At 47.7% G+C, this 71,399-nt stretch overlaps 2 protein-coding genes and 2 long non-coding RNA genes across 7 annotated transcripts; 1 reads left to right on the forward strand and 3 right to left on the reverse strand.

Annotated features, from left to right (window-relative positions):
• Positions 1–75: 75 nt before the first annotated feature.
• Positions 76–3,442, reverse strand: LOC125555988 (uncharacterized). The gene is made up of 3 exons (XR_015619223.1): positions 3,016–3,442; positions 2,298–2,533; positions 76–2,080 (listed from the first exon to the last, which is right to left on the reverse strand). It is a non-coding gene; the product is annotated as an uncharacterized LOC125555988 (long non-coding RNA).
• A 186-nt stretch (positions 3,443–3,628) lies between these two features.
• Positions 3,629–8,363, forward strand: LOC147980324 (uncharacterized). The gene is made up of 3 exons (XR_015619222.1): positions 3,629–3,896; positions 4,245–4,333; positions 7,951–8,363. It is a non-coding gene; the product is annotated as an uncharacterized LOC147980324 (long non-coding RNA).
• A 31,109-nt stretch (positions 8,364–39,472) lies between these two features.
• Positions 39,473–50,698, reverse strand: LOC147980325 (uncharacterized). 4 transcript variants are annotated; one of them, XM_087547518.1, is made up of 9 exons: positions 46,775–46,939; positions 42,220–42,949; positions 41,292–41,750; positions 41,125–41,211; positions 40,946–41,016; positions 40,789–40,865; positions 40,536–40,683; positions 40,186–40,347; positions 39,473–40,094 (listed from the first exon to the last, which is right to left on the reverse strand). In XM_087547518.1, exons 1-9 carry the CDS (start codon positions 46,847–46,849, stop codon positions 39,702–39,704), a joined length of 2,202 nt encoding a protein of 733 aa, XP_087403644.1. In that variant the 5' UTR covers positions 46,850–46,939; the 3' UTR covers positions 39,473–39,701. The 4 variants fall into 4 exon arrangements, with proteins under 4 accessions (XP_087403644.1, XP_087403643.1, XP_087403640.1 ...); XM_087547517.1 differs by lacking the exons at positions 42,220–42,949; positions 46,775–46,939 and adding an exon at positions 49,734–50,698; XM_087547514.1 differs by lacking the exon at positions 42,220–42,949 and having other exon boundaries at positions 45,844–46,947.
• A 15,997-nt stretch (positions 50,699–66,695) lies between these two features.
• Positions 66,696–67,371, reverse strand: LOC147980326 (neuronal acetylcholine receptor subunit alpha-5). Its single transcript, XM_087547519.1, has 2 exons — positions 67,062–67,371; positions 66,696–66,970 (listed from the first exon to the last, which is right to left on the reverse strand). The coding sequence occupies exons 1-2, from the start codon at positions 67,227–67,229 to the stop codon at positions 66,923–66,925; spliced, it is 216 nt and encodes a 71-aa protein (XP_087403645.1). The 5' UTR covers positions 67,230–67,371; the 3' UTR covers positions 66,696–66,922.
• Positions 67,372–71,399: the final 4,028 nt, after the last annotated feature.

Consider the following 71,399-nt stretch of genomic DNA (forward strand, 5'->3'; position numbering starts at 1 on the left):
TGCATAATCTCATAGTCATAGGAACATGTATAAGTCATGAAGAAAGCAATAGCAAAATACTAAACGATCGGGTGCTAAGCTAATGGAATGGGTCATGTCAATCAGATCATTCACCTAATGATGTGATCCCGTTAATCAAATAACAACTCTTTGTCCATGGTTAGAAAACATAACCATCTTTGATTAACGAGCTAGTCAAGTAGAGGCATACTAGTGACACTCTGTTTGTCTATGTATTCACACATGTATTATGTTTCCGGTTAATACAATTCTAGCATGAATAATAAACATTTATCATGAAATAAGGAAATAAATAATAACTTTATTATTGCCTCTAGGGCATATTTCCTTCACACGTGCAACTAGAAGTCGCCGATCTCTATTATAAAGTGTCGGTTAAGTTAATTCCCAAGAATCAGCGGATCAGACAAGAAGAGGGCAACGCTGAGATTATCACACCTGGATGTCTTCTCGAGTCAAGAGAACTAGCGGGTGCGCCCACGCATTTGCGCGGCTAGATTTTGATAGTTTTATTCATTGTATTTTCTTTTAGCTTTGTATATGATTCTTTGTATCTCCATCTATTCTTCATTCCTTTTCCATTTATTTTGTCCTTTGATGTCGTTTGACTACATTGCTATAATCAGTCAGAGCAATACTGAAAGACCTATGCTTGTAATGAATTAAAAAAAACCTTGCCTACCTATTTTTTTATTGTATATGGATGATTGGTTTACAACTTTCCATTTATTTATATATGTTTCGAATATTTATTGACTCAAACTTCCATTTGATTTATATTGTACATAATAACATACATAGGACATATTCATAATATTATTTTACTTCGCGTGATTAAAGTTATTACACTTTTTTCATGTATTCCCAGAACCATTATTTTTTCTCACTTATTTTGTCAAATGTATGATTCCATGTGATGGATTTGCTAGTATACATATATATTTGAGCGCAAAAGGAAAGGTTTCTGTACATATTCTTTTGTTTATAAATTTTTGTTTTTAAATGAATTTATAAAATAAGGTAATTTCAGTTGAAATTTAGAAAATTAGATTAATAATATTAGTTGATCAAGCCTACACCGGCCGTTCGGTTTCGTTATAGGCCCATCAGGTTTTGGATAATTACCGTGTCTCTTTTAAGTAAAAAAAACAACCCTCGTACATTGAACTTCCCTTACCTTTAAAAAGAATCCCTCACCTCGTTCGACACCAAATACACATAGTAGGTAAAACTATTTTTCTGTGGACTTGGTCAAACTTGTGTAAGTTTGACTCAGGGCAAACGTAGAACTTCAAAAAAGAAAAAAAATGGAACGGAAGGAGTATATAGATGCATGTACTTGTTTATTAGTAGAACATACTCTTGTGTTGATGTGATGACTATATCAGTTTGTTTGCACTTGAGGTCATGACATTATTGGAAGATTGCTTTGCCGCTACTACTTCATAAATGCTTCATTGGAGAGTTACAGCAAGATGGTTGATTAGATTTAAGTGGTTATGTCACAGTATATGATTGTTTTTTTTGTGGGTGATAGTATGATTGTTTATTTGGATGTTAGTAAAATAAAAACGAATTATATTGCAATGCAACATATGCAGGTACAGGTAGTGTTGATCCTAGCCTTATCTTATGTTTTTGATTATTATTTTTCAAAGGGTTGACCCCTTACTTGATGGGCGCTATTTTTAACAGAATCAAATCATATTTACCTTTGAAACAGAAGACTGGCGAGTGTGCTTGGTCTATGTATTTGTGCGAAACAGTGTTGTACTCGTAAACCATGGGCTGGTATAGACCGAGCATGCAAGCCCATTAGTATTATTTTTCTGAAACTAGATAATTGCCCGTGCGTTGCACCGGGGTCTAAGCATTCTAGAGGTGCATTATCAATCCATGAAAATATATCTTTTACGATTCTCATCCATATTAAGCAACATTATGGACTAACATTGTTTATTGACCTTGCAGCCTGATCAACAATGGCTCCTCTTCATTGCAGTCTAAACGTGTTGCTGCAACTGGGCTTTACTTTTTACCGCATTTCATTTTTCAGAACCTAAAATGGACACAGAACATCAGTCCAAATGTATGGAAGCGGATAGTAGTACCTATTTTTTTGAACACCATTGTCCCTATTTTTAACAGTTTCATCCCCTGCTACTGCAACATTTATAAATTCATTCTTGAAATACTAAACGCTAAGAGAGACCAAGCGAAAATCCCTTCAACACAAGAGCCTGTAACAAATATTAAAAAGTAATTTAGATGGTTACCTCATAGAAGTCACCTTCGATATAACTTCAGGAGATAACTTTGTACAATTTTGGCCTACACAGAAGAGAAAAAGCTCATGTAACCAAGTATCACGAACAAAATGATTCCTATTTCCCTCAGTTCCTAATGTAAACAGATATAAATTCATCGAGATTTAAGAGAATGATAACCCTTGAATGTATGTACATATCGGTTTTTGGCGAGTTTGAAGGCCGACTCACATTTACCTATACATCTGAAAAATAGAAAGTGAGTTTCATTTCCGTTTATACGACAACACTTGCAGAAAAGGAACAACCAGAAGAGAAAACACACAAACAAACTTGAAAAAGCACATGCAGGCAATAAACCCATCGAAGGTAACCATATTAGTGCTAGTGCATAATAATTTGCTCCTGATTCCTGAATGAAGAAATTGCAATAATTCTATTCCCCTGAAGTTAACCACAGTAATTTTCTCACTCAGTTAAGTACTTGATCAAGGACCACATGACATGTGCAGTCACATGCACGAGGCCGATGGACTGGCTAATTGCACTTGCAGTCAAGATGACATGTATGTGTGAGTGCACCGCGCTTGCTGTATACATGAACCCTTCTCATCTTATGATCTCTCCCTATCTAACAGCCATGCACGAAAAGCTAATTTTGCTATGCGGAGGGCGGGAGCAACCAGATTGAGTTTACCTGCGTAGAGAAGGTGGTGGTAGTACGAACCAAAATTTTGAAGACTATAATCAGTAAGGGAAGTTGGAGGAGCGACGCCGTCATGCTGAGGTAGGAGCGCTGGTCAGGGAGTACACCTCGGTTCCAACCCCGTCCACCTCGAGCGGCCTGATCCGGTGTAGCTGCTGGTCTGATGGCATAAGAGGGGCGGAGAACTCTGACATCCACGCCGCCGTTGCCGAGAGCAGCTGCTTCCTCTGCAACACGCGCCTGGCACAGATCCCCTCGAGCCCGCCGCAGGGGAGCGCAGTGGCCGACGCCTTGGCGAAAGTGTTACCAGCCGCCGCTGCCGCTCAGGAGGCATGGAAACCCTTACGGGCATGCGACTGGGGCAGCAGATGATGACTTGAGGAGCGGGCCGGGCTGTGGATTTTCTTTTTTGACAGACCAAATGCGGTTTTTTGATTGAGGAAAAAACAAGGGAAAAGAAAACCAGGTGGAACGATGCGGGGAGTGAGAGTCGGACGAAAAGGGTTAACGTAAGAGGGGAGAGGGAACCTTATGTTTGTTTTAGACAGTAGAGAAAACAAACCCGTACAGGTTATCCACGCGGCCACGCGTAACACTCTCGTATTTTCCTCACTGCCTCAGTAAGTAGATCCCCTTTCTGTTCTCTCTTCTCTTGGCTCATAGACTTGCCCCAAAAAGGATGTTGGCTAGGTCTCCTCGCCGGCGAAGTTCAATCTCGTCGCCGGCGTCCACGGAATGGATCGACGATGAACCTCCGCTCCTCTTCTTGGTTTTAGTTCATCTGATTGTGCATCCTCAGTGAAGGCTTTAAACCCTAGCCGATGTTGTCTGGATGGAGGCAGACTGGAGTTGTAGCGCGGACTGCTCGGCGCAGTGGTTCCGTCAGGCGGAGTAGGATATAGGTATGAATCCCTTCGTATCTTCTCAGCATTTTATCCATTCTCCTCTTTTCCAAGCTTATATGAGCGGCATGGACGGGCTGCTGCTATTTGGTTGACCTTCTCATGGCTTGATAAGCATCATCCCTAATGCAGATTATGTCTTATATTTCATAAACATCACCGTAAAATTGATTTTTTTTTATTTGTTGTTACCATGTCCTAGCAAGAAGTCTTTAACTTGTTAATTATAATTTTGTCCATATGTGTCGGTCTGAAAAGGCTGCATGAGTTTTACTTCGGCAAAGAAAACGTTATATTTGTTTGGCTTACTTTGTGTCTTAACACTTGTATTCTTCCTTACGGTGGCAGGAATAATGGATTTACTTTTGGCATGCCCGACATCGAACTCTTCATCATGAGGCCTTTTTAATTGTTGTTGCTGCCGAACTTTTACCACTGTAAGTGCTATTGCTCTGCTTCCTTTCTAGTGCAAATCATCTCTTGCACTCTTCCTGATATTTTTATCTTTCTTGTACTACTGGAACTTTTCTAAAAAGCAACATGATAGAAGAATTGTTACCAAGAACATAAAACTCAAGAAAGTGTGTGTGTGAATGTATTTCAAATAATTACAATATGACATACTTTGCATAGTACTATAACATTCATTTTTTTCTGGACTAACGACATAGTGCTATAACATTCAATCTTACAATATAGTTACTATCCTTCGTATATATCTTGGCAATACAAATAGGTTGCCTCAATATATATTTGATACGATCCCCTATTTTATAGACAACTTCCTCGTTCTCGTAGGCTTTGCTTCCCGTACTTCATCATCATCTTCAAGCCTTGTATTTTTTACTTTTGCTATAAAAGATTTCCTGTTTCCACGGACATTTTTCCCTTTCTTTCTGACAAACTTGTCCTGGTGCATTCATCCTCTGAGTCATCTGATACACAACAGATCTCAGTCTCCTTTTCTTGTCACTGTGGAGCTCATGTGACGATGATGGTATTTTTCGCTGACGTCCATCATTCTTTATTGAAGTTCCATATATCGACTGGTTCCTCTTTAACAGGCACCAGTTCACGTGAAAATTTGGTAGCTGAAACTTTATTGTTCTGTGACTATAAAATAAATATAAACTAGTAAGATGCCCGTGCGTTGCACGGCTAACCAAAATGCATTGATCTAGAGTAGTTTATTTCACAACTTATGTGGTGGTCATCTCATGTGTAACAAATATCAATATGTTTCTTTGGATATATTCATTCTGCTTTTGAGCTCACAAGCATCCGGGTGAAGAGTAAATGCAGACAGAATAGCAAACATAACAAACCTATTCTTGCAAACAAACACGTTCCAGTGTTCAAGCTGCATGCAAAACTTCATGAAGAAAAAACACTTGTGGTGCTTTGCCAAAAAAAAAGCTTTTAAAATAGTTTTTTAACGATTTGTTTATTTTTCTAGTCCAACATTAATGTTATTTTTTCATGAAATGTTGCACAAATAGTTCTACATGTTTGTTTCCAAAAGATTTCTTTAAATTTTATTGATATTATTTGAGTTCAAGAGCCAAGTTCATGTCCCATCTTCCTTCTGGCATTTCTTATGCAACAATCAAGTAAAAAAATAGGACGAACCTATAATTAGATCCTTGCCGTGCCGAGCTGAGTCGGGCCGAGCAACTACAGAATAGGCATTTCTTCCATATGTTACCATTACATATCTGCAACTGCAGAAGAAGATTTTCTTCTTCATCAATACCCATACATTGGTCCTTGTCAGATCAGAAGGCGAAGGGCAGTGCATCTCACCTCCCCACACTCTGTTCCATCTATGAGAGTGTGATCAACATGGATTGCGTTGCCGGGAAGGGGGAAATAATAGTAGGTGGTGGCTGCGCCGCCGAGGATGAGCAGGGCGTAGCCACCAACGTACTTGTGGGGGTTGGTGTTGGAGGAGACAGGGGAGGACACAGACGTTGTGGTCGCAGTTGGGGCTGCTGAAGCAAGAATACAGGGGAGGCAGTGAAACGTTGGGGCTCGAACGACTCCGGTGGTGAAATGTTGGGGCTGTGGCTCGTTTCCAGCCCAGTATTTTTGCAGCGAAATGTATAGGCTATAAGAGCAGCCCAAGCCCAATACGAAGCTATCCTTATTTGGTGACCTAGACGAGCAGCATGTACCCACTGACCCACGCGATGCATCCATCCCCCCCGCCGCCGCACACAGTTGTTGCTCACACCTCCCTCCCTCTTACATTCTCTTCTTCTTCCCAACGCATCCATAATCCGTCCCCGCCGCACGCACACAGGCATGCTTTCATCGCCGAGCGCACACACGCACGCAGATGCTCACGCGTTGCCCACCCATGTTCTTCTCTGCTTGTGTTGCGTCCTCACCAACGTCGGCAGGTGCGTGCCCTCCGCCTAAACGCCGCACCGCCACTTGCTCTGGCACGCCCTGGTGGCCGGCGGTGACCACCATCACTCACAGCACATCCACAGCATGCACCTCCCTTGTCCATCCACTCACGAGCCGCTCAGGCTAAACAGAGCCAGTGCAGAACGAGCCGAGCCACCCATATGCAGCTCGTTGGCATCACCCAGCCGAGCCGAGCTGGCTGCTTCCGAGCGAGCTAACATGGCTGTCTGAATTCGGCTTGGCTCGTGTCCAGTCCTAATCGGCAGCATACTTACCCAGGTCGAAGTCAGGGAGACAGGGAAGGGGGTGGTGGAGACGGCGAGGAGGGGTTTGTGGTAGTGGTCGGCAATGGAGCCTGGGGGCGAACGAACGACGGCACCGACCTGTCCAGATCCTTCTTTCTTTCCTGAGATGGCGCTAGATGAGGTGGGGTAGAGATGGGCTAAACACTAAACTGGAGTGGCAGGGGGTTATTTGTAAAATTGCCATAGTTTGTCTCAGACGCGTTGGATGCAAATCGGATGGCTGTAAATGAAAGATGGCAGGCACACCATCATCACCAACTCAGATTTTTATAGGAGTAGAGATTTTCAAAATTAGACAAATTTAAAAAAATATAGAAGTGTGTATTGTGAAAAAACAAAACACTTTTTTTATCAAGCATGTTCTGCTTCTTCCTTTCATGCTTTAACACGGTGTCCACCTCATCATCCATCAATTCCTGTGTAAGATGTATTGTTAGAGAATTATAAACATGATAATTTTTTTAAAGAAAACACCTTTACCTCCTCGGCTTTATCATTCAAGTAGAGCTTGTCGAGCCTATCATCAGGCGCAAATGTTCTTTTAACTACGTAATTTTGTGTGCCAAAGCTGAGGTTACTATTATTGAGCTTGAATCAAAAAATAATTATTTTTGCACAGGCTTCATCTGTGTGAGCGATCCAGTGACAGCTGTACATTTGGAGATTAATTACATGTCTGTTAGAAATATTTAATAGTTGAAAGTCATAGTAACATTTATAACATACCTGAGCATTGTATATCCTTTTCTGCCCGTTCTTGTAGTGTCTCCTTGGTTGCAAAGTTGAAGTAAAAATCTGGGAAAACCTATGCAGATCCTTTAACCTCCTTTACCTTTGTGTTGTACGCAAAAACATTTTATTTTCATTGCTCGCTGGGTGATACTTTGTGGGTTCCACAACCTTGAAATTGTTGAATGCGTAAATAGAATGCTGTTTAATTTTTTATCTAAAAGTGTCTATTAGGTTCTTTCAGATAATAGCATGAATTGTTTGGACCTGTGAAAACAATAGGATATACTTAACAATTGTTGTTGAAACACATAGAACAATGTGTGGTTACTTATATATAATGAACAGACCTCTTCATATATCAAAATCATATCTACGCTGATTAGTTCATCGGTTGTGGGATTGATCGATTCCCACATTCTCATTACTTTCACTTGTATGTTCCAGTTTTGCCCCCTTGTTAAGTCACTCAACTTCTTGTACGCCATAATGCTTCAGCTTCAAAAGGAACTAAAAAAATAGTTGTCAAATGACAAAGTAACTACAAAAAGTTTATCTGGAATAAATGACTATATACTAAATAATAATTACCGAACTCTCTGATTCAGGTGTGAAGTTGGTCGGCAAGACTGCGTTGGATATCGAGTTGTACATCATGTGAATTGGTTTGGTGTGTCTTCGTCAGGAGTTGAGTTGCACGCCGCGTCGTCATTCCAGTTTACTTTGGCTCCTACAGAATTCAATAATCTCCTTGGCGTGATGTGCGTTGGGTCGCGTGATATGCTTTGGCCGGCTTGGGAGGGCTTGTATATATTGGTTGGTCTGGCTAACGTGTTGTAGCAGACACCGTAGGCTGTTGCATCCAACACCGTGTTGAGTTTCCTTGTCCTATTTGCATGTATCTATATGTGTCCTTGTCTATTCTGGTTCGGCCTTCATGTCGTGACGTTTTGTCTCTTTGTTTATTAGGACATGTTGGACCGTGTATGGTTTATGGTTTATTATTTTTATTATATGGACATATAGATCCTTTCCTTCTAACAGATGCAAGACGTGAGGACGTGTTAGATCGGTCTATGGGTGTTTAATGAAACTTTTTTTTGCATCGTTCATTATACGTGTGTCCTATTAGACGTGTCTATGCGGACCTATATTGTTGTATGTAACTCTTAAAATCTTTTAATCTCGATCGTTGTAATTTAGATCAATGGGTAATTTTTTTTAGCCTATGTGGATTAATGTGATGGCTTGTTTGTCTTCTGTCTTAATTATATAATAGAAGATACTGAAATCAGCAATGATGATGGAGAAGCATCACAGGGCCGATCAAGACACAACCAACTCCCGTTGCGTCAACCATAGACGGAAAGGTAACCATGTCCACTCAATCTCATCGCTAGATTCAACGGTGCAAGCGTCGCCTAAGCTGGAGAAGAAGCTGAAGGAGACCTTATTGTGCATCACCGCCACCATTTCTAGAAAGGCCGAAGCGACGAACAATTAAGACCTACCTGTTTAGCTGATCTTGCCACGAGATCTAGCGTCTCAGCCCGATGGAACCGTAGAAGAATCTGGAGGGTCCATTATTAAGCCCCGCCGGCATGGCCATCGGAAGGGACTCACATCTAGCACTTCTTTGGCCCCTGGTGGCCTCCTGATGATTTCCACTGGCAATGTATTTTCTTTCATTTTTCTGGTCCCCAGAACATAATCATTTCTATCATACAAAAATAGCAAGAAACTACATCTCGCACCTGACATTGGATTAATAGGTTAGTCTAATAAAAATCAAAGAAAGTTTCCCAAAATTATGTATAAACGATATAAATTTAGCATGAAGAAGGGCGCAGTGCCTCCTCCGCCTCCCACGGCACCGACGACCATGCCGAAATCTCCAGCAGCTGCGCCAGCTCTCCCTCCTCTTCCAGCGCCCATGTAGGAGCCCAATTTCGACGAGTTCCCTAGTAAGGACGATGTGCTCAACGAACTCCAAATTTGGTTTTTTTATTCTTTCCGATTTACTTTTATTTTGCAATTATTCAATTGAATGACGAATGATGTGATATTCATTACTACGATCTTTGTTGCTATGGTAGTGAGCAAATGGAGTCGGATGGGATGATCGAGTTCATGTCACAATTGGTAGAAAGACACACCCTAGGCCTCAACGAAATTGCCATGTGACGGATAGTCAAGAAATGAGAAGGAGTGCCGATGCCGCGGAGGTCAACACACGGACAACGAAGAAGAGATGGATAGTCAAGAAATGAGAAGGAGTCTCATGGTTGAAATATGTTTGTGTTTTATTTGTTTGTTGGATTTGAAAGGATCGAGATGGACCTAGAGGAGGGTGAATAGGTACAATTATAAAATTTAATTGTTACTTAGCAATTTTATGGAAAATGAAAGTTAGCCTAACAATTGCAACGACGCTTCTAGTACTAAGCAAGGTGAAAAAATACAACAAGTATTAAGATAGGCAAGTACAAAATAACGTAAGTAAAGACTAAGAGCGAAATAACGACAAGTAGGGAGCTGGGGTTAGGGATAATCGCAACTCTAGGAGACGAGGATGTATGTCACCGTTAGAGGGGTGGATGTTATCACGAAGGGACACCAATGCCATGAAGCCTCACCATATTCTCCCTTTGAGACAACACCACGAAAGTGTTTCTCAACCACTAGTGGTACACCTTGAGGTGATCTCCAAACTTTTTGGGGGCAATCACAATGTTTGAATTATCACCAAAGAACTCCTACCGCCTAAGAGTCTTCAACCTCCAAGAGTAACAAGATCAAGGGGATACGCTCAAGACTTGCTCAAATCACAATTTCCTTTGGTCACAAGAGGGAGAGGAAGATGATTTATCTTTTGATTGGAACAACACTCAAGAATCCTCACAAATGCACTTGGGATATAGGATTTGGTATGAGAATAAGAGAGTGGGAGCACTAGGGTTCTTGGGGATCTTTTGAATGTAGTGGTCAGTCCTCTACCAGATTGGTAGAGAGGTATTTATGGTGGGAGGCAAAACTGGGTGTTGGAGCAACTTAAACTAAGAAGTTACCGGTCGTCCGGACCCAAAACACATGCCGGACGTCCAACGGAACGGTCGGTCGTCCAGTCGCTGGTAGGAGCAGATGGGATGGGTTAAGAGAGAATATAAGCATGCATAGTGTATTGCCGGACGTCCGAGAAAATGTCGGTCGTCCGGTGATGACCGGAAATCTGTTAATATAGTTCTATATAGAATCCACCGGATTTCCGGACAAGGTTGGACGTCCAAAGACAGGGGCGATCGGACGTCTGGAGAGGACCAAACATCCATCAATTTGGATCTGTGGTAGAGGCATCGAATTTTTGGCGAGCACCGGGCGTCCGGTGAGTAGAGAGAGGCCAGACGTCCAATGACTACCGTTCGTCTTGTGAGACAGAGGCAAAGAACTCAACCCTAGGGTAGATTTTGTGGGCAAAGTCAAGGGGAGACTAGGGATGAAATGTGGGTGTACGAAAGAGAGTAAGAAGGTATGATCTGCAGGTTTTGAGCAAGCCTTTCGTGAGAGCCAATGATCCCCTCCTAATAATGCGGGATCCCTATAATCAAGAGCAAACCGAAAAGAGCCCAAGCTATTTGTCTTGTTTCTCTGTTTTTGAGCATTGTAGATTTATTAGACATGATCCACACATCAATCCTTGGGAACAAAAACCTGAGATATACAAACATGATTAGTCCCATATATGTATATTGTCATCAACATCAAAATTTGATAAAGGGCATGATTGCACTTTCAGGATTGGACAAAGTTTGTTTATATTTCCAGTTTAATTATGATGCGGTGCATCTGAATTGTTTAAATTTATGTTGAAATATGATGCGTTTTCTTTGGAATGTTTGTGCAAAAGTTTGAAAGAAAGAGCATACATTTTTAGGGTATTAAGTGTCAGGGAAGGTCTATGTGTGGCAAAAGCTTAGTGCCTTATATATTAGGGATTAAAGCTGGGGGGTTTAGCAAATTATTGGATAGGCACATGGGCATTTCAAGCCCCAAAGAGGTTGTGCCTTATTGGGAATTTGGTGAATCCCTCCTCTTCACCATCCCCCACATTCCCGCCCATCCCAATCCTCCACATTCCCTTGCACATAAAAATGTTTTGTTGTAACGCCCTGAGACCGATGTGCCAGGTGTCGTCCAGTTATTCGCTTCTGTTGCCTTGTCATTGCTTGCGTGTCATGCTTTGCATATCATGTCATTATGTGCATTTCATTTGCATACGTGTTCGTCTCATGCATCCGAGCATTTTCCCCGTTGTCCGTTTTGCATTCCGGCGCTCCGTTCTCCTCCGGTGGTCATTTCTACCCTCTTCTCGTGTGCGGGGATTAAACATTTCCTGATTGGACCGAGACTTGCCAAGCGGCCTTGGTTTACTATCGGTAGACCGCCTGTCAAGTTTCGTACCATTTGTACTTCGTTTGATACTCCAACGGTTAACCGAGGGACCGAAAAGGCCTCGTGTGTGTTGCAGCCCAACACCCCTCCAATTTGGCCCAAAACCTTCTCCATCATCTAGAGCGTTCGATCACGATCGCGTGGCCGAAAACCGCACCTCATTTGGACTCTCCTAACTCCCTCTATCTATAAATATGTGCAATCCGTTCATTTTTGCGGACGAAACCCTAGCCTCTTCTCCACCGCGCCGCCGGACACGTCCGGGCGGAGCCGGACATGTCCACCGCCGCACTGCCACGTCGCCCGACCAATAGGAGGGCGCCACGTCATCACCGCCGCCTCCCTCCTCCACTTGCGCGCCGCCATGTGGCGCTGCCTCCCTCCTCCACCGCGCGGCCCGGGGAAGCCCATCGCGGGCCCGCCCGGGTCCGGATTCCGCCGCCGCGCGCCCGAGGCGCCCCACCGCCGCCGCCAGGTGTTCCGCCGTGCCGCCCTCGCCGGCGTGGCCCGCCGCCATTTTTGCGGACGGATCCGCGCCGCCGCTCCGGTTCGTCGCCGGCGCCGCCATACTCGTCGCTGGGCCGGTCGCCTTCCGCCGCCGCCCACGGGCCTCCTCGCCGGAGTCGTCCAACGGCGCCACCCCGCGCCGTGCTCGCCGGAGTTCCACCGCCCTCCGCCGTCATTCGTCGCCGGAGATCCGCTCCGGCCGGATCCGGGGGAGTGGGATGAGATCCACCACTCCCCTGAACCAAACGGCGTTCCCCGTCCCGGATCCGCGCCGTCCCGTACCACATCATCCCACGTTGACTTTTCCCGCGGGGTAAAATTCCACTAAGTCCTCGAGATTTCCATGTTTCATATGCCCATATTCATCATGTCGTAACTCCTCATTCGTAGCTTCGTTTTGCGCATATAGCATATCAAAATGTTCGTCTCAGAGAGCACATCATTTCATTCAATTACATCATTTTCATTTGAGTTCATCTTGGTGCCCGAAATGCTGTTGGAAGAGTGATACTTGAGATAATTGTCAGATCTGCTGCTCCATTTAGATATTTGTCATTTTTGCCATGATTATTGTGTGCATGTTATGCCCATGAGCTCTACATATGTTTTGTTAAGGGTTTTGCCATCTTTCCAGGGGTGCAACCCATGTATTTTTGTGATGTGTGTGGTGACTAGCACAAGCTTGCAAAGTGGTGCCTTCGTTAATGCTGATTTCAGGGACTTAGCATTTCCACTAAGTCCTTGATCTGTTTATTTCAATATGCCATATGTTCATGTTGTTTCCTAGTGATTCGTGCCTCTTTTGAGGATGATCAGTAAGGATGTTTTGTTAATCTTGTAGTGCTCTATCCATCCATGTCTTTGTTTGAAATTATGGAGCACCCTAGCTTGAGTCAATCGAGCTCTACTTTTGCTATTTCGTGAATCTGGGCAGATTGTCTACTTGTTAGCGATTTTGCCGATGATGTTGTAGTTGATCCGTGCCTGCTATGCTATTGTTCTTGCCATGTCTAGCTTGTATTTTGTGTATTCTTGATGGGTGTATGCTTAGATTGTCATGACTTGCTCTGTAGTGAGTGCATCGAGCTCGTAAACATGCCTACTTGATATCTGTTTTCAGCATGCTCCAGTTTTCACTAAGTCTGTGATCTGATTATGTTTTTGTCATGTTCACATGCTTGCAATTGTATTTGCTGATCCCTTTTGGCTCAAGGTCATTAAGGGATTTTTGTTAAGCTCTTTGAGTAGCTCCATGCCATGCTTTACTTTGTCATGTTCAGGTCCTGTAGCAAATAGTTTTCATGCTCCAAAGTGTGCTACCTGATCTGAAATTCCAGGCTTGTGTTAATTTCACTAAGTCTGAAATCTGTTTACCATATGCATTTTTGCCATGCTTGTTTGAACCTGTTAATGTATGAATTGGCCATAGCTCAGTGCCAGACTTTTGTTAAGCATCATGAATGGATCCCTGCCATGTATTTTGTTGCCATGTTTGGGTGCTATAGCATGTTCATCTCATTGCATTTAGATGGCTACTTGCTGTAAATCGCAGACCGGTGCCATATTTGAATTGCTTGCCATTTCCAAACCGTAACTCCGATTCCGGTGATCTTTATATCGTTTTCAAGCGATTTCATCTCATCTTTCCAGTGGCACACTTGGTTTTACAAGTTGAAGCCAGGTTCATTCGTTCCTTGACAAATCATGCATATGCATCGCATACCACATCACGCATATCATACCATGTTCATGTGTTGGTTGTTTACTATGTTGTGTGCTTCTTTTCCGGTGTTTGCTTCTTCGGGTTGGTTCCGATAACGTCGCGTTGTGAGGACCCGTTCTTCTACGTTCCGTTTGTCTTCTTCATGGACTCGTTCTTCTTCCTTGCGGGATTTCAGGCAAGATGACCGTACCCTCGAAATCACTTCTATCTTTGCTTGCTAGTTGCTCGCTCTTTTGCTATTCCTATACTGCGATACCGACCACTTGCTTATCATACCTCCCATATGTTAAACCAAGCCTCTAACCCACCTTGTCCTAGCAAACCGTTGTTTGGCTATGTTACCGCTTTGCTCAGCCCCTCTTATAGCGTTGTTAGTTGCAGGTGAAGATTGAAGCTTGTTCCATGTTGGAACATGGATATTTTGTTGGGATATCACGATATATCTTATTTAATTAATGCATCTATATACTTGGTAAAGGGTGGAAGGCTCGGCCTTATGCCTGGTGTTTTGTTCCACTCTTGCCGCCCTAGTTTCCGTCATATCGGTGTTATGTTCCCGGATTTTGCGTTCCTTACGCGGTTGGGTTATGGGAACCCCTTGATAGTTCGCTTTGAATAAAACTCCTCCAGCAAGGCCCAACATTGGTTTTACCATTTGCCACCTAGCCTTTTTTCCCTTGGATTAGGCCAGCCCAAGGGTCATCTTTATTTTAACCCCCGGGCCAGTGCTTGTCTAAGTGTTGGTCCAAACTAGAGCCCCTTGCAGCGCCACCTCGGGGAAACTCGAGGGCTGGTTTTAGTTGTACGGATTGCTTATCTGGTGTTGCCCTAAGAACGAGATATGTGCAGCTCCCATCAGGATGTCGGCGCATCGGGTGGTCTTGCTGGACTTGTTTTACCATTGTCGAGGATGTCTTGTAGAACCGGGATACCGAGTCTGATCGGAATGTCTCGGGAGGAGGTCTATTCCTTCGTTGACCATGAGAGCTTGTCATGGGCTAAGTTGGGACACCCCTGCAGGGTTTTGAACTTTTGAAAGCCGTGCCCGCGGTTATGGGCAGATGGGAATTTATTAATGTCCGGTTGTAGAAAACCTGAAGTTGACCTTAATTAAAATACATCAACCGCGTGTGTAACCGTGATGGTCTCTTTCCGGCGGAGTCCGGGAAGTGAACACGGTGTTGGAGTTATGCTTGACGTAGGTTGTTATAGGATCACTTCTTGATCATACTTTTACCGACCGTGCTTTGCCTTCTCTTCTCGCTCTCATTTGCGTATGTTAGCCACCATATATGCTAGTCGCTTGCTGCAGCTCCACCTCTTACCTTTACCTTACCCATAAGCTTAAATAGTCTTGATCGCGAGGGTGCGAGATTGCTGAGTCCCCGTGACTCACAGATACTTCCAAAACCAGCTTGCAGGTGCCGATAAGTCCGTGCAGATGACGCAACCAAGCTCAGGAGGAGCTCGTTAAAGATCTTGTCCTTTGTGTTGTTTCGTTCTAGTTGATCAGTAGTGGAGCCCAGTTGGGGTCGATCGGGGACCTTTGTCGCATTTGGGGTTCTTCTTTTATTTTGGTTCCGTAGTCGGACCTTAATTGTATCTGGATGATGTAATGCTTTATTCATGTAATTGTGTGAAGTGGCGATTGTAAGCCAACTATGTATCTCTTTTCCCTTATTGTATTACATGGGTTGTGTGAATATTACCTCACTTGCGACATTGCTTTCAATGCGGTTATGCCTCTAAGTCGTGCTTCGACACGTGGGAGATATAGCCGCATCGAGGGCGTTACATTTGGTAGGTGGGGACTCCCTTTGTACTACTTGTTAATAAAAATGTGATCTTTACAACACATTTTGCAGCAGTTCATCACAGCAAGAACATAATTTTGCATGCCTTGGAATTAATATCTGATGACAGCATCATAATTGTTCATAGCAACATGACTTGGAAACAATATCTCATCTATGATCTTGATACCACCACATCAATAATAGTTCATCGCAGTGATAACAGTTCACCCCAAGAGTTATCTAATTTTGCCTGCTACACTTAGTAATTGTACAATAGCTCACAATCCATTATAATTTTGCAGACCAAGTAAGGTCGAGAAATGATGTTGTTATACAGATGAATTTCTCGTTCGATTCCATGCTCATCAATCTTTTGAGTGCCTAAAAGTTTATCCAACTTATTTAGTATTGCTTCTTTGGGTGCCAGGAACCCAATGAAACAAAAAGAGATAAATATGCTTGTTGGTGCTTCCAGTTTTTCAACGACTTATTTAGTTTCGCTTCTTTAACTATCATAGTAGCATGACAATATGCAAATCATTTCCTAGGAGTTTCATATTTTGTACTACCGAGGAAATAATCTCAAGTTAAGTATTGCACTCTAGCTGGCATGCTGGAGCATCAGGAAAAATACACACCAGGAGCCTTCCACACAAGAAGAAACCATTGCTTACTCTCATCTGCTAAAATTTCAGGTAGGGAATTGATGGATGTACAAACTATGTGCAAAGAGTTTTGCATATGTACAAACAGGTGTGCATACATACAGAATTTGACCATGCAATTGCTAATTGATCACTCAAGAGCTTGTAGAAATTATCCAAAGATATGTGAAAACTTCTTCAACTCCAATTATATTTATTCTCCAATGATTTCAAATAATGATCAAATGGAGATTTAGAACTAAGCTAAGGTATCATGTGACTCATACTCATGTACCTCTAAACCATCGTACCCAACACAAGAATAAAAAAAAGTTTCAAAATATACAGGAGAAAAAAAATACATAACTAGCTTTCACGCATACGCCAAGCAGTAAAAGCAACAAAATTTACTATTTCATGAGACCAAATGGCAGTGTTATTTCCACAATCATCATCAGAAAACTGTCCATCGGCTAGCCACAATAGTACCATCATTTCATCAAACAACCACGATCTAGGAAGAACTGCAAAGGCAGCTGATACGTCTCCAATGTATCTATAATTTTTGATTATTACATGATGTTATATTATCAATCTTGAATGTTTTATAATCACTTTATAGTCATTTTTTGGTACTAACCTATTGACATAGTGCCAAGTGCCAGTTGCTGTTTTTCCCATGTTTTTTACATTGCAGAAAATCAATTTCAAACGGAGTCCAAATGCCACTAAACTTTACGGAGATTTTTTATGGGCCATAAGGCCCATAAGGAACACAGCGGGCGCTGGCTGCGCCTGGGGGTGCCCCGAGGGGAGCACAACCCACCAGGGCGTGCCAGGAGGCCTAGGCGCGCCCTGGTGGATTGTGCCCACCTCGGGTGCCCCCCGGACCACCTCTTTGCTCTATAAATACCCCAATATTAAAGAAACCCTAGGGGAGTTGACGAAATATTCATCCAGCCACCGCATAGTCCAGAACCACTTGATCGAATCTAGACACCATCTCGGATGGGGTTCACCACCTCCATTGGTGCCTCTCCGATGATGCATGAGTAGTTCTTTGTAGACCTTCGGGGTCCGTAGTTAGTAGCTAGATGGCTTCATCTCTCTCTCTCTCTTGATTCTCAACACAATGGTCTCTTGGAGATCCATATGATGTAACTCTTTTGTGGTGTGTTTGTTGGGATCGATGAACTTTGAGTTTATGATCAGATCTATCTTTTTATATCCATGAAAATATTTGAGTTTCTTTGATCTCTTTTATGCATGATCTCTTATAGCCTCGTATTTCTTCTCCGGTATTTGGGTTTTGTTTGGCCAACTTGATCTATTTATCTTGCAATGGGAAGAGGTGCTTTGTAGTGGGTTCGATCTTACGGTGCTTGATCCCAGTGATAGAAAGGGAACCGACACGTATGTATCGTTGCTACTAAGGATAAAACGATGGGTCTATATCTACATAGATAGATCTTGTCTACATCATGTTATCGTTCTTATTACATTACTTCGTTTCCCCATGAACTTAATACACTAGATGCATGCTGGATAGCGGTCGATATGTGGAGTAATAGTAGTAGATGCAGACAGGAGTCGGTCTACTAATATTGGACGTGATGCCTATGTAATGATCATTGCCTGGATATCGTCATGAGTATTTGAAGTTTTATCAATTGCCCAATGTCGTGGTTCTAACTCTGACAGTGATGTAGGGGGGTATGTATGGAGAGGCTAGATCTCAGCTATTGGGAAGTTGTAAACACACCAAGATGTACGAGTTCAGGCCCTTCGCGGAGGAAGTAACAGCCCTACGTCTCGGTGCCCGGAGGCGGTCGATTGGATTACTGGCGTGTGAATAACTGGGGTGCGAACCCTGCATACTGAGGAGGGGGGTGGCTTATATAGAGTTCGCCGGCCCCCTCCTGCCCTCAGTAATGCAGGGTTTAAGATACATTTAAGGTCGGGCGTTACTGGTAACGCCCCTAATAAAGTGCTATAATGACCATAAAGACTACTTAACAGCTGACCGTTTGCCTGCGGAGTGACTACAGGTCTCCTGGCGGTCGAGTGGTTGGCTTCATGGTCGAGTGATAGCTTTCTGGTCGAGTGTCTTGAATCCGTCGAGTGGGATACCTTCAAGTCGATTGAAAGGCGGCTTCTCCTAGGGATGTCCTAGGGTAGGGCTCCTTTGGAAAGGTCCGTGCCCCTACCCTAGGTACATAGCTTCATCATTAGCCCCCGAATGGATCGAGGTTAGAGTGGGGAAAGAGTTGGAGATCTTTCCGACTGATTCTTCGGGCTACGTGAGCGCCTCGTTTTTGGGTCAATCGTCACGGATGACGTTGCCAACCTTTTTCAGTCGCCTTGATCCATTCCAGGCCTTTCGTCGAGTGAATTTCTTTGCTTGCGACGTACTGAGCGCCGGCGCGATCGGGGTCTTCTGTTTTGACAAGTAGTTCTGTGGCCCGCGGATGTCGCAGGATTCGGATTTTGGGAAGCGCGCGGGGCGGGAGCGGCCGCAGTAATCGGAAGCGATAAAGCGGAAGCTCCTCGATCCCCGCGTCGCCTTTTTCACCACGTACTACGCGCGCGTCTGCTGCAGGATTTGACTGGATAGCCTGGGCCTACCAGTCAGCCACTCGGAAGCGGTCCCTTATAAATCGCCGGCTCGGGGCTTCCAGGCAGTGCGCTCTCTTCTCCTCCTTCCCTCTTCCTCTCTCCCTTCGCAAGTCCTTCCGCCACCTCCGTTCTCTCCCTAGCGCAGCAGGCTCGTGCAAGACCTCGCCGGCGACGATGACGAAGGGCAAGACCTCCGCTCTGGAGCGCGCGAAGAAGGCGGCGGCGCAGGGGAAGGGAAGAAGATCGGCTCGGGGCGGATCCTCCTCTAGAACCGCTCTGCCCAAAGGTTGGATTCAGGGCGACTGGATGCCGTCGGTGCTCCGTCAAGAGGATCTCAACGACATGGTCGAGGGGGGAGTCATCCCCCACCAAGCCGCGCGTCTTCCGGGGGGAGAGATCGAACCTCAACCCCGTGACGGTGAGTGCGTGCTCCTAGCCACCCACATCGACCGAGGGTTTTCTCTGCCGCCCCATCCCTTTTTCCGGAGTTTTCTGAACTTCTTCGGGGCGCAGCTCCATCACTTCACTCCCAACTCCATCGTATACCTCGCCGCTTACATTTCTATGTGCAAGGCCTTCTTGGGTTGCCGCCCCCACTGGGGACTCTTCAAGCACATCTTTACCTGTCGCTCTCAATCGGTCAAGAAGGCCAAGTCGAGTGACGAGAGGACGCAGGTGATCCAGCTGTGCGGGGGTCTGGCGATCCAGGCGAGGGGAAGAGTTGTTTTCCTTCCATCACTTTCCCGGAGTCGGTCCGCGGTTGGCAGGCAACCTGGTTCTACTGTCAAGACCAGGCGACCCCAGGGCAGTCGACTGGACTTCCTCCATTCTCTCTCGACCGAGCTGAAAAGCCTGCTTCTCTGAAAGTGTCGCCGGAGGAAAGGGCCCAGGTCAAAGTGTTGGCGGGTCAAGTGGTTGAGCTCGTCCGTGAGGGTGTGACTGGTATGGACCTGCTGGAGGTCTTCCTCCGGAGGCGTATCCAACCGCTCCAGGCCCGTGACCACCCGATGTGGCTGTACGCGGGCCTTGACGACACCACTCGGGTCCACCCGGAGGAGGTCACCGACGAGATGCTGGAGGGGTGGCTGTCGAGCATTACGGGGAACAAAGACAACCCCCGAGGAGCCAGGAGGGTGGTTCCACTCGACAATTCGTATGAGGTGGACCAGGTGTGTCTTTATGCTCCCGACTGAAATCTTGTTTTCTGCATTGGTCTTCTTTGAGTTGGTCGATTGACTTTCGTCTTGTCTGTTGTTTTCCAGGCGACCACCGAGATGTACTCGACTCCCAACGGGGCTCAGGGGCCAACTGAGGAAGGGGAGGCGAGCAGAGGTGAGAGCGGAGACGACCAAGGCGAGTGGGAGTCCAACGGTGAAGGGGAGGGAGACGACAATGTCTACTCCAGCGAAGAGGAGGAGGAGGAGGTCGAACCCCCTCGCCCAGAGGGGCGGTCCAAGCACACACACGACCCAGCGCGGGAACGTGGCAAGGCGACTGCTTCTGTTGGGCAGTCGTCGAAACGCCCTCGGACCTCTTCTCCTACGCCGACTGGGAAGGTCCCCAAGCTCCCACGCACGACGCTGTCCAAGCCGCCCAAGGCTCTTCCCAAGATGAAGATAGCTGTCCCTACCATTTCTGGGTAATAATAAAACTTGTTTTCCTTCGTCGACCATGGACAGATCCTTGGTCGATTCATTGAGCCAACCGACTGACTTTCAAGTTTTGCAGTGCTGCTACTTCTGAGGTCTCCGCCAAGGACGATGACCAAGAGCTGGAGGATGCTGTTACCTCCAACCCTGGTACGATTACTGACATTCTGTCTTGAGTCGACCGATCATTTATTGCAACTTTGGTCGATTGAATGTTTCCTTTGTAGCCCCTCCTCATGTTGTCGACCTCCCGGATGACGATGACGATGGTCCGTTGAGGGTGAGGAGGCATAAGAAGGCGCCGGCTGACCAGGCCCCCCACTCCGCTCCGGCGTCCGAGGCCGTAGCTCGGGATGGTGGTGACACCGCTCGGGCTTCTGTGACCTTCGCCGTTCCTCTGGCGAGTGCGCGGCCCTCATCGTCGACTGCGGATCCGTCTTCGCTTTTTGCCGCATACCCCATCCCTGAGGACCAAGCGGCTGCTGCCAAGGAGGCTATACGCCAGGCGGGGATCATGATGGAGCAAGTGAAGATGGCTCGAGAGGCCAGCCAAGCAGCCTATGACGCGAGTTCGGCTCTTCAGAGCAACGTCCAGGTCAGTCGACTTCAACACTTGTTCTATTATGATATGCTGTTTGAAGAGTCTCTTTTCCGAAGATCTTTTTGTATCTGTATCTGTACACCCACTGGGTGTGTCTGCCTATCCTTGGATGAGTGGGGGCACGCTGAGTGCACCCACTGGGTGTAGTCCCCGAGACTACGGTGGACTGCTGGCAGTCGACTGTAGTCTTTACATTGTGTTGCTGTAGCTGTATTTCTTCACTCGGTTTGGTCGGGCCAGGTCGAGTGGAACTTCTTTTTTTTTGGTCAAACCAGTGGGGGCACGCTGAGTGCACCCACTGGGTGTAGTCCCCGAGACTACTGTCGAATGTTTTTGATTCGGCTGTGGTCTTAGAAACGTCGTCATTGTCCCTTAGTTACTCGGAAGCAACTTATCTTGGACGTCTGTCGACTGATTTTGCTTTTACAGAAATCCTGCGAACTCGTAGCTCGCTATACTGAGTTGGAGAAGCAGAAGATTCAACTGAACCTTGATCTGGAGCTGGCCAGAACAGAGCTGCAGAAGGTCAGAGATGGCGCCGCAGGTAAGACGGCTTTGTCGATTGGTTAGTCTTTGGGCTTGAGTACCCTTTTGTTATTTCCGATTCAATCATCATTTCTTCGCAGAAAAACTGAACGAAGCTCTGGCGAAGAAGGATCAGGACTTGGCTGTTGCCCGTAAGGAGGCTGGTGACAAGACCGCTCTGGCCGCACAGAAGCTAGCTTCGGTCGACCACTTAGAAGAAGAGAATACCAAGCTGAAGACCGCTCTGAATGAAGCCAACAGGGAGTGTTCACGTTGGAAGAAGGAGAACCTCACCCTAAGCGAGAAGCTGGAAGGCATCGCTTGCAGGAGGGACGACCTGGAGAGCTACTTGGGGAGCCTCGCCAAGAAGTTGTACCTTAAGCTTGAAGGTGCACATTCAGTTCCGACTGGTTTTTGTGTCGACTCAGTCTATGAAAATTGACTTATCCTTGGATCGTGTATGCAGAACTTTGCCAGAATTTTGAAGAGGAGACCAGCCGAGTGGAGCCAAGCTTGGACCCTGTTAACTCTCTTGTGAAGGACGAGGTTGCAATGAACGTGCTCCGTCTGGAGTCTCGTACTGCCAGCGTCGTTGACTATCTGGCTCGGCTGAAAGTGGCGATGTCGCGGATCGACACATCACTCTGGCCTGGGGTGACGCTTCAGAACAACCTCGAGTCTCTGATGGCTCGACTTAACGAAGTCCCAGGTCGAGTGGCGGAATGGAAGAAATCTTCTGCTAGATGTGGTGCTGACGTCGCTCTGTCTCTGGTCCGCGTCCATTGCAAGGAGGCGCGAGAAGAAAAGCTGGCGGCCATCCAAGTTGCCAATACTAGGAAGCACAGCTTTCAAGACTTCATGGAGACTTTCATCGCTGCTGCCACCCGTATTGCCGACGGGATCGACTTGGATGAGTTCGTCGCCCCTTCCAGTCCTCCTCCTGAGGAGTGAAAACTTTAAATTTACCTTGGAATGCCAAGTGGATTTGTAACCGTTATACTTTGCCGAGCCGAGGGCTCGAGTACTTTGAGGTCTGGGACCTTTTAGGCTTTATCTGAAATTGATTTCTCGTTGGACATCTTCATGGTTTGATTCGTTGAGTGGAATTTGATCTTCACTCGGAATGACCTTGTATTTGCGGCGCAATACCAAAGGGGGAGTTAGTAGTCGACCCGCGGATTGGGTTGAGTCTTGTACTTAGGCGAGCACTGGGTTGTAGCTAAGCCTCCGAGTGGGAGGTTTGCTCTCCACTCGGTAGGGTTTTTAAACACTTAGGCGAGCACTGGGCTGCAGCTAAGCCTCCGAGTGGGAGGTTTGCTCTCCACTCGGTAGGATTTTTCCAAACTTAGGCGAGTACTTGACTGCAGCTAAGTCTCTAGGTGAGAGAACTTGCGAGTGCTGGACTGCAGCTAAGCCCCCGAGTGGGAGGATCGCTCTTCACTCGGTAGGATTTTTCAAACTTAGGCGAGTGCCGGACTGCAGCTAAGTCTCTAGGTGAGAGAACTTAGGCGAGTGCTGGACTGCAGCTAAGCCCCCGAGTGGGAGGATCGCTCTCCACTCGGTAGGATTTTTTCAAACTTAAGCGAGTACTTGACTGCAGCTAAGTCTCTAGGTGAGAGAACTTAGGCGAGTGCTGGACTGCAGCTAAGCCCCCGAGTGGGAGGATCGCTCTCCACTCGGTAGGATTTTTTCAAACTTAGGCGAGTACTTGACTGCAGCTAAGTCTCTAGGTGAGAGAACTTAGGCGAGTGCTGGACTGCAGCTAAGCCCCCGAGTGGGAGGATCGCTCTCCACTCGGTAGGATTTTTCAAACTTAGGCGAGTGCCGGACTGCAGCTAAGTCTCTAGGTGAGAGAACTTAGGCGAGTGCTGGACTGCAGCTAAGCCCCCGAGTGGGAGGATCGCTCTCCACTCGGTAGGATTTTTTCAAACTTAGGCGAGTGCCGGACTGCAGCTAAGTCTCTAGGTGAGAGAACTTAGGCGAGTGCTGGACTGCAGCTAAGCCCCCGAGTGGGAGGGTCGCTCTCCACTCGGTAGGATTTTTTCAAACTTAGGCGAAACGGATTCGCAGCTAAGTCACCCACTGGGGGATTTCGTAAGCAAACAGGAGTGACAGCAATTATTGAAACACTCTTGCCTTTGCTAAAAATAAACTGTAGCAATTTTTCTTATTACATCTCGTCCAAGGGAGAGCTCAAGTGTAAAAGGGGCGGAGTAGTTCCGCATTCCAAGCTCGTGGCTCGTCGATCTGGCGATCAACATTGTAGAGGTGATACGCTCCATTGTGGAGGACTCTGGTGATGATGAAGGGGCCTTCCCAAGTAGGAGCAAGCTTGTGTGGTTTCTGTTCATCCACTCGGAGGACCAAATCTCCTTCTTGGAAGGCTCGACTCTTCACATTTCGGGCGTGGAATCGACGCAAGTCTTGCTGATAAATGGTCGATCTGATCATGGTCATCTCCCTCTCTTCTTCTAGGAGGTCGACTGCGTCTTGCCGGGCCTGTTCTGCTTCATCTTCGGTGTAAAGCTCGACTCGGGGCGCGTTGTGAAGAAGATCACTTGGCAGAACCGCTTCGGCTCCATAAACCAGAAAGAATGGAGTTCTTCCAGTCGACCGGTTAGGGGTGGTCCTCAATCCCCGCAGAACTGACGGAAGTTCGTCGACCCAAGCACCTGCCGCGTGCTTGAGATCACGCATCAGTCGGGGCTTTAGCCCTTTGAGAATCAGACCATTTGCTCTTTCAGCTTGTCCGTTCGACTGGGGATGGGCGACCGATGCGTAGTCGACTCGAGTGCCTTGAGAGGCACAAAAAGCTCTGAACTTGTCTGAATCGAAGTTTGACCCATTGTCAGTGATGATACTATGCGGGACTCCATATCTGAATGTTAGCCCTCTGACGAAACTGATAGCAGTGCAAGCATCAAGATTCTTGATAGGCTTAGCTTCAATCCATTTGGTAAACTTGTCGACTGCCACAAGCACATGCGTGAACCCGCTCCTGCCTGTTCTCAGTGGACCAACCATGTCCAGTCCCCAGACAGCAAAGGGCCAGACGAGTGGAATGGTCTTCAGGGCTGATGCAGGCTTGTGTGACATGTTGGAGTAGAACTGGCAGCCTCCACACTTGTCGACTATCTCTTTCACCATCTCATTTGCTCTAGGCCAGTAAAATCCCGCTCGGTATGCTTTAGCCACAATGGTCCGAGAGGACGCATGGTGGCCACAGGTCCCCGAGTGGATATCATCAAGGATTATCCGACCTTCTTTTGGTGTTATGCACTTCTGACCGATTCCAGTCGCGCTTTCTCTATACAACTGCCCCTTTATGACTGTGAAGGCCTTGGATCGGCGGACGATCTGTCGAGCCTCTTCCTCGTCCTTTGGGAGCTCTTTCCTTAGGATATACGTGATGTACGGTATCGTCCAGTCGGGAGTGATTGCCAAGGCTTCCATGATTAGGTCGACCACAGCAGGAACTTCGACTTCAGTCGGATCTGTGGCACTTTTCGGTTGTGGGGCTTCTTCTGTGAAAGGATCCTCCTGGACTGACGGCGAGCGGATGTGCTCCAAAAACACATTGCTGGGAATGGCTTCTCTCTTGGAGCCTATCTTTGCCAGATCATCAGTTGCTTGATTTTTCAGTCGGGGGATGTGATGAAGCTCTAACCCCTCGAATTTCTTTTCTAGCTTTCTCACTGCATTGCAATAACCAGTCATAGCCGGACTTCTGACGTCCCACTCCTTCATCACCTGATTAACCACCAAATCTGAGTCACCATAGACCATGAGGCGACGGACGCCGAGTGAAATGGCCATGCGCAACCCATACAGAAGTGCTTCATACTCTGCTTCATTATTGGAGGAATCGAAGTGAATCTGGAGAACGTATCTGAGCTTATCTCCTCGGGGGGAGACCAGAACTACCCCAGCACCGGAACCATTCAGCATCTTAGATCCATCGAAGAACATGGTCCAGTGCTCCGAGTGAACTTGAGTCGGAAGCTGCTGTTCAATCCACTCGGCGATGAAATCTGCGATTGCTTGGGACTTAATAGCCTTCTTTGCTTCAAACTTGATATCTAAGGGAAGGAGTTCAATCGCCCACTTGGCCACTCGACCAGTTGCATCTCTGTTATGCAGAATCTCTGACAGTGGGGCGTCGCTGACGACTGTAATGGAGTGGTCAGAGAAGTAATGTGCAACCTTCTTCGTGGTCATGTAAATCCCATATACAAGCTTCTGGTAGTGAGGGTATCTTTGTTTTGAAGGGGTCAAAACTTCAGACAGATAATAGACTGGGCGCTGAACTCTGAAGGCCTTTCCTTCTTCTTCCCGCTCGACCGTGAGTACTGTACTGACAACTTGTCCCGTGGCCGCAATGTACAGCAGCAGAGGCTCTTTGCTGATTGGGGCAGCAAGCACCGGCTAGGTGGAGAGCAGAGCTTTGAGCTCTGCAAACGCTGCGTCAGCTTCTGGAGTCCACTCGAACTTGTCAGATTTCTTCATCAGTCGGTAAAGAGGCAACGCTTTCTCACCGAGTCGAGAAATGAATCGACTTAGAGCGGCCAAGCAACCTGTAAGCTTCTGGACATCGTGTATACGCACGGGGCGCTCCATCCGGAGTATGGTGCCAACTTTCTCGGGGTTAGCGTCGATTCCTCGTTCGGAAACGAGAAAACTGAGTAACTTTCCACCTGGAACTCTGAATGTGCACTTTGATGGATTGAGCTTGATATCATATCTCCTGAGGTTAGCAAAGGTTTCAGCAAGGTCAGTCAGTAGGTCGGAACCTTTCCGTGACTTAACCACAATATCATCCATGTATGCTTCTACGTTCCGACTGATCTGAGTGAGCAAACACTTCTGAATCATCCTCATGAACGTGGCTCCAGCATTCTTGAGGCCGAAGGGCATGGTGACATAACAGAAGCACCCAAATGGGGTGATGAAAGCCGTTTTGATCTCGTCAGGTCCATACAGACGGATCTGATGGTACCCTGAATAAGCATCTAGAAAGGACAAACGCTCACATCCCGCGGTCGAGTCCACTATCTGGTCGATGCGGGGGAGAGGGAAATGATCTTTCGGGCAGGCCCGATTGATATGTTTGAAATCAATGCACATGCGAAGTGACTTGTCCTTCTTGGGGACCATGACGACATTGGCGAGCCACTCAGAGTGGTAAATCTCTCGGATGAACTCCGCTGCTAAGAGCCGAGCCACCTCCTTGCCAATGGCTTTCCTCTTCTGGACAGCGGACCATCGAAGATGTTCTTTCACAGGCTTGAACTTCGGGTCGACTCGCAGACGGTGCTCAGCCAGCCCCCTGGGAACTCCAGGCATGTCAGAAGGCTTCCATGCGAAGACGTCCCAGTTCTCACGGAGGAACTGGATGAGCGCTTCTCCCTATTTGGAGTCGAGCGTCGTGGAGATGTGAGTCGGAGCGGTGTCGGGGTCGGTCGGGTGAATGTGAGCTGTCTTTGTTTCACCGGACGACTGAAAAGCTGACTCTGTAGCAGGCTTCTTGGCCCGTAGCAATTCACTCGGATCGGCAGTCTTTTGGTACTCTTGCAGCTCGACCACTTCCATCTAAGCATCTGCAATCTTTGAGCCTTTCTGAAAGCACTCTTCTGCCTTCTTCCGATTTCCTGTAACAGTGATTACCCCTTTAGGGCCAGGCATCTTCAGTTTGAGGTATACGTAACATGGTCGAGCCATGAAGCGTGCGTAAGCTGGCCTGCCCAAAATGGCATGATAAGCACTTTGGAAGTCCACAACCTCGAATGTCAACTTTTCCTTGCGGTAATTCTTTGAATCACCGAAAACCACATCAAGAGCAATCTGGCCGAGTGATTCGGCTTTCTTGCCAGGAATGACTCCATGGAAGCTCATGTTACTGGTACTCAGTCTGGACATCGGAATGCCCATTCCTTTCAAAGTTTCGGCGTACAGTATGTTCAGGCCACTGCCACCATCCATCAAGACTTTGGTCAGTCGAGTGCCTTCGACAATTGGATCGACCACCAACGCTTGCCTCCCAGGGGTGGCAATGTGCGTAGGGTGATCAGACTGGTCGAACGTGATGGCAGTCTGAGACCACTTCAGATAACTGGGTGTTGCCGAAGCAACCATATTCACCTCACGGTTGATGACTTTCAGTCGACTTTTGCTTTCGACATCAGCAAAAATCATCAGGGTGGAATTGATTTGGGGGTATCCGTCGTCGCTATCTTCCTTGTCCTCGACTCTGTCTGACTCTTTTTCCTTATCCTTGGACTGTTTGCCTTGAAACTACTGGATTAGGAGCCAGCACTGTCGAGTGGTATGCTTTGGGTAAATAAAATTACCCTCTTCATCTTTCTTGGTGTGGATGTGACACGGCAGGTCCAAAACATCGTTTCCATCCTGATCCTTGACTTTCTTGGGCTTCCAGGTGCCCTTGGGTTTTCCCTTGAAGTTTCCCTGGGCTACGGCCAGGGCCTCCCCAGGAGCGGCTGCCTCGGCCTTCCGCTTCTGTTTCCGACTGGAATTTCCTCTGGTTTCTTGGAAGACTGCCTTGTGCTTACCACTCCGGAGTCGGTCCTCGTCTTCACCATTAGCGTACTTGGTGGCAATCTCCATCATCCGATTCAGAGACATCTCTCCAGTTTGACCGAACTTCAGATTCAACTCTCTGTATTTAACGCCTTCCTTGAAGGCACAAACTGCTTGATGGTCTGGCACATTCTCAACCGAGTGATGCAGTGTGATCCACCTCTGGATGTATTCCCTCAGGGTTTCATTCGGCTTCTGCACGCAAGACCGCAACTCTGTAAGGCCTGCAGGTCGCTTGCATGTTCCTTCAAAGGTTGTGATAAACACTCGGGAGAGATCCTCCCAAGTGTAAATGCTGCTGGGTGCCAACTGATTTAGCCACGCTCTGGCTGAGCCCTCTAACATGAGAGGTAAATGCTTCATGGCCACCTCATCATTGCCACCGCCAATCTGTACAGCCACTCGGTAATCTTCGAGCCAAGTGTCAGGCTTAGATTCACCGGTGAACTTGCTGATTCCAGTCGCCAACCTGAAATTGGGAGGAATCACTGCGGCTCTGATGGCTCGACTGAAACACTCTGGCCCTGAAGCACGTGCTCTGCTGCTGGCAGGCGCATCTCTGTTGTGGCCCTCTCGATGAGCTCTGTTCCTTTCAACCAAACCTTGAACGAGGATGGATCTCGCATCAAAGCCTGGGTCTCTGGGGTCGACTGGAATCCTCTGCCCAACACTATGAGGGCGTCTGTCATCTTGCCGTCGAGGCGCATATGACCCACTCCTCGGGGGAGGGGTTGGCACTCGACGTCGATCATCACGGTCGAATCGGTGATCATACTACTCATTCCTCCTGTACTGATCATGCCGGTCGCCACGTCCCTCACGCCTCGGGGGCGATCTCGGGCTGTGAGCCGACTCGACTGTATCCGTTGCGACGGATCGACTGTGGATCCTGTTCCGCGACTGAGAGACAGCAGAATTCTGGTTTCCCGCCGCCCGGAGCAGCACTCTGATCTGCAACAAGCCTCTGCCCGCCTCCCACTGGGAGGGCTGAATTGATTCTGCTATACGGGCCGCAGCGGCCAAATTCTGAACTGGGGTTCGGTATACCTGCGGCGGCGGGAAGAGCTGACGCCGACTGGACTCGGGAGCTTGCTGACGTCGACTGGACTCGGGAGCCCGCTGACGCGCTTGCTCGTCGAGTATCCGCTGGAGATTCTCCAGTCAAGTGCGCTCGGCCAGGTTAGCCAAGCGCGCGTCCTCCAAGGCCCGGGCCTCGGGGGTTTCTCCGATAATAGGAGTGTGGAGCGCGTCCATGTTCCGACGGCGAAGCTCCTCTCGCTGTAATGATGTGAGAGGTTCGGGGAAATACTCATCGTGGGGATGCGACGGGTCGCCCCCACCCGCGCCTCCACTAGCGTGAGGGAAACCAGGAGGACTGTGCGTCCCATCGACCGCCAGAACCTCAGCCACTGGGTCGCTTCTGTCGCATTCGGATGTGGTCTCCGCGGAGCCAGTCGACAGGTCGAACAGGCCGCAGAGGGATTCGTCGGGCTCGATCGCCGCGACTTGCGGGGTGGCCGACTGGCGAGCCACAGCATGGCTCACCCACCTCTGAAGTCTTGACCGACCGGAGCGCTTACGCCGGTGGGAGACAGAGCGAGGGGACGATGCGGGGGCCGACCGATACTGGGTCGACGGCTGCCGCAGGAGGACGCCAGGAACGCATGCGCGGAAATGCGTCGCGCCGCGGACGGGGAGCGCGTCGATGTCGAGTGGTGCCTCCTGGAGCCAGGCGGAGTCGTCGGCGATGAACGTGAGTGCGCCGAGACGGATCTCGCGGCCCTTCACCAAAACTCCGCACGAAACCATGATCAAAGGGATCGAAAAAATTGCAACTTCTCCAATTAGGCACTAAGATTCCTGCCCCAAGGTGGGCGCCAACTGTCGTGGTTCTAACTCTGACAGTGATGTAGGGGGGTATGTATGGAGAGGCTAGATCTCAGCTATTGGGAAGTTGTAAACACACCAAGATGTACGAGTTCAGGCCCTTCGTGGAGGAAGTAACAGCCCTACGTCTCGGTGCCCGGAGGCGGTCGATTGGATTACTGGCATGTGAATAACCGGGGTGCGAACCCTGCATACTGAGGAAGGGGGTGGCTTATATAGAGTTCGCCGGCCCCCTCCTGCCCTCAGTAATGCAGGGTTTAAGATACATTTAAGGTCGGGCGTTACTGGTAACGCCCCTAATAAAGTGCTATAATGACCATAAAGACTACTTAACAGCTGACCGTTTGCCTGCGGAGTGACTACAGGTCTCCTGGCGGTCGAGTGGTTGGCTTCATGGTCGAGTGATAGCTTTCTGGTCGAGTGTCTTGAATCCGTCGAGTGGGATACCTTCAAGTCGATTGAAAGGCGACTTCTCCTAGGGATGTCCTAGGGTAGGGCTCCTTTGGACAGGTCCGTGCCCCTACCCTAGGTACATAGCTTCATCACCTAACAGTAATTTATTCACCCACCGTTTGCTATTTTTCTCGAGAGAAGCCACTAGTGAAACCTACGACCCCCGGGTCTCTTTCTCATATTTTTGCCTTTGCGATCTACTTTTTCCTTGCTTTTATTTTCAGATCTATTAAACCAAAAATACAAAAATACCTTGATGTAATTTATTTTATTTGGCATTTGATCTATCAATATTTACAACTATCTCACGTCAGTTTGCCAATTTCTGGTGCCGTTACCCGAAAGGGATTGACAACCCCTTTTACACGCCGGGTTGCGAGTATTTGTTATTTGTGTGCAGGTGTTGTTTACGTTATGTTGCTTGGTTCTCCTACTTATTCAATAACATTGGTTTCATATCTGAGGGAAATACCTACCGCCGTTGTGTTGCATCGTCCCTTCCTCTTTGGGGAAATACCGACGTAGCTTCAAGCGACATCAAAAGGAATTCCTGGCGCCGTTGTCGGGGAGGATCTTCAACATATACCAGGTTCCTAATCACAAATCTCATCTCCTCGCAATTTACATTATTTTTTATTTGCCTCTCGTTTTCCTCTACCCCACTTCACAAAAATTTATCATTTTATTCGCCTCTCTTTTTCGTTCGCCGTTTACTTCTCGGATCTGCTTTTGAGTGCAATCTTGTTGTGTGGTCACCATGACTCAAGACAACACCAAGTTATGTGATTTCTCAAATACCAACAACAATGATTTTATCGGCACTCCAATTGCTCCTCTCGCCACTAGTGCGGAGTCTTGCGATATTAATACTGCTTTGCTGAATCTTGTTATGAAAGATCAACTTTACGGAACTCCTAATGAGGATGTCGCGTCCCATCTTAATACCTTCGTGAAATTATGCGATATGCAAAAAAAGATGTGGATAATGATGTGGTGAAGATGAAATTATTTCTGTTTCCTTTGCATGATTCTGCAAAAATTTGGTTCTCTTCTTTGCCTCGTATAGTATCGATTCTTGGAATAAGTGCAAAGATGTTTTTATCACTAAGTATTTTCCTCCCACAAAAATTATTTCCCTTAGAACCCAGACCATGAATTTCAAGCAACTTGAACATGAGCATGTTGCACAATCTTGGGAAAGGATGAAAATTATGCTAAGGAATTGCCCAACTCATGGGTTTAATCTTTGGATGATCATACAAAAAAAATATGCGGGGTTGAATTTTGTTTCTCGTAATCTTTTAGATTCTGCCGTGGGTGGGACTTTTATGGAAATAACTTTGGGTGAAGCCACCAAATTGCTTGATAATATTACAGCAAATTATTCGCAATGGCATACCGAAAGAGCTCCTACTAGTAAAAAAGTTAATTGGGTTGAAGAAATTTCTTCTTTGAGTGAAAAAGTTGATGCTCTTGTGAAATTGGTTGCTAGTAGAAGTGCTCCTATTGATTTTAATGATATGCCTTTGTGTACTTTGATTTAGCAAAATAGTGATGTCATAGATGTGAATTTTATCTCTCCAAATAATTTCAATAACAATGCTTATAGAGGTACTTTTAATCCTATGCCTTTTCCTAGTAATTCCTCTAATAATTATGGCAATTCCTATGAAAATCAATCTTATAATAATAATAGGAACACCTCTTATCTTGAGAACAATATTAAAGAATTTATCAACACGCAAAATGTTTTCAACACTTCCATAGAGGAAAAGTTGAGTACGATTGATGATTTGTCTAGAAGTGTTGATAGAATTGCTCATGATGTGGAAAATCTCAAGATGAAATTTTTGTGCCTAAAGTAGATGAATCAATTAAAGCTCTTTATGTTTCTATGGATGAAAGTAAGAAAAGAACCGCTATGCTTAGAGCTAAAAGAGAATTTTTAGAAAAAGCGTTTTCTAATGATTTCTTTTCGCAAAAGTGATGAATATCTTAAAATGATTGGTGTTTCTTCTATTGATTCCTTGTTTAGTAAAGTTAATATTGATGAAAATGGTACTGGAGAAGAGTCAACTTTAGGTAGAAGTCGTCCCAATGATTCGGAGGGTGAAAATCTTGTTGAGAAAATTGATAAAAGTGGGTTTGAAGAGGTCAAAATTTTAGCTAGTGATGTGCCCACTCTTTTGGATTACAAAGACTTTAATTATGATAGTTGCTCTTTTATTTATTGTATTTATTTGTTGCAATCCATGATAAATTCACCCCATGCTTATGAAGAAAAATAAAGCTTTTACTAAACATATTGTTGATGCTATGATGAAAGCTTTAGAAGAAAAGTTGGAATTAGAAGTTTCAATTCCTAGAAAATTGCATGATGAGTGGGAACCTACTATCAAAGTCAAGATTAAAAATTATGAGTTTTTTGCTTTGTGTGACTTGGGTGCTAGTATTTCTACAATTCCGAAATCTTTATGTGATGTGCTTGGTCTTACCGATATTGAATCGTGTTCTTTGAATTTGCACTTGGCAGATTCCACTATTAAAATGCCTATGGGAAGAATTAATGATGTTCTTATTCTTGCAAATAGGAATTATGTGCCCATATATTTTATTGTTCTTGATATTGATTGCAATCCGTCTTGTCCAATTATTCTTGGCAGACCGTTTTTACGCACTATTGGTGCCGTGATTGGTATGAAAAAAAGGCAATATTAAGTTCCAATTCCCATTGAGGAAGGGTATGGAACAATTTCCTAGAACAAGAATTAGGCTACCATATGAATCAATCATGAGGGAATCTTATGGATCTCGAACCAAAGATGACAAAACTTAGATCCTTCCTTTATGCCTAGCTAAGGGCGTAAAACTATAGCGCTTGTTGGGAGGCAACCCAATGAATAAAATTTATTTTTTCTTTTTGCTTCCTGTTTATGAGTGCTAACACAATTATTATACTTTTATGAATGTGTTTTTATGTTTTAATTAGTGTTTGTGCCAAGTAAAGCCTTTAGGATCTTCTTGGGTGATAGTTATTTGATCTTGCTGAAAAAACAGAAACTTTTGCGCTCATGAAAATAATTCTCATTTTTACCAGAGAGCGATAAAATACCCATTACACTTGCAGTAGATCAATATACAAATTTCTCAGGTCATCCTAGTTTTTCAGAATTTTTGGAGTTACAGAAGTATTCGAAATAGTCATATTGCTACAGGTTGTTCTGTTTTGACAGATTCTGTTTTCTTTGTGTTGTGTGCTTATTTTGATGGCTCTATGGTTTTCTTTGATGAGTTTTTGCCATAGAAAAGTTGGAATACAGTAGATATAATGCAAGAACAGAATATGAATTGGTTTGATACAACACTTGTAGTAGTGATTTACTTTCTTATACTTACAGACCTCATGAAGGTTTTGTTGAGTTTTGTGTGATTGAAGTTTTCAAGTTTTGGGTTATCTTACGATGGATGAAGGAATAAGGAGTAGAAGAGCCTAAGCTTGGGATGCCCCAGCATCCCAATCAATTATACAAAAATGAGCAACCAACTAAGCTTAGGGATGCCCCCGAGTGGCATCCCCTCTTTCTTCTAACGACCATCGGTATTTTACTCGAAGCTATATTTTTATTCGTCACATACTATGTGTTTTGCTTGGAGCGTCTTATATGATATGAGTCTTTGCTTTTTTTATTTTGTGTTTTAAGTCTTGATCCCTTGCTGGACACACCTATTATAGAGAGCCAAAATTATGTCATGATTTGTTACAATTGCTCTCTTTGCTTCACTTAAATCTTTTATGAGCTATGGACTTGCTCTAGTGCTTCACTTATATCTTTTTTAGCACGGTGTGCTTAGTATTTTTGAAGAAATGCTCTCTTGCTTCACTTAGATTTATTTGAGAGTTAGTAAAATTTTCAAGGAATTCTCTCTTGCTTCACTTAAATTAATTCGAGAGAAAGAAAGAAATATTATGCTCATGATCTTCACTTATATTTGTTTGAGCTTGTCAAAAGCAACACATGAAAATTAGTCCCAAAGTGATAGATATCCAAGAAGGATATAATAAAAACTTTCATGAAGATCATTGCACAAAATAAACTTGATTCTTAGTAATATTTTTGAGATATGATGATGTGATATGTGAGTTATGTTAACAAGTAATTATGCTTTAGTAAGAATATTGGTGTTAAGGTTTGTGATTCCCTGTGCAAGCACGCAAGTCAATAATTGTGCAATGAAATTATATCCTACTTGTGGTGCATTATTCGGTGTTAATTATGCTTAATGCTCGCTTATGAGATTATTCGTTTCTTGGTTGGTCGCTTCTCAATCTTTTGCTAGCCTTCATTTTGCACTAAGTATGATCACTACTTGTGCATCCAAAATCCATTAAACCAGTTTTGCCACATGAGTCCACTATATCTACCTATATGCGGTATTCGTTTGCCGTTCTAAGCAAATTTGCATGTGCCATCTCTAATTTTCAAAAAATAAGCTTCTCTTTTATGTGTTCGTTTCGCTCGCGGAGCGGTGAGGGGTGGCTAATATTTTCCATGCTAGATGTGTTATTCTCATGATGAGTGTTTATTCACTTATCATTGCACGAGAGTATGGCAAAGGAATTAGGGATGCCCAGTCCCGAAATGAAAAAAATTGAATTTACTTTATGTTGTCAAATAATTAATTCCTTGAAAAGTGTTGGTATGAAGGGCACCCGTGGATACGGTTAGCCATGGAAAGTGAAAGTATGGTGGAAAAAGGAATAAACTTTATTTTCTGTTTGGGAACCGCCTATGATGTATCTAGCATGGAAAGTGTTGGGAACTCTAATTCGTTTTCGTTGGTGGGATGGATACACCTCCCAAAATGTTTTTATCTCTAAGTTTTCCGCTTTGAGCTTTGGCACATCTACAAATCCCTACTTCCCTCTGTGAAGGGCCTTTCTTTTTTACTTTATGCAATTTTTTTTTGAATTTGAGTCTCCATCTTCTCTTATTAAAGCACCAACTAGGAGGCAATATGATCGTACCTGAGTATTGGGTGTAGTTAATATGCGAGTGTGTTTCATGAATGGATCAATGATTGAGCATGATGGGCTAGTGATAACTTATTTTAGCGTTGATATTTTGAAAGACATGGTTGCTTGTTGACATGCTTGAGTATTTAAATTATCATGTCAAAACTAGACTGTTGATCTGAACAATATGAAAGTCCAAATGTCCATGCTATAAAGAAAAGAATATGATATGGCATGTAGGCAGCATTCCACATCAAAAATTCTGTTTTTTATCACTGCCCTACTCAAGAACGAGTAGGAGTTAAGTTTGGGGATGCTGATACGTCTCCAACGTATCTATAATTTTTGATTGTTCCACGCTATTATATTATCAATCTTGGATGTTTTATAATCATTTTATAGTCATTTTACATCATTTTTTGTTACTAACCTATTGACATAGTGCCAAGTGCCAATTGTTGTTTCTTCCATGTTTTTTACATCGCGGAAAATCAATATCAAACGGAGTCCAAATGCCACAAAACTTTACGGAGATTTTTTATGGGACAAAAGGAACACAATGGGCCCTGGTTGCGCCTGGGGGGTGCCCCGAGGGGAGCAAAACCCACCAGGGCGCGCTAGGAGGCCCAGGCGCGCCCTGGTGGGTTGTGCCCACCTCGGGTGCCCCCGGACCGCCTCTTTGCTTTATAAATACCCCAATATTCCAGAAACCCTAGGGGAGTCTACGAAATATTCATCCAGCCGCCGCAGAGTCCAGAACCTTCAGATCCAATCTAGACACCATCTCGGATGGGGTTCACCACCTCCATTGGTGTCTCTCCGATGATGCATGAGTAGTTCTTTGTAGACCTTCGGGTCCGTAGTTAGTAGCTAGATGGCTTCATCTCTCTCTCTCTCTCTCTTGATTCTCAATACAATGGTCTCTTGGAGATCCATATGATGTAACTCTTTTGCGATGTGTTTGTTGGGATTGATGAACTTTGAGTTTATGATTAGATCTATCTTTTTATATCCATGAAAGTATTTGAGTTTCTTTGATCTCTTTTATGCATGATCTCTTATAGCCTCGTATTTTTTCTCCGATATTTGGGTTTTATTGATCTATTTATTTTGCAATGGGAAGATGTGCTTTGTAGTGGGTTCGATCTTACGGTGCTTGATCCTAGTGACAGAAAGGGAACCGACACGTACGTATCGTTGCTACTAAGGATAAAACGATGGGGTCTATCTCTACATAGATAGATCTTGTCTACATCATGTCATCGTTCTTATTGCATTACTTCATTTTCCCATGAACTTAATACACTAGATGCATGCTGGATAGTGGTTGATGTGTGGAGTAATAGTGGTAGATGCACGCAGGAGTCGGTCTACTAATCTTGGACGTGATGCCTATGTAATGATCATTGCATGGATATCATCATGAGTATTTGAAGTTTTATCAATTGCCCAACAGTAATTTGTTCAGCCATCGTTTGCTATTTTTGTCGAGAGAAGCCACTAGTGAAACCTACGGCCCCCGGGTCTCTTTCTCATATTTTTGCCTTTGCGATCTACTTTTTCCTTACTTTTATTTTCAGATCTATTAAACCCAAAACACAAAATATCTTGCTGTGATTTATTTTATTTGGCGTTCGATCTATCAATATTTACAACTCTCTCACGTCCGTTTGCCAATTTCTGGCACCGTTACCCGAAAGGGATTGACAACCCCTTTTACACGTCGGATTGCGAGTATTTGTTATTTGTGTGCAGGTGTTGTTTACGTTGTGTTGCTTGGTTCTCCTACTGGTTCGATAACCTTGGTTTCATATCTGAGGGAAATACCTACCGCCGCTGTGCTGCATCATCCCTTCCTCTTTGGGAAAATACCGACGTAGCTTCAAGTGACATCAGCAGCCTAGGATGAAGTGAACTTGGTGATATCCATGGTGCTCTCGGAGGCGAAGTGCATGGCAAGCTCGCCGGGGAGGACGATGTGCATGGAGTTCTAGACCTCACCGGAGGTGGCATCCATGGTGGATAGAGGCAACAAAACATAGGGGAGGGGAGAGCAAGGGTGGTTCGTCGCATCAGACGAATCAAGAAGCAAGGGTGGCAGCCGTGGAGGAGCTCGTGGCGGTGCCAACCCTACAACTAGAGGGGTGGAAGGGAGGGGAGGAGAGTGGTTTGAAATGACCCGCGAGGAGTTGTCGGTGAAGGGAAGGTGACGGCTCATTGAAGGAGAGAGCGAAGTATCCGTTCTCATTGTGCTTTTTTAGAACAATCCTTTAGGTTTTATTCATCACAATAATTCTTACAGGGATTAAACTGGCATGGAGTGAGACTCCTAGCCATACATGACGACCACTAGTAGATATAAACAAAACATAGCAAGATTATAAGCTTACATATTAGAACTCCTATTTCCAGGCACTAAATTAAATCCGGAAAAGGCATTCCTCCTTGCTGCAATCTCCCTAATAATAGCTCATGTATCACACTCTACAACTGATTGATATCTTTCTCAGAATGAGAGCAATCTAAAGCAATGTGGATTTGTTGAAGACCAAGATCATTAGCGAGGGCACAAGCTACGAGCTAAACTTTCAAGAATAAGTGGATCACTGATAAGATCAAACCGGTAGCCGAACATCACAGATAATACCATGTCTAGTCTTTGCAAACAGACACAATAGTGGCACCTATGCCATTCCTCAAAACTAAGACGTCAACATTTACTTTGTCCATTCCCATCGAAGGAGGGGTCCATCTTGCGTACCACCTAAAAGTTATTTTTCTAATTTTAATCTATTATAAGCCACCACGGTGTCAGCATAGGCAACCCCAGAAAGTACACTATGACAACACCAGATGATTTTCATCATTCTAACCTTAATCTATTGAGTCACCACGGGTGTCTCCACAAGTTATACTACAATATGCATCATGTAATCTCATTAACTACCAAAGGATAAAGAAACTCATAGATGAGCAAGATTTAACTCAACACAAACATAATATGAAGGGAACACATCACATATTCAACTCTATTAATAAAGCCCATGATCACAATAAAGATCGCAACTCACATAATCAAGGGAGGGAGATAAAACACATAGCTAATGAGTGAAAATCTCCTGCACTCTTGGTGAAAATCTTCGTCCCCTTGGGACGCCACATTGGTCCTCTCCCTCCCCTTCAGCACACGGGGCGAAAAATCTTCATTTGCTTCGGCGCATGGCGTTGTTCCCTTCCTTGGAGGGGGAGGGGGCTCATCGTCGATGAGTGCATGTAGTTATCACTCCTGGCGGCGATTCTCATGCGCTTCTCCTCAACGACACTCTAGCGGCGTTTGCTAGTTCACTCTTGTGCGTTTTTTTTTTTGCATCTTTGATGTGTTTTGTCATGTTTTTTTCTACCAGCTCTCGAGGATTTCCTCAACATCTTGTATCCTTGTTCGGCCGATTGGTTTTATTTTGATCAGTTTTGCTAAAGCACATTTAGATGTGCCATAAGTGTTGCGCATCTAAGTCCTATGTCATTGATCATACATTAAGATTCGTGCGGATATTTTTTTTTCTTTTTTCTTTTTCTATTTATGCTTGTTTCACTCACTTAGATGTGCAATAATTAGAGCACATCTAGATGTGCCGGAGGCATACTATTTTGATATAAAAGGGGACAAGAGCATGTTCCAAGAATTCTCCATCATCTCTTTCTGTTTTATTCACCTTTGTGGTTAATTAATGGACACACATACAGGTTACAACTTCTTCCACCACCCACCAAAAATCGCATGAACCCGATATCTGAAACAAAGAAACGCAAACCAAATCCCACAGCGACAGCATCACATATGTACACGAGCGAAGATTCCTTGACCACCCGCTCGTAAATATTCAGTACGTCTCGTCAGTCGTCACCCCCGACCGGTACGTCTGACGGTGGTGCGCCTGCTGAACCCCTCCGTGGTTCCGCGTCCCGCCTCACCGCTGGCCCCCTCGGCGGAGCCCCTGCCTGCGCCGGCTCTGTGCGGGAAGTCCGTCATGTCCTCCGTGTCCGCCGCGCTGCTAGCCGTGTACTCGCTGGACGGGTTCAGCCCGTACTCGCTCGTCGGCGCGCTCATCTCGCTGCTGGCGTACTCGCTGATGGTGCCGCCGGCCGTCCCGGTGCCCGGCCCGAACGCCATCCTCCTGAGCCGCCTGACTTCGTCCGTGTTGCCGCCCCCTGAGCGATGCATCGCGCTCTGGCCCGGCGCCATGCCGCCGTTCAGGTCCTCCGCCGACAGCTCGCCCTCCAGGTACCGGACAATCTGATCACATACCATTGACACGAGCGCGTCACTTGCTTGTTAATGATGTAGTGTAGCGGGTGAGTTAGCATGTAGTGGATTGGGCACGCACCTGTGCCATCCGCGGGCGAGAGCGCGCCGTCTGGCGAACGGCGGCGGCGGCGCAGGCGACGAGCCGCGCCATGTCGTAGGCGTCGTAGTTGGTCCCCAGCTCCGGGTCGATCAGCTCCTCGTAGTTTTCCTCCTCCAAGGCCTTGGTCAGCAGGGGCTTTGCCTGTTCGGAACCCATCGAGGAAACGAATCTGTTACTGCTCGCTGCATTTGCGGTGGGAGATAGGCATCGGATGATCAAGTGGGAATAAACACCACCCTACTCTACACAGCTCTAGTTCAAACACGAGTAATTTGGATAAATTTGCGAGAAGGAATTAAATTCAGGCGATGGGTGGTTTGGCAACTCACCCAAGTAGCCAATGTTTCGGGCTGGTGATCTGAGGATGCCATGATAGGCTTCCGTCCGGTGATGAGCTCCAGAAGCATCACGCCGAAGGAGTAGACGTCGGACCGGTCGGTTACTTTGCCGGTGGCGTAATATTCCGGCGCCAGGTATCTTAAGATAAAAAGTTTTGACAACACTAAGATTAGTCCACATGCTCCCATGATTCATATACGCGGGCAGTTTGTTGGGTTTCTGAATAGTAATCAACTGTCTTACCCAAATGTTCCCATTACGCGCGTAGAAACAGCAGTGTGTTCTGCTTCTTGGCATTTTGCCAGCCCAAAATCTGCAACCTGCACGTAGCAAGAGTTAGATACAAGCAGACGATGCTTCAATTGTATTGTTGGGTTTTGAGTTTTGACGATTTATATACCTTGGGCTCGTAGTTGTAGTCGAGGAGGATGTTGGCTGCCTTGATGTCACGGTGGATGATCTTAGGATGACCTGAGATCAAAGCCAGCCATTTAAACATTCAGTGCCAGAACATCTTCAGGCAACAAAATCCTTATCAAACTGAAATGAACTACTGCCCGTAATGCAAGAAGAACTCACAGTCCTCGTGCAGATACGCGAGGCCCTTCGCCGAGCCGACGGCGATCTTCCACCGGCGCGGCCAGTCCAGCGTCGCGCGGCCGCTCCCTGAGACCAGCCTCTTGTGTCAGTCCCAGCACTTCCAAAACCAACAGAGCAGAGCAGTTCGACGGGTGTAGCGTGCGTACCGTGGTGCAGGTGGGACTCGAGGGTCTTGTTGGGGACGTACTCGTAGACGAGGAGGCGCTGCTCGGCGTGGATGCAGAAGCCGACGAGGGAGACGAGGTTCTTGTGGTGCACGCGGCTGATGATGTCCACCTCGGCGCGGAACTCGCGGTGGCCCTGCCCGCTGCCGGCGCGCAGCTTCTTGATGGCCACCTCCTGCCCGTTCACCGTGCCCTTGTACACGTGCCCGAACCCGCCCTGCCCCAGTAGGTTCGCCTCCGAGAACCCGTCCGCCGCCGCCGCCAGCTCGTCGTACCCCAACGTGCCGCCCGTCATGGCCGGGAGCGGCGGCCCGCCCGGGTCGCCGCCGCCGCTGCTCTGCGCCCACGAGTGCATCAGCGGCGGCGTCGACGACGGCGTCGACAGCGCGTGCGACTGCTGCAGCGGCGTCGTCGGCTGCCTCGGGTCGTAGAAGAAATCCGCTGGCACGAAAAAAACGATCGGTCAATTCGCCACTCGCACCAACACATTCAGAATTTGAATTTCACACCACTCGCACCAACACATTCAGAATTTGAATTTCAGATGAGGGTTGTTAAGTTTCTAGATGGAAAATCGGCAGCCCGCGTAGCACTGGCGAAAGAAAGTGGAGCACTAATAATCATGTCGGCGCAAGCAGCTCTAGTACGTGGGTCGCGCGCTGGCACGCTGCGCCGTGCCGCGGCGCGAGTCGCTGTCAGGCTGTCACGAGCACCGTGCCGCAGCATCGGGAGAGAATGGCGCGCGGACTCGCACTAGCACCGCGCGTCAGATAACGCGTTGTGTGCAGTTGCACCGATGGACGACGTCACATGATGGCATCCATCGCGGAAAAAGTCACGCGCGCGCGCGCGTCAAGAATGGCGTTCTCGCGACCGGGCGTATGCAATCTCTACAGTAATGTGTACGCACCTCGGGTCTCCGGCCTTCGGCGACGGCGCCGCCTGGACACGAAGCAGAAGATCAGGGCGGCCGCGAGCCCGAGCAAGACCACCGTCCCGACGGCCACGCCCACGCCCACCGCGGTCCCGCTGCTTGAAGAGGACTTTGCCGAGGTCGACGGCGCGGACGCTGACTGCGGCGGCGGGGGCGGAGACAACGTTAGAGGTGACGGCGGAGGCGCTGCTGCGGCTGGGGCGTCGTTCGGGGGCGGCGGCGAAGATGGGACGTCTTCGGGAGGTGGCGGCGTGGCGTCAGGCGGCGGTGGAGATGAACGTGGCACGTTCGTCGGGGGAGGTGGGGATGACGGCGGCGGCCTGCTAGGAGTTGGCGTCGGTGTTGGTGTAGGCGTTGGCCTTGGTGGAGGTGGGGATGGTGTTACTGGCGTTGGGTTTGGCGGCGTCGGTGTTGGCCTTGGTGGAGGTGGCGATGGTGTTACTGGCGGTGGGTTTGGCGTCGGCGTTGGCCTTGGTGGAGGAGGAGGAGGGTTCACCGGCGGGTTGACTGGAGGAGGCGTGCTGGCACCGTCGGGAGGGGGTGGATTTACCGGTGGCGGTGGCGTCGCGGCGGCGTCTGGCGGAGGTGGGGTCACCGGAGGCGTCCCAGAGGCGTCCGGGGGTGGTGGCGTCCCGGCGGCGTCCGGAGGAGGTGGAGAGACCGGCGTAACAACGGGTGGCGTCGGAGCAGGAGTCACCGGCGGCGTCTCGCCAGCGTCCGGAGCAGGGGGAGAGACCGGCGTAACCGGCGCCGGAGTCACCGGCGGCGTCCCGCCAGCGTCCGGAGCAGGCGGGGACACGGGCGTAACCGGCGCCGGAGTCACCGGAGGAGATGGACCGGACATGGCGGCCGCGGCGTACGTGGTGCGTGCAAGTGCCTAACGTTAAACCCTGCTACGACTGGCTACGACTAAAATAGCGATCGATGGCCGATGGCTAACAGAGGAGAGAGGAGACGGAGGCGCCGGTGCAAACGGCAAAGAGATTAGAGATCTATGGGCCGCTGCCAGCAGTTTAGCCGTTGTGTGGTTTTGCTCGGCATGGCCGCGTACAAACAAATCCCCATTTCTTTCTCCTATTGGCTTTGCTTGCGTGGTTACCAGTATAAAAGAAAAGAATTGGCTTGCCTCTCTTTTCTTTCTTTTTGTGGTATCCACTACCCAGGGTTTGTTCGATCGGATTGACTTGACCGTGCCAAAGTCAATCAGTGAGCCCGCATTTCTTGTTAGCATTAGCCTAGTGCTAATAATGCCTAGGTTTGGATATTTTCAACAACAAAAAAATGCCTAGGTTTGGATTGCAGGTGGACCAGGTCAGATCGATGATACGGCAGAGCACGCGACGAGCGGCTGGCTCAGCAACCTCACCAACTTCTGGTGCCTAGGCCGTGCAACAGTCATGGCCTGACGGCTCGTTTTCATAGCGTCTACTGCTGGACTAGCGAGTAGCGACTAACCAAGTTGCGCTGCAGCTGGCTCATAGGAGGACTACTTTCCAGAGGAACTGTGGCGGCGGGAACATGTCTGAAATGTTATGTCAAGACGTGTGCCTATTCCATCTCATATTTCCAATCGAATGTACCCGCGCTATATCTTCTCGAGATGAGTAAAATGCATCCTCTGATAAGGCTAATGCATCATCTGAATTGAATTATATCGTATAATAATACAACGAACAGTGGACTATAAGTAGTTGTCACGTCACCTATAACCCGGTAATAGATAGCCAACCTTACAACCTCACAAACTCTTAATTCACACCCGCTTCCCTTCTTTCTCTCCTCCAACTAAGCAAATATATAATATTTAAACTCTTATAGCCTGCTTACATCACCTTATTGTATTTGCTCTAACTAAACGCATCGACAAGTTCATAAGCACCAATGCATTTGTACACTGTCAGGAACTCTTATTGAAATGCAGTTTGGAGCAAGCGGTGGCGAGAGGCACGCGACAGACTCAGCAGTGGCGGAGCGTGAATGATATGCATCGCTTATTGCGATACGTACCATCGTGATCGCCCACTAGCATTTGAATTTGGGCACACAGGTGGTTTCTGAACATTCCAGAAGCTTTTCATCCGGTTTTGGGAAGCTTCTGAAACATTTTCTTCCTATGGTTTTCCTAAGTGATTTTCCCGAATTATTCAAGTTTTTCCCTTTTTTTACTTTCTTTCCTTTTGTGTTTTTATTTTTCTTGTTTATTCCTTTTTCATTGTTTCTTTTCTTTTTAAATTCGGTGACATCTTTTTGAATTTTAGAATATTTTTTGAATTCATGTAAATTTTTTGAATTAGCGAGAATTTTTTGAATTTGAGAATACTTTTTTAATTCATGCACCTTTTTTGAATTAGTGAGAATTTTTTTAATTTTAGAAACAATTTTATAAATTTTTGAATTTTTTTGAATCCATGAACAGCAAGAGATTTCGATAGCAATTTTTTTTAATTTATGAAATTTTTATTTTTCGTATTTGTGAACAATATTTGAAATCATGAACAATTTCTGAATTCTTGATTTTTGTAAAAAAAACTGAGGATAATTTTAGAAGTAATGAAAAAAAATTACAAACTCATGAACATTTTTGGAATCCAGGAACAATTTTTCAAACTTGTAAATATTTATGAATTTGCGGACATTTTGTTTCAAATTTGTGAAACTTTTAAAATTCGATAACTTTTTCCCAAATCTGTGCATTTTTTTATCCACAAACATTTTTGGGTTTTTTAATGCAGTGGGGAAAAGGAAAAGAAAAAACGAAGGAATAAATCCCACAGATCCTACCTACTACTCCCTCCGTTCCTAAATATTCGGTTTTTAGAGACTTCAACAAATGACTACATACCGAGCAAAATGAGTGAATCTACACTCTAAAATATGTCTATATACATCCGTATGTGGTAGTCTATTGAAAATCTCTAAAAAAACAAATATTTAGAAATAGAGGGAGTAATAGCTAATGGGCCAGCAGCCTGAGCAATCGGCACAGGCGATGCATATCAGCGGTGGCAAGACACACGAAGGCGCGGCTCGGCATGGCTGGCAGTGCATGCAGCAGGGGGCGACGTCGTTGCACGGGGCAGGTCCCTCGGCTGGGTTAGTCTACAAACGGCGGCGGCAAGAGCAGCTACAGCTAGCAGCCCTATGATGGCACGACGACGGCGGGCGTCGGTATGACGCGGCACGACGGTGACAACCAGCAGAGCCGATGCTGCGAGCTCTGCGGCAGCGCGTGGTTCAATGGATACGGCGCAGCTCGGCACAGGCAATGCTATCGGTATCAGCGGGACGTGGGCACGCGGCACAACCACATCGTCTCAGAGTGCAAATGCACGGCGGCAGCTCGGCTGCACAGCTGAATGCGGACGTACGGCAGGACGAGGGCGAGCGTTATTTTCACGTGTATGTACAGTTTTGGATTTTTAGACCGCGGCTGGCGAATGTACCGCATATGAGTAGCGTTGTTATGTATGGATTAATGGGCTTGAATTTGGGTTGCGGCGGACCAACATGTGTTTAATCTTGATTAGCAACATGGTTTACTGAAGTAGGAGTATGAGCTTACGAAAGTTTCAGAAAATCAGGGCTGCTTCGTGTACGCACCTCGAGTCCCGGGCGGCGGCACCCTACGGCGACGGCGCCGCCTGGCCAGGAAGAAGAAGATGACTGCCGCGAGGCCGAGCAAAACCACCGCCCCGACGGCCACGCCCACGCCCACGCCTACCGTGGTCTTGCTGCTTGACGAGGACTTGGCCAAGGTCGCCGGCGCGTCCGTTGAGAGCGGCGGAGGAGGCGGAGACCACGTTACAGGTGACGGCGGAGGCGCTTGTTCAGCTGGGGCGTCGTTCGGGGCCGGCGGCGAATATGGGACGTCGTCAGGAGGTGGCGGCGTGGCGTCAGGCGGCGGTGGAGATGAACGTGGCACGTCGGTCGGCGGAGCTGGGGATGATGGCGGCGGCCTGGGAGGAGCTGGTGTTGGGTTTGGCGTAGGCGTGGGCCTTGGTGGAGGTGGCGACTGTGTTACCGGCGTTGGGTTTGGCGTCGGCGTGGGACTTGGTGGAGGCGGCGACGGCGTAACTGGCGTTGGGTTTGGCCGCGTCGGCGGCCTTGGTGGAGGTGGCGACGGTGGTGGCGGAGGAGGATTCACCGGGGGTTCCGCTGGAGGGTCTGCCGGTGGCTCCACTGGAGGATTTACGATGGTCGGGGGTTTCGCGGTAGTAGGCGGAACTGCTGCTACCTGAGGAGGTAGTGAAGGTGGAATTGCTACCGGAGGAGGTGGTGGTGGAGCAGTCACCGGAGAAGGCGGAATTGCTGCCGGAGGAGGTGGTGATGGAGTCTCCGGAGTAGGAGGAATGGCTTCCGGAGGCGGTGGTGATGGAGTCACCGGAGGAGGAGGAGGAGTGGCTTCCGGAGGCGGTGGTGATGGAGTCACCGGAGGAGGCGGAGTAAACATGCTAGTGTCCGGAGGAGGTGGGCTATTCACTGGGGCCACCGGAGGCGTCACGACGGGATTGTCTGGAGGAGATGGGGTCACCGGCGTAACCGGCGGCGTCGGAGATGGAGTAACCGGTGGCGACCCGCCGGCGTCCGGAGGAGGTGAACTAGACATGGTGGCTGCTGCGGCTTGGTGGTGCAAGTGCAAGTGCCTAAGGTTTAACTGTGAGCATGGCTACGAGTTATTACGTCTACTAATATACCGATGGGCAAAGAGAGGAGAGGAGAGGAGAAGACTAAGTACGGGCTGGACGCAGTTAGTGATGAGGTTGGCCATGCAGAATTCTTCTCATGGCTTTGCTTATATTACTGGGTTCAAGCGACAGCAACATATCATACGAATTTTGGGCTTCTGTAAAATAATAGGCTCGTCTCTTTCCTTTCTTATTATTCTAGGATCCACTATCCGGTGTTTGTTAGATAAGATTGACCGGGCCAAAGTCAACGAAGCCTGATCGATCATTTTGTTACATTTGTTTTTATTTTCTATTTTTCGGGCAACTGAAAAAAATTTGGTTTCGGTCAAGATGCATGCTCAAAGCACGGATGCGGACATGGCGGCTGGGCGGAGGCAAGCCGAGGGTTGACCGCATGGGTGCGGGGTGGCGGTAGGGGTGTGATACGCCGGCGAGCCGTGAGCTGTGGAGATGAGTTCGCCAGTTGATGGTGGGGGTGCACACGCGGGGAGGAGTGGTTCTTAGGGTGTGTCTTTGGCAACGACGACTCAACAGGCGTAGAGGCTCGGGCAGGGCAAGCCGACGAGGCGACTCGAATAGAGAGGGGCGTCGACACCGACCATGGGTGACGTGAACACTATGAGGCCAGTGATGATGGGCGGACTAACATGGGTGGGAGAAAAACGGAGAGAAGAGGAATGAAGACGAAGTATTGGTGACTAAAAGTAGTTTTTTCTTTAACTGGGGGTGAAAGATAGGTACCCCTTTTTGTTAGCATTGGGGTAGTGCTAATCATGTCAAGTTTGGGAAGACGATACCAAAAATGACATTTTATCATATGAATGTAATATACTGTGCATGTATCTATCTCTTTTTAAATACGCACAAACATGTTTATCATGCATGCATCTATCATCTATTATTGGTTTGAGATTCGTGGCATGTTTTTTGATTGACCAAAGTTTGTTTTGTTTCATAGTGTTACATTACCTTTTTTTTCTTGTTTTGGAATGTATCATGTGTTTCTCTTGTGTACCAACAAATACGAGTGCACTTGTCCCATAGTGGATTTGTTGGTACATAATGAAACATGACGATGCATTCTGAAGCCAGAAAAAAAACATTATATAATATATAATACGCCCCCTTAAATAAATATTAGTGATCTAAACGCGCTCTTATATTTCTTTACGGTGGGAGTACTTTAAAACAATTGTCAAAAGCCATAAAAGATATCACGAATCTCAAAGTAACAATGAAAGGCGAATCCATGCATGATATTTCATATGGATGATGGACGGTAGAAAAGTCACTCTTGGATCGATCCAGCAGTTATCATGTAACAAGAAACCAAGGTTTTGGCTATCAGATAGATCGATCCGACATTTATATCTATGACCGGGCCATGGACTGGGGGTGCATCAGCATGCCAGTAGTCGGCCCACTAGGCCACAGTGCGGCCCATGCCTACTACCTGACAGATGGCCTCATCAGAAGGCGTAACCATGTTGGTGGTCAAGGCAGGCATCCCGAGGATCTCGAAACATCCCATCCGGTTGTAATAGACCTAGCACTCTTATAAACCCTAGCATTGTTCCTTATATAAGGCGAGGTTAGGGCTAGACTATATATAATCTTGAATAGATACTTACAGTGAGTACCATATTCAAGTAACCTCACATAGACACCGACATAACCGTGACACCCCATCGAGTACTGATGTCAAGTAGTTTGATCACCAGTTTACTTGACATGAGTGCTCGATGGGGTGTTACGCGTAATTCTACGGAGGGGGGGGGGGGGGGTGACATCTCGATGGAGGCACGAAACCAATCCCTCCGAAAGTACGTAATTTTCCACGGCCTCGAATCCAAGCAGGCAGTGGCGGAGCTTGACCAAGTCCTCTGGGGGGCCAAACAGAATATATGAACTAGTGGGGGGGGGGGGGGCAAACACACAAAATTTCCATATGTAAGTTCTTTCTCTCAAAAAACTAAGCCTGCGTGTGCCAATCATGGGGGGAGGGGGGGAGGGGGGGGGCACAGCCCCCAGCAACACACTAAGCTCCGCCGTTGCAAGCAGGGCTAAAAGACCGCGTTGTGCAAGGTCAATGCACAAGACCTGCTTTTATCCTACAGTGTTGAAAACGCGATTACCGAGCGGTAACCAATTTTGTCGCCCGGTAACCAAAACCCTGCGAGCAGCTCGCTCAGCAACCTCACCAGTTTGGTTGCCTACTTGCAAGGGCAAGGCCTGATGGCTCATTGTTATTGTGTGTAGTAGCAGTGAGGCTCATTGTTATTGTGTGTAGTAGCAGTGATTTTCATGTTGTGCTGCCGCTGACTTAATCTTTTTTGGCGAATTGTGAAGGCAGAAGCATGTCTGGATTGTTATTCACGTTTGTACTTGTTCCACTCCAAATGTTCAATCTAATCTTGCGTAGGACTATATTTTCTTCAAGAACTATACAAAAGTGCGGCCGTCCGAGCGCGGATTTCTAGCTTTCGGGCTCCAGGGAGCCTAAAATTTTGAAAAATATATCAAAAATTGACTTTTAATGTTCCAAAAAATTATGAACAGATAAACACGTACATGAGTGTACATTGCATGTTTGTAAAAAAAATTCATGATGAAATACGTTTTGACGTGAGCAACACACACACAAAACATGAAACTTTACAAACATGCGGTATATGGGGCTCGGATTGACTAAAGCTGCAGAACGGATCAACAATGTTTGCTGTTCCGTGCGAGGAAAGAGCTGGCTCAGCACCATCATTTTAATGAAAGTACTATTTTAATATGTACAGTACGTGTACGCACCTGGGGTCCCCGGCGGCGGTACCCTATGGCGACGGCGCCGCTTGGAGACGAAGAAGAAGATCAGCGCGGCCGCGAGGCCGAGCAAGACCACCGCCCCGACGGCCACGCCCACGCCCAACGCGGTCCCGCTGCCTGACGAGGACTTGGCCGATGTCGACGGCGCTTCTGCTGACTGCGGCGGCGGAGGCGGATAAAACGTAAGAGCTGAGGGCGGAGGCGCTGTTGCAGCTGGGGCGTCGATCGGGAGCGGCGGCGAAGATGGTACGTCCTCAGGAGGCGGCGGCGTGGCGTCAGGCGGCGCTGGGGATGACGGCGGCGGCCTGCGAGGAGTTGGTGTTGGCGTGGGAGTTTGCCTTGGTGGAGGTGGGGACGGTGTTACTGGCGTCGGGTTTGGCGTCGGCGTGGGCCTTGGCGGAGATGGGGACGGTGTGACCGGCGCTGGGTTCGGCGTCGTCGGCGGCCTTGGTGAAGGTGGTGGCGGTGAAGGTGGTGGAGGAGAATTCACCGGAGGTAGCACTGGAGGATTCACGATGGTGGGAGGGTTCGCCTGGACCGGAGTAGGCGGAACTGCTACCGGAGAAGGCGGGATTGCTACGGGCGATGGAGTCACCGGAGTCGGGGTAGGCGGAACTGGAGTCACCGGAGTCGGGGTAGGCGGAACTGGGGTCACCGGAGTCGGAGTAGGCGGAACTGGGGTCACCGGAGTAGGAGTAGGCGGAACTGGAGTCACCGGCGGCAACCCGGCGTCGGGAGGAGGTGGGCTGGACATGGTCGCTGCGGCGTGGTGCAAGTGGCTAGCGTTGAACTATCTCCACGTCTACGACTTTCCGACTAATATACCGACTGATGGGCAAGAGAAGAGACAAGACTAACGCGAGGCGCCGGTGCAAGCACATCCGTCTATGAGCTGGATGCAGTTAGCCATTAGGTGTTTTGCTTGCTGGGTTCAAGCGACAGCAACATATCATGTACGAATTCTTCACCTACGAAAACATACTATCATACTAGGAACCAATTATGGCTACCTGTAAAAGAATGGGATCGTCTCTTTTCTCTTTGTATCCGGGGTTTGTTAGATAAGATTGACGGGGCCAAAGTCAATGAGCATGATCGATAATTTGTGCTGCCATTAGCGTAGTGCTAATCATGCCTGGTGTTCGGGTGGCGGGCAGACCAGGTCAGATGGGTACAGGCAGAGAAGAAGCGACCAGCAGCTGGCTTACCACCAACTTCGGTTGCCCCATGGCCTGACGGCTCATTGTCATTGCGTGTAGTGCCAGCGAATTAATAGGGCTGTACAAACCAAGTTGCGCTGCTGCTGACGACTCCTACTTCTCCGAGGAGCAGTGGCGGCGGAAAATGTCTGAATTGTTGCCTTCAGGCGCGTGCCTGTTCCATTCCAAATTGCCATTAGAATGTTCCGTGAGAGGAAAGAGATGGTTCAGCACCATCATTTTAATACTGTATGACCTATGAATGATTTTTTTAAAGCAAAGAATGACTTTTTTAGGAACGACTGCCCCCTACCCTCCCCTCCCCTCCCCGCGCCGCTGGCCGCTCCGGCCACCCAAAATCCGAGGCGCCTTTATTGCGCTCGCCGCCCACCCGGGTCTCCGCGGAGGCCATGCCGCGCTGCTCCACCCCGGTGCCGGATCCAGCTTCGCCCGCGAGAAGCTTTGAATGGAGCTCTCCAGAAAAGGGGGAGATCCATTCCCTGACCAGCGGTCCGTCCCAGGTGCCGGCGACCCCATCCCCCCCTTCGCCGCGCGGTCCGAGGAGCCCTCCCCGCTCCCCTCGCGGATCTGGCGCCTGCGACCCCGAGGCTGGCTTCGGACCGGAGGACGGGGAGGCGCCACCCCCGCCCGAGCGCCCCCGTCTCAAGTCCATTGTGGTACGTGATTCCTCCTTGCCATTTCCGGCCAGCGACGATATTGAAGAGGGATGGACGCTCCATCAATCCCGCAAAAACAGGAGGGCCAGTAGAGATCCGATGGGCTCCAGCCAGCTCCAGAGCCACCGACGCCGACGCTCCATCCCCGGCCGGCTCTCCTCAAAGGGCAGGGAGGCCTTCTTTAGTAGATTCAAAGGCCTCTGCTTCCGTTGCCTTAGTTCTGAACATCGTAGAATCGACTGCCGCAACCCACTGCGCTGCATTATCTGCAAACTCCAAGGCCACTACGGCCGTGACTGCCTTGAAAATCCCCGCAACAAGGCTGGGCAAGCAGGGCGTGCGTCCGTGCGCCCAGCACCGGCCGGTCCGCGAGCGCCTGATCTTCCCGCCGCCCCCGTGAAGGAAATATGCCCTAGAGGCAATAATAAAGTTATTGTTTATTTCCTTATATCATGATAAAAGTTTATTATTCATGCTAGAATTGTATTATCCGGAAACATAATACTTGTGTGAATACATAGACAAACTAAATGTCACTAGTGTGCCTCTACTTGATTAGCTCGTTAATCGAAGATGGTTATGTTTCCTAACCATAGACATGTGTTGTCATTTGATTAACGGGATCACATCATTAGGAGAATGATGTGATTGACATGACCCATTCCATTAGCTTAGCACCCGATCGTTTAGTATGTTGCTATTGCTTTCTTCATGACTTATACATGTTCCTATGACTATGAGATTATGCAACTCCCGTTTGCCGGAGGAACACTTTGTGTGCTACCAAACGTCACAACGTAATTGGGTGATTATAAAGGAGCTCTACAGGTGTCTCCAAAGGTACATGTTGGGTTGGCGTATTTCGAGATTAGGATTTGTCACTCCGATTGTCGGAGAGGTATCTCTGGGCCCTCTCGGTAATGCACATCACATAAGCCTTGCAAGCATTGCAACTAATGAGTTAGTTGCGAGATGATGTATTACGAAACGAGTAAAGAGACTTCCCGGTAACGAGATTGAACTAGGTATTGAGATACCGACGATCGAATCTCGGGCAAGTAACATACCGATGACAAAGGGAACAAAGTATGTTGTTATGCGGTCTGACCGATAAAGATCTTCGTAGAATATGTGGGAGCCAATATGAGCATCCAGGTTCCGCTATTGGTTATTGACCGGAGACATGTCTCGGTCATGTCTACATTGTTCTCGAACCCGTAGGGTCCGCACGCTTAACGTTACGATGACAGTTTCATTATGAGTTTATATAGTTTGATGTACCGAAGTTTGTTCGGAGTCCCGGATGAGATCACGGACATGACGAGGAGTCTCGAAATGGTCGAGACATAATGATTGATATATTGGACGGCTATATTCGGACACCGGAAGTGTTCCGGGTGATTTCGGAGAAAACCGGAGTGCCGGAGGGTTACCGGAACCCTCCCAGGAGAAGTAATGGGCCTTATGGGCCCTAGTGGAGAGAGAGAGGGGCGGCCAGGGTGGGCCGCGCGCCCCCTCCCCCTCTGGTCCGAATTGGACTAGGAGAGGGGGGGCGGCGCCCCCCTTTCCTTCTCCCTCTCCCCCTTCCTTTCCCCCTCCTAGTAGGAGTAGGAAAGAGGGGAGTCCTACTCCTACTAGGAGGAGGACTCCTCCTCCTTGGCGCGCCCAAGGGCCGGCCGGCCTCCCCCCTTGCTCCTTTATATACGGGGGCAGGGGGGCACCTCTAGACACACAAGTTGATCCTCGTGATCGTTTTCTTAGCCGTGTGCGGTGCCCCCCTCCACCATACTCCTCGATAATATTATAGCGGTGCTTAGGCGAAGCCCTGCGACGGTAGAACATCAAGATCGTCACCACGTCGTCGTGCTGACGGAACTCTTCCCCGACACTTTGCTGGATCGGAGTCCGGGGATCGTCATCGAGCTGAACGTGTGCTAAAACTCGGAGGTGCCGTAGTTTCGGTGCTTGATCGGTCGGGCCGTGGAGACGTACGACTACATCAACCGTGTTGTCATAACGCTTCCGCTGTCGGACTACGAGGGTACGTAGACTACACTCTCCCCTCTCGTTTCTATGCATCACCATGATCTTGCGTGTGCGTAGTAATTTTTTTGAAATTACTACGTTTCCCTACAGTGGCATCCGAGCCTGGTTTTATGCGTTGATGTTGTGCACGAGTAGAACACAAGTGAGTTGTGGGCGATATAAGTCATACTGCTTACCAGCATGTCATACTTTAGTTCGGCGGTATTGTTGGATGAAGCGGCCCGGACCGACATTACGCGTACGCTTACGCGAGACTGGTTCTACCGACGTGATTTGCACACAGCTGGCTGGCGGGTGTCAGTTTCTCCAACTTTAGTTGAACCGAGTGTGGCTACGCCCGGTCCTTGCGAAGGTTAAAATAGCACCAACTTGACAAACTATCGTTGTGATTTTTTGATGCGTAGGTAAGATTGGTTTCTTGCTTAAGCCCGTAGCAGCCACGTAAAACTTGCAACAAACAAAGTAGAGGACGTGTAACTTGTTTTTGCAGGGCATGTTGTGATGTGATATGGTCAAGACATGATGCTAAATTTTATTGTATGAGATGATCATGTTTTGTAACCGAGTTATCGGCAACTGGCAGGAGCCATATGGTTGTCGCTTTATTGTATGCAATGCAATCGCCCTGTAATGCTTTACTTTATCACTAAGCGGTAGCGATAGTCGTAGAAGCATAAGATTGGCGAGACGACAACGATGCTACGATGGAGATCAAGGTGTCGCGCCGGTGACGATAGTGATCATGACGGTGCTTCGAAGATGGAGATCGCAAGCACAAGATGATGATGGCCATATCATATCACTTATATTGATTGCATGTGATGTTTATCTTTTATGCATCTTATCTTGCTTTGATTGACGGTAGCATTTTAAGATGATCTCTCACTAATTATCAAGAAGTGTTCTCCCTGAGTATGCACCGTTGCGAAAGTTCTTCGTGCTGAGACACCACGTGATGATCGGGTGTGATAGGCTCTACGTTCAAATACAACGGGTGCAAAACAGTTGCACACGCGGAATACTCAGGTTATACTTGACGAGCCAAGCATATACAGATATGGCCTCGGAACACGGAGACCGAAAGTTTGAGCGTGAATCATATAGTAGATATGATCAACATAGTGATTTTCACCAATGAAGCTACTCCATCTCACGTGATGATCGGACATGGTTTAGTTGATTTGGATCACGTGATCACTTAGAGGATTAGAGGGATGTCTATCTAAGTGGGAGTTCTTTAGTAACATGATTAATTGAACTTAAATTTATCATGAACTTAGTACCTGATAGTATCTTGCTTGTTTATGTTTGATTGTAGATAGATGGCCCGTGTTGTTGTTTCGTTGAATTTTCATGCGTTCCTTGAGAAAGCAAAGTTGAAAGATGATGGTAGCAATTACACGAACTGGGTCCGTAACTTGAGGATTATCCTCATTGCTGCACAGAAGAATTACGTCCTGGAAGCACCGCTGGGTGCCAGGCCTGCTGCTGGAGCAACACCAGATATTATGAACGTCTGGCAGAGCAAAGCTGATGACTACTCAATAGTTCAGTGTGCCATGCTTTACGGCTTAGAATCGGGACTTCAACGACGTTTTGAACGTCATGGAGCATATGAGATGTTCCAGGGTTGAAGTTAATATTTCAAGCAAATGCCCGGATTGAGAGATATGAAGTCTCCAATAAGTTCTGTAGCTGCAAGATGGAGGAGAACAGTTCTTTCAGTGAGCATATACTCAAAATGTCTGGGTATAATAATCACTTGATTCAATTGGGAGTTAATCTTTCAGATGATTGCGTCATTGACAGAATTCTCCAATCACTTCCACCTAGCTACAAGAGCTTCATGATGAACTATAATATGCAAGGGATGAATAAGACAATTCCCGAGCTCTTCGCAATGCTGAAAGCTGCGGAGGTAGAAATCAAGAAGGAGCATCAAGTGTTGATGGTCAACAAGACCACTAGTTTCAAGAAAAAGGGCAAAGGGAAGAAGAAGGGGAAGTTCAAAAAGAACAGCAATCAAGTTGCTGCTCAGGAGAAGAAACCCAAATTCTGGACCTAAGCCTGAAACTGAGTGCTTCTACTGCAAGCAGACTGGTCACTGGAAGCGGAACTGCCCCAAGTATTTGGCGGATAAGAAGGATGGCAAGGTGAAAAAAGGTATATATGATATACATGTTATTGATGTGTACCTTACTAATGCTCGCAGTAGCACCTGGGTATTTGATATTGGTTCTGTTGCTAATATTTGCAACTCGAAACAGGGACTACGGATTAAGCGAAGATTAGCTAAGGATGAGGTGACGATGCGCGTGGGAAATGGTTCCAAAGTCGATGTGATCGCGGTCGGCACGCTACCTCTACATCTATCCTCGGGATTAGTATTAGACCTAAATAATTGTTATTTGGTGCCAGCGTTGAGCATGAACGTTATATCTGGATCTTCGTAGAATATGTGGGAGCCAATATGAGCATCCAGGTTCCGCTATTGGTTATTGACCGGAGACATGTCTCGGTCATGTCTACATTGTTCTCGAACCCGTAGGGTCCGCACGCTTAACGTTACGATGACAGTTCCATTATGAGTTTATATAGTTTGATGTACCGAAGTTTGTTCGGAGTCCCGGATGAGATCACGGACATGACGAGGAGTCTCGAAATGGTCGAGACATAAAGATTGATATATTGGACGGCTATATTCGGACACCGGAAGTGTTCCGGGTGATTTCGGAGAAAACCGGAGTGCCGGAGGGTTACCGGAACCCTCCCGGGAGAAGTAATGGGCCTTATGGGCCCTAGTGGAGAGAGAGAGGGGCGGCCAGGGTGGGTCGCGCGCCCCCTCCCCCTCTGGTCCAAATTGGACTAGGAGAGGGGGGGGGCGGCGCCCCCCTTTCCTTCTCCCTCTCCTCCTTCCTTTCCCCCTCCTAGTAGGAGTAGGAAAGAGGGGAGTCCTACTCCTACTAGGAGGAGGACTCCTCCTCCTTGGCGCGCCCAAGGGCCGGCCAGCCTCCCCCCTTGCTCCTTTATATACGGGAGCAGGGGGCACCTCTAGACACACAAGTTGATCCTCGTGATCGTTTCTTAGCCGTGTGCGGTGCCCCCTCCACCATACTCCTCGATAATATTGTAGCGGTGCTTAGGCGAAGCCCTGCGACGGTAGAACATCAAGATCGTCACCACGCCGTCGTGCTGACGGAACTCTTCCCCGACACTTTGCTGGATCGGAGTCCGGGGATCGTCATCGAGCTGAACGTGTGCTAAAACTCGGAGGTGCCGTAGTTTCGGTGCTTGATCGGTCGGGCCGTGAAGACGTACGACTACATCAACCGCGTTGTCATAACGCTTCCGCTGTCGGTCTACGAGGGTACGTAGACTACACTCTCCCCTCTCGTTGCTATGCATCACCATGATCTTGCGTGTGCGTAGGAAATTTTTTGAAATTACTACGTTTCCCAACACCCCGACCCTGCGGCCGGCCTGTCCGGTAGACGAGCGCCTCGCCATGGAGCCTGCACCCCTCATCGACCACAACCGCCGCCCCCGCAACAGCCACAAGGTCATCGCGTCCTCGCCAGCCATCGAGCACTAGACGTTCCTGCTCCTCCAGCATGCCGTGGTCGTCATGACGGTGGGCACCACGGCGCATGCCGCCAGTCCACTGTCCATCGGCCGCGCGCTCGAGAAGGAGTTCAAGATCCCACCGCACCTTCTGCGCGTCACCAACCACGACCCCGAGGACTTCTTTGTCTTCTTCACCATGCCGGCGCACAAGGATCTCGCTGTGCGGCAGGGCTCGCTGCCGGTGGATGGCGTGCCCTTCCTGCTTGAGCCCTGGCGAGAGGACGCGCATGTTGTCCGCCTCAAGTGGATGCTGCATGTGTGTGTGGTCATCGAGAAGCTCCCCATGAACCTCTGGACGCTCGAGGGGGCGGGGGAAGCCATTGGTGACAAGGTGATCGTCGATCGTTTGGACAGCCGGACGCACGAGCGCGTCAACACCAAGCTCTTCGCATGTTGGGTCTGGTGCTGGGACACTGCCCATATCCCCACCAGACGCACCATTTGGAAGCATGCCAGGGGGCGGGCCGCATCGACGAGATGTTGGGCCACTCCCCTCTGAGCCGCGCGGTGGCTCCTCCGCCTGAGCTGCTGTAGTTCGACTTGCTCCTTCATCTGGACCGTGTCGAGGACTGGACACCGCTCTCGCCACGATCCTCGCGCTCCCCGCAGAGTGGCATCCCCTCGGAAGACGACAAGCTCGACGAGCGCCCCTACCCCCGCACCGAGCCGGGCGTGTGGACTGTGCGGGTGGAGGACGGCAGGCCGGTGATGGCGCCTGCGCCTACCATGCACCCGCAGCCCCGCGTGGCCTCCACGGGCTGCCGGGGCATGCCCTCGGGCGGTGGGGGGCGCGACCGCGACCGGGACGGCGACGACCAAAGATACCAGCGACGCACCTGGAAGGACACCCTCCTCGGCCTGGGACGGGAAAATGCTCCCCCCCGGCCAAGGAACGGCAGCGCAGCCGGACCCCGATCTCCCGCCATCGGCAAGGTGCGCCACGCGGAAGACACATGTGCAGCGACAAGACTCTGCCCCACGCCCCCGGCAAGAGCAAGGAACCGGCAACGCGTGCGGCTTCGACGCGCCCATCAAAGCCAAAGGGAAAGGAGACCGCGCCGAGCAGGCGACTCCACGACGGTGAAGGCACGAGCAGCGGCGTCTCCCTCCTCGCCCCGCCTCGCCGGCTCGCCAAGCGCACTGCACCGGCCCCTGGCGCAGACCCGGTGGCCGAGTTCTTCGAGGGCGCCCAAGACACCCTGCCTCCCCCGCCTCCCTGCGCCGACGCCCAGGCTCCGGTGATCGACCAGATGATAGCCGCCAAGCTGGCCAAGCCGCTCGCCTTCGACGCTGATGAAGGGGGGGACAACAACGGCTCCCTGGACCTGGGGCCTGCTCTCTCCCTAGCACGCCACACCCCCCAGGCGGTGGCCACGCATGCGGTGCAGTTAGGAGAAGTCGCCCAGAAGGTCACATAGATGCAGCTCCAGGGCGATGCCGCAGACGGAGAGCCGCCCCTCTTCGCGCCCTTGCCCCAAGCAGTGATCGGCCGGCAGCCGGTCAGAGACAAGACGCCCCTCAAGACCAGGGTAGTGCCCAAGCCGACTCAACAGAGCCTCAGGCAAGCCAGCAATCCATCACCAGTGCCAGTCTCCCAGAGGGCGACGCTGCGTCTGGTGCACGGGCTTGGGATCCTTGGCCCAAAGGAGAAGATGACGGCCCAGGCAGCGGAGGCCCTCATTCGCTGCTTCGACGAACCGCTGACGGACTCCGACATTGCTGCCATAGCGAAGCTCACCCGCCTCGACCCCAGAGCGCTCAAGGCAATCGCCGGCGTCAATGACCACGTAGATGAGGCCCCGGGGCCCTCTGTTACCCCATGTTAGTTGCCTCCCGCGGCTCTCCTCGTCGACGACGACCAGCATGGTGCTGGAGTAGCGTAGGTTCCTTCATGTGTCAAGATTGCTGTAACCGTAGAGTGGGTAGGAGGATAGTTGTCTGCCGGTGGGGTTTTGGGCCTATTGGTGGCCGCCCGCAACCCCAGGACAGTCCAGATGTGTACCTGTATTTCCTTTCAACGAGTGACAGTCGTCGACAAAATGGCCGGTTCCGCCTCTCTGTAGTTAGCATGATGGGTGTCTATTGGTTTACCCATGATTGACACTAACTGCCCCGTCATGAGCTGGAATGTCCGAGGCCTAAACACACCGGCGCGCCGTGCAGTCATTTGCGACACTGCCAACACACACAAGCTTGCAATCCTGTGCCTTCAGGAGACTAAGATAGATTGCTGGTCGGCGGCCCTAGCTAGAGAGGTAGGAGGTGCAAGGCTTGATGATTGTGTCGTCCTCCCAGCGATGGGGACGCGTGGAGGGATTGCAATCTTCTGGAACTCCACTCTTGTCTCCGTCCAATCTCAAGCTATAGGGTAATTCTCAATCATCGCCAGAGTAACGCTTGCAAATTCCGCGACTTCCTACTGGCTGACCACGGTCTATGGGCCTACTGACGAAGTACGGAAGGATGACTTCCTCGCCGAGCTTGCAAGCGTTGCGCCCCCACCTGGCGAAGCGTGGTTGATCAATGGCGATTTCAATATCATCTACGAGGCTAGGGATAAAAGCAACAGTAACATAAATCGCCGGATCATGGGAAAGTTCAGAGCAGCCATAGATGCAGCTGGTTTGCGTGAAATCAAATGCAAAAATCGTCGTTTCACTTGGAGTAACGAGCGACGAGTCCCGACACTAGTTAGCATAGATAAATTCTTCTGCACCATCGCCTGGGAGAGCCTGTTCCCGACCTACCTCCTCCACGCAGCCTCCACATCTTGCTCCGATCACCGCCCCCTACTCCTGGCACCAACTGCAGCCCCTCGACAGCCAGCCTGGTTCAGATTTGAAGCGTTCTGGCCCAAGCATCCACATTTCCATGAAACCATAGAGCGGGCATGGAATCGCCCCACATCGGCGCGCTGCGCTTTCGCCAGGCTGAACATCAAGATGGCCCGGGTGGCCAGAGACTTAAAGACCTGGAGTAAATCGCTTTTCAGCGATGCCAAGATGCAACTACACCTCGCCACCCAAATCGTACTGCGCCTTGATGTAGCACAAGAAAAAGGGCGCTCTCAGATATGGAATTCCACCTTCGCAAATCCCTCAAGTTGCGCATTCTAGGGCTAGCCGCAATCGAGAGGGCTAGAAAACGACAAGCCTCCCGAGTTACATGGCTGCGCGCCGGAGATGCCCCGGCCGCCTTCTTTCAGGCAAAGATCAACTCTAGAAATAGGAAGAAGTTCATCCACACCCTACATGGACCTACAGGTGTGACCACATCTCAGGAGGATAAGGAAGCACTGATCTATGATCATTTTAACTCCTTGCTGGGGACGCCGGCCCGTCGAGACACCACCATCCACTAGAACTCCCTCGACTTACCTCACCTGCAAGGGGGTGGCCTAGATAACCCTTTCACCAAAGAAGAAGTATGGCTCGCGATCAAATGCTCTCCAGTTGAGCGTGCACCAGGATCGGATGGCTTCTCGGGCATTTTCTTCAGAAGCTGCTGGACTGTCATCAAGGACGACATCATGGCAGCTTTTAGCCAATTCTACAACTTAGTTGGTACAAATTTTGCATCCATCAACACGGCCCTGGTGGCCCTGATCCCAAAGAAGGATGGAGCCTCCTACATTGCAGATTTTCGACCCATCAGCTTAATCCACTCCATCGCCAAGCTTATTGCAAAGGTGCTCTCAATGTGGCTGGCCACAGTGATCCATACGCTAGTCTCCCCAGCGCAATCGGCCTTTCTCCGAACCAAGTGTATCCATGATAGCTTCCTCTACGTCCAGAATTGTGTCAAGGCACTCCATAGAAAGAAAACCCCGGCCCTGCTACTAAAACTGGACATTGCCAAGGCATTTGACAATGTATCATGGGAATACATATTAGAGCTGCTGCAAAAGCTAGGTTTTAGCGCTAGATGGAGATATTGGATTGCCCTCCTACTCTCTACCTCATCATCGTCCTTCCTGCTAAATGGCATCCCGGGCTGGCGAATCCTCCACCGTCGAGGACTGCGACAAGGCGACCCCCTTTCGCCGTTTCTATTCGTCCTAGCGATCGACCCCCTGCATCACATTCTACGGGAGGCCACCCAGCGGCAACTAATTGCGCCTATACCAGGAAGGGAACTAAAACTTCGTATTAGCCTCTACGCTGACGATGCAGTCATCTTCGCCAACCCAGTGCAACACGAGGTAGATGCACTCCTAGACATCCTCCAAGACTTCGGCAAATCAACGGGCCTGCATATAAACCCTTCAAAATCGTCGGCCCTCCCCATTAGATGCGAGAATATTGACCTACCGACTGTGCTACACAATTTTGGAGGCAATCTAGGACAGTTTCCCACTACATACCTTGGGCTCCCAATCACCATCACCCGGCTGAGGCTGGCAAACCTACAGTTCATCCTAGATAGAATCAAAGCCAGGTTGGTTGGCTGGAAGGGCAAGCTACTTCCCATTGCAAGTAGGAGAGTGCTGATTCGAAGTGTTCTCAGCGCCATGCCAACTTTTGCGCTCACTGTACTAAAAGTTCCAAAGAAGCTACTGGAAGAAATTGACAAGTGCAGACGCCGGTTCCTATGGAAACAGGACGACGAGCTGACGGGGGCCAGCTGCAAAGTAAGCTGGCCCGTGGTGTGCGCCAACCTCCGGGGGGGGGGGGGGGGGGGGCTGGGCATCCCGGACCTGGACCGCTTCAGCCGTGCCTTGCGACCGCGATGGCTCTGGATCCCCTGGGTTGATCCGGACCGCCCATGGGTGGGCACGACACCACCATGCAACGGGGAAGACAAAGCTCTGTTTGCGGCTGCGACGACGGTAACAATTGGGGATGGTTCAATAGCCCTGTTCTGGCACTCCTCTTGGATCGGCCCAATCACGCTGGCCACTGCCTACCCAGCCCTCCTCAACCACTCCAAGCGCAAAAACAAGACAGTTCGAGAAGCTCTTAGAAACGACACTTGGATTGAAGACCTGAGACATGGAGACACGCAGCCGCTGTTGCAGCAGTTCATCCAGCTCAACCGCTTGATCATCGCCGCTGCCCCGGAGCTCCGGGAGGGAGAGAGGGATACAATCCGATGGAACCACGAGGAAACAGGCAAATACACATCAAAGTCAGCATATGCCATGCAGTTCCAGGGACGGATCCTCTCAGCTTTGGATGAGCTCGTTTGGAAAACATGGGCCCCAGGAAACATCAAATTCTTCGCTTGGCTGCTACTGAAAGATCGCCTCTGGACAAATGATCGTCTCCAATGGCGCGGTTGGCCAAACAACTATTTCTGCCAGTTTTGTGTCCGCAACCTGGAGTCGACCCACCACTTGTTCTGGTCATGCCAAACAACGCTTGAGGTCTGGGGCTTGATGGGATTAAGAGAAGGATGCCGGCAGCTAGCTCCACACCACTCATGGCAAAATTCCAACTCTACAGCGATCATGCAACGGATGATCAGCAAGACCCCGCCGGCCAAACGGAAGGGCGCCAGCATGATCATGCTTTTGACTTGCTGGGAGATATGGAAAGAGCGGAACAGCTGCATTTTCAGAGGCAAGCAGCCGGCTGCAAGGGACATCGCCAAGCCCATTGAAAATTCAGTGCATCTTTGGCGGCAGGCGGGCGCAGCATGCTTGGAGAGACCCTTCTGGGATCCGCCATGAGATATAGGCCATTGTTTTTTTTTTCCACTTTTTCGGTCAGCAAAGCCTAGACCGAAGCTGAGCTTGTTGTAATCTTTTCTGTACTGGTCTTAGGACCTTCCAACACACCTTTGTTTTCCCACTGCTTTCTGCTAATGATATGAAAAGCCAGCGATTGCTGGATCTTTCAAAAAAAGACTTTTTTAGGGGAACCTATGCATGATTTTTTTAGAAAAGAACCCAGGTATCCTTCCCAAGGTGGCACCTTTTTTTTTGAGATGAATGTGGCACTGAAGGTATGAGAAACCATGGTTGTGGCAAGGTGTTGCCCGAAGTGGGAATGTGGCTGTTGTTTTCCAAAGGATAGGAGGGAGCACGGCGGCACTCTAAATGGGACAGTGGTATGCTTGCTGGACTGGGTGATGATTGAACCAACAGAGGTGGAGGCGATGGTGGAGGACTGGAGGTGGACACGGTCTTGACGGTGATGGGTTGATGAAGGCGGTGGTCGTTCTCTTGCTGGAGCATGTAGGGTGGTGACGAGCTACACTTTTTGCTCGAACAGGGTGATGACGAGCTGCAGCGTGGAGAAGGCGTTGACATTGTGGTGCGAAATAATTAAGCAGATTGAATTCGTCATGACTCTTGAGAACTGACCTTTGATGAAATGTAGTTTGGGACCGTGCAAAATAGATGTTCTATTAAGCTGGGCACTCAGAGCCTACTCTCTAAAAAAATGATTTCCTATGTGGATCCATAGGATCCTAAGGGCCTCTTTGATACACATGATCCTAAAAACGCGGGAACAGAAAAAACATACGATTGGATTGTTTGATTGCATCGTAGAGAAAACAAAGAATTATTTCAAAGAGATTTGAGTGGATGCGGAAATCTTATGGAAAGTAGTACAAATAAATCCTCAGGAAAAATTCTTATAGAATTCAATCCTATGAATCAAACAACTAACATAGAAAAAAATATTATAATCCTTTAAAATTTCTATGGAAATAAAGCTGAGCACTCGTAGCCTATTCTCTAAAAGAAAAAGTGATGTTCAATGAGGATCATCCATTCCACTTCGATTCTTTGAGGTGGAATTATCCTTTTCTAGTAACAGGGGGAATAGTTTATAATCTAACACATGTCATGTACTGCATATCTTTTGGAGGGGTTGTGTAAAGGCAAAGGCAACGGTATATATTGTTATCTAGGGAATGGTTTGGCTCGGTCAATCCGTCCATGAATCTGTATGGTTGGATAAAATGCAAATTGGATACAGCCGCCCTAGTGGGCAAACCAGAATTACAAGTTGGCTAAGGCTAAACTATTCACACCGTTTGAGTTCCTTTTTCACCCTTCGTGCTCGACATTTCCCACTACCCACTATGGCTGCCGATTCTTCATCACTCTTAATATGATGATTGCAGACGTCAATACATCTGTTTTTTTTATGTACGTCAATACATCTGTTAGTACCGCGTAGATTGGATTTAGTCCGAGGTCGCGGAGCCTCACAATGACCCCAATGCTAGGTGACCTTACATGATGCAATCAAATTTATTCTAGAACTAGAATATCGCTGTTCTTCTATAACGAGTTGCCAAAGTCTTGACTGTTGCAAAATAAACAAGAGCCGCCCAAACTATTACTGTAGTAATTTATCACAGGTAAATATTTTCATCATTGACATGCTCAGAAGGGTGGGCAAAGCTCATCCCAAGCAAATCAAACTACCGCAGTTTCAAATTATTATTTTTGAAAAATCCACAGGAAAAAAAATACATCACATCTACAGATGTATGTAGACGTAGTTTAAAGTGTATATTTAGGAACGGAGGGAGTAGAAGCATTATCCAGGCTATGAAGGACTTAGATTGCAGATTAGCAGTTGTAACCTGGAGACTTCACATTCAACCTAAATGATAAGCACCAGCAGGTTTAGGTTTTGGAAGCAACAAAGTAAACAAGAACATATATGACATGAAGACATCACATGAAGCTAGCTATCTTAAGCAAGAAAAAAGGCTCATGCCTAATAATCCAGGCTATGGACTTAGATTGCAGGTTAGCAGTTAACATAGAGACTTTACATTTAACCTAAATGACAAGCTCGAGTACCCAGCAGGTTTAGGTTTTGGAAGCAACAAACTAAACAGGACTCCGTTTTAAGTAAATACGTAACCAGAGTGGACAAGTGATGTTCCACACTAACTTGAATGCCACCTTGACACTTGACAAAATTGCATAACACTAGCATCTATGGGAATCTAAGGATTATCAGTCAACAGTGAGATTATGTCAAAGGATTAACGCACCTCTAGCATACTTTAGAGGCTTTTAAAAATGACAAGCTGATTCAACACACCTCTAGCCTACTTTCAAGTGATATTCTAATCACTGATAAAGGAGGAGGTATCCAACACAAAACATGTGCTTTGAGAACCATCTAACTAAATCTGTTTTAGATATATGTTATTTAGTATTCTGAAAGTAGAAAGTACAATAACATACATATGATGGTGCATGACCAAACAATCATGTCCAGTCAAATAAAACAAATATGTTACACACAGCTTCTTCTAAGATCTTGAGTTAATAAAGGTAATACGATGCCATTTTTCCACATGAAGCAAAAGCTAAATTACTATCCTACACTGACTCGGCTTAAACATACCCTTTAACCAAACAACACTACACTAATGCTTCCAAGATGAGAATATCACAAAATCTATCATGTGTAGAACAACAGCTAATGAAAGACCTCAAGAAAGCAGAGAACTCAGTTATAGAAAGGTGTTAGTACATATATACTGACAGATCCTGTACTCATGCCTCACTTCATTTCTAGTTTGTTGAAATGTTCCATGCATAAGTGAAGACAACTGATTAATGTCCATCCTCAGTGTTGATACTATGCCTTTTTTAGTTGCACAAAGAGAGATGTTCATACCATATCAAAATGACAGTCAAATATGGCTCAAGCAACGAGTTTGACATGCCCTGCTAGAACACATATGCCATTAACTCTAGAAAGCATACCAGGAAAAATTATATATTAATTCAAACCTTGCTTTTTGACCACAGTTCTCACTGAAATACATCTACCTACTGTTCGAGAAGTTTATGCAATACTATCAAAATTGTAACAGATAGGTTCATCTGTATTGAATGTCATGAAATTGGCACATAGAAATGAATGCTCCGGTGGACAGGATAGGATGTACACGTACAAGCAAAACTGTAAATACACCATGTATGTAATTTATTGTCATAAACTGTGGCCCAAACATAAAGCACATACACAGAAAATACCAGTCGAATAAACTGGGAACTACTTTGGGCAGAGCACAATTCAAGCCATAAAGGCATCATATCTAGCAAGCATCCACTCAATATATCAGTATAGATAACGGTCGGAAGTAAATTAATGCCTTCATGGGGATCCAAAACCAGAAGAGGCTCTAGATAAAAACTGATAGGACACTGCGACTAATGAACACAGATAAAAAGAACTTCGAGCGTATATGAAGGTAACAATCAAATGTCGTCTAATTCTTGATAGAACTCCCAATACACTCAGCTCTATGCAGGTATGCCCAGTAAAACGTCAATGCTTGCAGACCCAGAATCAATCTTAAATACCAGGGTGGTCAACTAATAACTAAGCACACAAACATGATTGATATTGTTAGAAGGCCACACACTCGCCTGATATTACTCCCCATTTGATCCAAGCATAAATAACATCGCATAACACAAATATTCACCTCAAATTAACCAAATCAGACTTCTCAGGTTTCAGCAATTGCAAGAACAGCATTTCATTACATCTTATTTAACACATATCGCACAACATGTGAGAACAAAATACTCCGGTCTGACTACAACAGTACGGGAAACAAACCGAATGGAGATTCCTTCTCCCTGACCGAAACCCTGCAGACGGCTCGGAGTCTCGACATCCACCGGAGGCGACGCTCACAGGAACTTCCTGTACGGCCGGCCGGCGTCCTCGTCCTGCATATGCTGCATCCATTCCAACCACACACGCCCAGATTTGTTTTAGGGTTCGGGGAACAGAGAACGAGATGCGGGCAGAGATGGGTCTGGATCTTACGAATTCGCGAACGATGCCCTTGTAGACGAGGATGGGGACGGCGAGGCCGAAGAGGCCGATGACGGCGAGGCTGCGGCGGGTAAAGCGGAAGTTGAGCTCGAGGTTCTCCCGGCCGGCGTTCCACTCCTCGATCCAGCGGTTCTTGTTCACCTCCATGCCGCCACCCATCTTCTAGTCTCCTCTCCTTGATCCGCCGCCTCCTGCTTCCTCTCCGCTCTCAGAATGTGCCGATGGGCTCGCCGAAGATTTGGTCTGGTTTTGGTTCGTGGTGAGACGGGCAGACGGCCGCTCACTTCTGTGCCGATTTAGGCAGACTAGAAAACCGTGACCGCAGCACGAAAGCGTACTTACTTAGTGCCAACATAAATGTTTTTTTTTCACGATTACACAAAGTTTGTGTATCTTTCACTGATATAGGAGAAGAAGTTGAAGTGAGAACATAAATGTGATACAAGCTGATTTTTTTTCACAAATACACAAAGTTTATGTTCCTGACTGATGTTAGAGTGACGGCGGGCAGACGGGGGCTAACGGCTGACGAAAATAAATCCGGCTGATCTCGAGGTAGGGGATTCCAAGCTAAGCGTCTAAGCATAATGATACCAAGGACACGGTTTTTATCTAGGTTCGGGCTCTCTGAGAAGATAATACCGTACGTCCTGCTTGTGTTTATGGTGTCGAAGTAAGTATAAAGTGCAAGTGTCAACCCAAAGAATGTAATTTGTCATCTACAAGCCTAGCCCCTTGGTTATAACCAGAGGTGCTAGGGTTACAACACCTAGTCGGCTATATATGAGGAAACTGAATCTTTCACAAAATTAGGCTTCTTGGCGTGCACGTAAGTCTTCTAGATCCTACTGTTTATGCGTCATGTGCCGCTTGATGTGGCCCATTTCAAAACCTACAAGGGGATCCTTGGCCCGTTCCATCAAGAAGGGAGGACTAATTCTAGTTCTCAACCAAGTCTTAATAGATAGCTAGGCGACGAAGCAAGTCTACAACATGTTTCTTAGTGAGAGCAAAAACATCTCTTGTGAAGATCCGCCCCCACGAATGGGCCTGAAGAAGGAGTTGAACCACCGCTCATGGAGATATACCGCCATCCATGATGGAGATGTAGCTTCGCCGCCGCCCATTAAGAAGACGAGCAGGGAGCTCTGTCGCCACCCGAGAAGATCTGGTGACGCCCATGGAGGAGACGAGCAGGAAGCTCTGCCGCTGTCCTCGTCCTCATCCATCGCCCCCATCCCACCTCCCAAGAGCTCTGTCGCTGCTCTAGCGCATGAACGTCTATCGTGCTCGTGAGAAGTTTAGCCTGCACTTGCCTCCCTTCGGATACTGCTCGATCGTAGGCCATACTTGTGATAGTGAGAATGAGAGAGATAAAACTTGCAACTCAATTCAATAGTGTGGTCATCAAACGCAAACATGAGAAATAGTTGTTCCTCTCGGTTCCCAACTATGCAATACATGGACATTCAAATAAAATATTTATATATACCTGATATTAAAAGAAATATTGTTTCTCTACTTTTTTTGTTTCTGGAGGGACCAAGATATTTTTTCGTCAGTCGTAGGACTAACATTTTCCGTTCTCCCCAAATCCTCTCGCTCGGGTTTGATTTTTCGTCTTTTCGTCCGGTGAAAAATAAAAAAAAAGTGGCTCACAAGGGAATCAAACCCGCAACCAACAGCAGCAAGCCCCGTGCTGCTAGCCAATGGGAACGGCTGACTTAAGCCTAGCCTATGCATATGATACTAGTGTATGATATTATCTTCATAGTGTATAGTATCATAGAGTAATATCATAGATTATCTTATTTATAGCCATGCATGACACAAAGTAGCGTAGTATTTAATATTGTATGTTATTTACCTATGTTACTCTAACCCTTTCTCTATTTTTTAATTATTTGCCATATCAACGTGTTTGCTATTCCCAAGTGCACGATACTAGCTAAGATACCCCCACTATGGCTAGGCTTAGTGCAAGTCTTGCAGCGTAACAAAACATAAAAACAGCTACTCCCATGAGTTAACCACCCATCTAGCCACTGTAATTCTTCAATTTGTTGTCTAAAAATTGCAGCTCAGTTTATATAAACTATAGGCAGCGAAAGTTGTAAACTTTTCTGAATTTTGAATGTGTTTTTCTTTTTCAGAAAAGTAAATACTTTTGTAAAAACGAACATTTTCAAAGTACGTTAACAAAAACTTAATGACTCAAACATTTTTTGGGAATCTCAAACATGTTTTGCAAAAAGGGAAATTTTTGAAAATGAAAACATTTTTTCAACCTATGAACAACTATTTGAAAATGTGATCATTTTTTTAACAAGAAAAAAATTGAAAAATGCGAATATGCTCTAAAATTATGAAAAAAATTCAAAACACTAACATTTTATGAAATCCCCCTAATTTTTTTTGAATTTTCAAAAAAATAAGGAAAGATGAGTATTTTCGAATTTGTGATTTTTTTAACAGAAACATTTTTTTTGAAAATGACTAACATTTTTCGAAATTATGAATAATTTTTCAAAACACAAGAAATTGTGAAATGCCCCGAACATTTTGTGAAGTTGTGAACAAATTTTGAAAACATGATTTTTTTTAATTTATGACTTTTTTTGAAACAAAACAGATAGTTCATGGAAGGCAATGCATTGGGTATTATTGCCCTTCAGTAGTTATAGTACATACATGCTGAATGTCAAAACATTAGTACAAAATATAATTTGCTTGCTCCTCATAAGATAAAAGCAACATACAACAGATTACCATCCTGCAATAATTAAAAATCAGAATCCCAGGTCCCAGCAAATTACCATGCCAGTGATGAATGGCGTCTAGCTGGCTGCAGCAACGCCGGCTATTGCCACAAAGGGTTGCAGCAGTGGTCGTTGGTATTAGCGAGCCGGATGCAGCGAAGAGGCACATGGGGATAGATGAGGAACGACAAGTGTGTTGACCTGTGCGAAACCTAGAACCAAAGTGTTGATGCATGCAACTCTCGCTAAATTTAAATATACGTCAATCTATTTTACCTTTGCAACCACGGTCCTATTTGCTACCATTGCATTTTGATCAATTCTCTCAAATACTATAGCCGCCCCGGATTAAAAGGCCTGTGAGCCAATTCCCTGGAACCAAAGAACGATGTAGCTTTTGAGAAAAAATCTCGTTGAAACATATGGGCCATTTTCTAGGATCTCAAATACTACAACCGTCCGGGGTTAAAAAGCCCCTGATCGAATTCTCTGCAACCAAGAAACAATGCTGCTATTTCTAAAAAAACAAATGCAGCTTCTGAGGGCATCCTTAGCGGCAACCCGCAAAAACTTGCATCTGTCCACGGACATGGGTGAACCAGTCCATGGACATAGATGCGGGATGTCGACATCGAACGCTACTCGCATACATTTTAAATTACTTTTTAACAAACCTGGTGAAATTCATGCAAACACAGCCGGATTTTGAAAAAACATGACAGATTTCATACCAACACGACGCATTTAACTACAATTCGAACATTTAGAACCAAAAAAAAGACCCACACCGCTCGACGTCCAAGCCCGTGTAGTCCTCCTTCCACCATCTTCATGAGCACCGGCGATAAGACCGATGAAGTGAGGGTGTCGTCTCCAGCGAGGAAGAGGATAACACGGGAGACGGACGGACCCACATGGGACACAAGGCACTGCCGCCTCCCGTGGCCTACTCATCCTCGGAGGAGTCCACGCCTTGTCCGTCGCCAGTGAACGTAAGGTCCACGAGGGAAATGGTGACGCCTTGGTTGTCATCGTCCCACCGGGCCAGCTGATGGTTCGTCGGCGGCGTGTAGGAGGAGTAGCTGCCGTTGTTCTCCTCCGTGATCGCCTACAGCTACGCCTTCGCAGCTCCCACTTCCTGGTGAGTGGCGGCTTGAGCGCGGACGACATCGTATATGGCATGCTACTCCGCGAAGAAATTTGGGTTCGCCACGGCCATGGCCACCACGGCCTCCTTGCTCGCGCGCTCGCCGTAGATCTGGCCTTCCACCAGCCGGTGCTGCTCCAGGAGGAACAAGTTGTACTGTTGTTCCTCCTGCGCCTGCTGGAACGCCAACAAAGGCGGCGGCGCAAGCTGCACCTTCGCCATGGCGGCGTTGAACTGCGTCTGCGCCTGCTTCATGGTGAAGTCGGCGTGCACAGAAGGCGCGAGAGCCGGGGTGGAGTCGTTGGAACCCGCCTCCATCGTGGTGTCGTCCTCATCGTCGGAGACCTCGGGCGAGCTGGCCGGCAAGCCAGCCTCGATCCGCCTGGCACGGCGGCTATGCTAGGCGGCGGCAAGGGCGGCCAC

This window comes from Triticum urartu, chromosome 3A (genome assembly GCF_056163025.1).
Source record: "Triticum urartu cultivar PI428250 chromosome 3A, HENAU_Tu73, whole genome shotgun sequence".
Lineage (NCBI taxonomy): Eukaryota > Viridiplantae > Streptophyta > Magnoliopsida > Poales > Poaceae > Triticum > Triticum urartu.

Excerpts from the sequence above, each read along its gene's own strand:
- LOC147980326 (XM_087547519.1), bottom strand. The coding sequence starts at position 67,229 with ATGGGTGGCGGCATGGAGGTGAACAAGAACCGCTGGATCGAGGAGTGG. Across the intron at positions 66,971-67,061 it reads AGGGCATCGTTCGCGAATTC|CATATGCAGGACGAGGACGC; the intron begins GTAAGATCCAGA and ends GAATGGATGCAG.
- LOC147980325 (XM_087547514.1), bottom strand. The coding sequence starts at position 46,849 with ATGTCTAGTTCACCTCCTCCGGACGCCGGCGGGTCGCCACCGGTTACT. Across the intron at positions 41,751-45,843 it reads GCCGCCGCCCGGGACTCGAG|CGGATTTCTTCTACGACCCG; the intron begins GTGCGTACACGA and ends TTTTCGTGCCAG. Across the intron at positions 41,212-41,291 it reads CGAGTCCCACCTGCACCACG|GGAGCGGCCGCGCGACGCTG; the intron begins GTACGCACGCTA and ends GGCTGGTCTCAG.